General features: G+C 35.1%; 1 long non-coding RNA gene across 1 annotated transcript; it reads left to right on the top strand.

Annotated features, from left to right (window-relative positions):
* The first annotated feature begins 24001 nt into the window (after positions 1-24001).
* Positions 24002-28917, top strand: LOC116240612 (uncharacterized). The gene is made up of 3 exons (XR_004169346.2): positions 24002-24070; positions 26994-27050; positions 28711-28917. It is a non-coding gene; the product is annotated as an uncharacterized LOC116240612 (long non-coding RNA).
* The last annotated feature ends 43172 nt before the right edge of the window (positions 28918-72089 follow it).

A 72089-nucleotide genomic window follows, 5' to 3' on the forward strand; every position in this document is an offset into this window, starting at 1 on the left:
ACCATTTGAACCAGTAAATTATAGAGCACTTAAACATGTCCTTTTCCCAGGCAATTTGATATCCAATCCACAGAGATATGCATATTTACCAGTAGACTAAGAAAATATGGCTATTCCACCCACCCTATGATCATTAGTTTAGAAAGACAGCGACTTCCCAGAGAGAAATTCATTGTTTGCTGTGCTATTGAAATCCTTCTAGGAAACACAGGATTCAGCAAAACATGGCACAAACCATTAATGACATGCCTTTTTTCTTCCTCTACCTTGAAAGAACAGATTGTAAAGCCATGGTTTTTGTTGTTCATTGCTCAAAATGAACAAGTGAGATGAATGCTCAAAATGAACAAGTGAGTTTTCTCTCTGGAGAATGGAACCAGGATATAAAGGTAAAATTAACTCAACTTTATTTATTGACTGCTAAGAAAACTCTTTACAAAGGCTCTTCTGATGCTTTCCTTCATATTTCTTTCTCAAAAGACTATTCACTGTGAATGAATCATGTTCCCACAGCTTATTATGCAACAAACCATTTCCAACATCAATTCCAAACATTTTGAATATTGTTAATAAATACTGATTCCAGTAGAAATATTTTGTTCCATCTTATTCGTTTAGTCGCTTAGTGCTTCTAGTCTAGTAAGTGTAGGCTGTGGCAATTTTATGTCAGTCCATATGTTTCTATTTGTCTTTTTCCTTGTGTTTCATTCTGTAAGTAAAATTTATAGTACTGTATGCTCTTTGAGCTGAATCTCCTTATCCATTTCTGCAACAATTATCATGACTGAAAATCCTGAATTTGGTCTTAGAAACACTTAAGTGGTTTCTAAGGAAGATTTACAACAAGCAAAGTAGGAAATAAAATCAGTCTTACAACACGCTTTATATTATGTTAATTGGGAGCAACTGAAGATTAGTCTGCCACACTTACTTTCTGATCCAGTTCCTTCTTGTGTAATAAAATTGTTTCCCCCCTGCATATTAGAGGCAATAAAAATACCCTCCATGGCCCCAGTCTTTCAGACAGCTATGTATTCCACTGACAGTTCCATTAACTTCACTGAAACTACATAAGTGAACTTAGTTGGGAAGTTGGGAAATTGAAATCATTTCTTAATTGCACCTTGCAGATGATTTTCTGTATAGATTTTTCTTCTTTTGAAATCATCAGACATTACTGGATCATGTAGATATTTAGCAGAATGGTTTGCATCCTTTATTCTACAGTATATTTTATTTGATAATGATTATAATCTTCATATTATTGCAGTTCTTTTCTGATAGTTCCAGTTATTCTGGAGATGGAAATTACTCAAAAGATGAGCTTTCTTTAGAAACAAATATGAAATACATTCTTGTCTTCATGAAACAGAGAAAATAAGAAAAACATGAAGATAAATATCAGGGAAAAATTACAAGTATTTAAGTCGCTATTATCATTTTAGACTTGCGTTTTAAGCCAGTCTTGTTATATTCAAAAACTTGTCTACTGGTTTCTTTAACTTTGAAGACTGAAGATATTCCACTGTAATTATTCTACACCACTTATTATTTTAATTAAGTATTGCTCAGACTTTCCAAAAAACTTCCTGTCAAAAAATAAATAAAATAAAATAAAATAAAAAAACAGAAACTACCAGAAGTGTTTGTAATAGCATAGTTCAAAATCATTTTTTGTACTACTTACTTTGAATAAAAGAAATTACTTAATTATTTACTGTTCTCAAACATGTTTGCATTTCTGCATAAAATAAATATTTTCTTTGGTACTCCATCAACTCTGGTTCCATCCTCTCTACTTACATTTTTCGATCATTTTATTAAATGTGTTTTGTATCCTGTATGGAGAGATCAGCAGCACCCTGGCATAGACTGCTGTCACCAGGAGCGTCTGGTAGGATCAGGAAGAATGACCTGCTGCTCCTGTAGAGGAAGGAAGGATGTTTTCCTAGCAGGGAAGTCAAAGGTAATTGCCAGTTGATGGACAATAATCATATTTTCAACTGATTCCCAAAAACACTATTGGATCTTGGAGTATCGATCTCTGTGGTTGTTTTAGATCAAAGTAGGACACACTTATATTACCAAATATTTCTATTTTTTCTATTATTCTATTCTATGAGTGAATATTTCTATTTAAGAACCAGACACATAGAGCTGTTTTTATGATCAATGGAGAGACAGCAGAAAAACTCAAGGAAAAAAAACACCTTACTTGAAAACATAGATTAAAATATTTTATCAAAAGTAAATTGGAGTAATTCTGGCTAATTCAAATATAGCAGAAGTTGACCGTATAAATATTTACAGATATTTACTCCCATTCCTCTGAAGTAGGAGAGATGTTCAACAAAATTGAGAATTCACAGGAATTTGAGATCTGTGAATTGCAAAGTGCCACCAAAATGTTACAAACTATCCAGTTTGCATCAGTGGTTATATAATAATTTTGTTAAAGAACAGCTTCTCTTGATTACTCAAGCTGATTGGACTTGTTTAGTTTAATAATTAGGCTATAAAGAAATAAAGACTTTCTAATTCTTAAAATGAGTTCATATATACTGTACCACAGAGAAAGATATTCAGCAGCAATCCTGTTCATGGAAAAGTCTTGGAAATTTTTACATTAAGAAAATATTTAAAGTCATTTCAGCTTGTAAAGAGAATAATAATAATAATAATAATAAAGTCTCACTTTCCAAAGACTTAGCAATAGAATGCAGCATTTATTTAAGTTATTTATTTATGCAGTTGAGTGCAAATAATAATTTCAAAATAACTTGAGAAAGAGATAAAAAATTAGGAGTATAGGTATCAATGAAAATGTAAAATGTCATCTTTGTATGTCTCAGCTGTACAAGCCAGTACTATCAATTACATCTAGTTGTTTGAGAGTAGCATTTTGATAACACATTGATGTTATCATCAAATCCATCCCTATTCTACCTCATTGCCACAATTTTCCAGTTTGCAAAAAACTTTCTTATTCAATTCTTTATTGTCAATGTAAAATTTACGAATTAGTGAACTGTAAATGCACACAGCAAACTGTAAATTTGAACGAAATACAAATACATTGAATCGAGTGTCAAAAGAAATGTATAGTAGTTGCATCACAATACACAAGAACACTCCTAACCTTCTGTTCTCTTATTTTTAAAAGAAGAAATGCTAGAGTTTTTAATTACTTTTATTAAAGTGGAATTGAATCTGTGACTAGGATGAACAATACAGATTCATTCTGCTTCAAAGAATGTAAACAATGTAGATCTTGAATTTCATATGATTGAATGGGAAGTATAATCAATTATAGTCATAGTGTTATACTTCTTATAGAAATTACTACTCTTCTGGCTGTATTAGTTTCACTATTTTTTATTTATTTATTTATTTTAACAAGAGAAACAAGTTTTTAGAATATTTTCCCAGTGTTTATTTTTGCTCTTTTTTTTTTTTTTTGTATATTTTTTTTCAATGCTTAGAATTTCAATCTTTAAAAGATTAAAAACAATTATTTTTAAACAACTGAAATCTTCACGCTCCTTTGTTCCCTCTCCTCCACTAAATAACAGTTATAAAGATCAAAAGTAATTTTGTTATGTTTTTTTGCTCTGTTTCTGCAAATTATATTACATTCTGAATTATTTTTTTTTTTCAGATTTAAAGTGCAAAGAATATCATTTAACTTTTATCTGAGCTGTTGTCTTTTTCTGTTTTCAGATGCTACCAGTACACCAAATGACTTGTTTATCAGTGAATTCGACAAGATCTTCTGTAAGTGTCCACTTCCACAGCCATTTTTAAGGTCCCTGCGTCAATCCTATTCAGCATCTAACACCAAACATCAAGCACCAGGCTATTGACAGACAGATTCTCTGTTTGCACAATGCACTGAATCATGCCAAGCAGCCTCTGACAGCTCAATGCCGCGTACACTGGAGCTCCTGCTACTTTTCAGTGACCTGCAGCTAAACAAAAATTTCAAGAACTTTGTCTCCTTGATAATTTTAATTCATTCATTTTCTCAAAGAGAATGATCTTCAGCCATAGCATAATGTGGCTGCAAGTCAACATCCAGGTGAAATGTGCAGACGGATGCCTCTGAATTTGAGCTAAGAGAGGGACAGTTCTGAAGAAAAGCATAATAAAACTGATACTCATTGTGGATCTGAGAAAAATGATCACTTGATTCAAATAAGGCCAAGGGAACCAAGACTAATTTTGAACTGGATTGGGCTTCCCAGTGGTATTGATTTCTGAAGATATGTTACTTCATATTATTCCTTTCAATTTGAAAAGTTTTTAATCACTTCATTTGTCTATAGACACCTGCCTCTGAAATATATGCAGGTGCATCTTACTGTCCAGTAAAATATTCTAGAATGGAGGGCAACTCTATGTTTTTGTATTTTATATTTGTTGTACAAGACACCCCCTGTGCTTTTGGACTGTTTGAGTTAAAATGGTCAAAAGATGAAAAAATCTCTCTAAAGAATGATCTGATGGGGTTGAGAGCTAGAGTTAATTTAAAATATCTTCCCTATATTTAGATTATTTCTTTAGTATTTGAGGATACTGTGTGCTTGAAATGATAGTTGTAACATAGCTTAAACTGCATAATGTGAATTAAACACTGCAAGTTAAAAACACACCTTTTCATTTTTTCACAGTGTAGACATATCTTGTAGGGCCTGGAAAAATAACCTTACAGAGGATTAAGTCAAGATCCTCAGTCATATGATTATAGATCTTCTGGCAGATGATACTATGAATTCTTAAAGTAGGAGATATTATTTTGAAAGGATGTTCAAGAAACAAGTAGAAAAGTCCTTGCAGAGATTACCGATTTATTTATTTATTTATTTATTTATTTATCAGGAAATTTCACTGATTCGTATTCCTTACTGATTTGCTCTGTTTGAAGAATAAATTGAGTCTTGAAACAAAGGCCCTGAAACTGATTCTAGAATAGCATTGTTTCTTTCATGAAATGCTGAAGTTACTCAGAATTGCATGTAGTCTTCTGTACTATTTATGTTACCACTGGAAAAAAATATATATTATTTCTATCTCATGTATAAACTTTGACTTATTCTTTGAAATATGCTATAATGAAGAGGCCTGTTCTCAAAAAAGCCCCTCTTTTGAATATGTGCTTGTTGACCAAGGTTCCCGTAAAATGTTATCACAAAATCTAGGAAAGTTATTTTTGTGAAACCCAGGCCTTTTATATTTTTCAGCTTTCCCTTTCTAAGCATATATGAGCTTGTCAGCTAATATACACAAGCATTTTGATAATATTGCCTGTTAGAATTGTGATTCTTTGGTACAAGCATAGTTTCTCACAATCACTTTCAGTCTGGAACTAAAAAAGTTCAAGAGTCTTTAAGGTTATTAGTTACTTTCATTATTGCCTTTGCTTTTAGACTTCTAAAAATTAACCCAGCTTGGAGGGGAGGGTAGGCTATCTTTTGTTTGAAGGACGAATGTCTATTTTCTAAGTCTTTATTCAATATTTAGTCAAAGGAATTCAAATTCTTATTGTAGTCTTTGGAACTAGTCTTTACTTAGCATATTTATCAGTTGTTGTGGGTTTTTGTTTGTTTGTTTGTTTTTAATGAAGTTTCCTGGTATCCCTTCTTATCCCTTCTTTATATATCATTACTTCCTTCAGCAGAAGTAAAAGAAGTAAAAGGCAAAAAAAAAACCCTAAAGCCAACAAGTGGAATTTCATTTTAGTCATTTTAAAAGAGTTATTGTGCAATACCTTTAAACAGAAAAGTTTCATTTCGGTACAAATTCATGTATAATTTAGTCTAGCTTTCTGAACTTTCAACATTTTAGCAGGAATTTAATGAAACTTCTTGCTTATCCCATTAATTTCTAATGTCATCATAATATTTCTTTTGAATGTCTTTAACTCTTTAGAAAATTACTGACATTTGGTTTGTCTGAACGAAATAAGATATTTCTAAGCTCATATCAAAATATACTCTAAACTGACAGGACGTTTGTGTTGTTTTTGTTATTGTTTTTTGTTGTTCTGTTTTCCCCTTTTTTTTTAACTTTAGGTACAATAACATGTGTTTTGTTACTGATGTAATGATTCATGCTAATTTACAAGTAATAATGTTAATTCCAATGAGCTCTTAACAAGTATTTGTTACCAGATATTTACAAAGGGAGGCTTCATTTCTTATAAAATAATTCCATCTCATAGTTTTTCAAACATCTCTGAAAATTTTAAAAACATATTTTCTGTATTCTAATTCTGAAAATCTTCGTATCATTTTGCCTGGAGAACAATTCTCTAGTGACTTTGAAGTATCAGGGACATCAATGACTTATGAATAAATTGGTGACAAAAGGCACCTCAGCATCTGCACTTGACAAACAACATTCAGCTTGCTAAGTGCAAGTGTTCTGCAGTGTCAGTCAATGGCCAAAAGCCAAAAACACTTAAAAATTTTGTTACAATAACCCTGTTCTCTTTTTGTTGTTGTTGTTCAACTTTAAATATTTCAGAAATATGTGTAATTCTTAAGGAAATTAATGTGCTTCACACTAGTGTGCAGGAATATTTCATGCTTCTCGAATTCATCTCAGCTTTAATGCCTTGGCTACAGAGCTGAGGTGGGTTGACACTGTCTAGAGGGTAAGTACCCTCCCAGTAACCTGCTCACTTCCCCCACAGTGGGATGGAGGAGAGTTCTAGAAGAGCAAAAAGTGAGAAAAACTCTTGCATCAAGGTAGAGGCAATTTAATATGTAAAACAAAAGCTGTATCAACACAAAAAGCAAATAACAAATTCATTCATTAATTCCCGTTCGCAGACAAATGTTCAGTAGTTTCTAGAAAAGCAAGGGCCCATTGGTTGTTCTTGTTTACACTCTGTCATAACACCAAGACTGCAAAGCTGAGATGTGTGTTTCTTTGGTAAGATGAAACATACAGAAAACATATCTTAAACCAATATGAAAATGCACAGCAAAAGAAATAAGTGCACTTTGCATCAGGAAAACTAGAAAGGAAAGAAACCTTGGGCTGAGAAAATTAGCCTATCTTGAAATGAACAAACTATTAATGAGAGATATTTTGAACTTCAGCAACTAGATTATATAAAAATCTTCTTTTAGTATTCCCAACTTTTCTTCCCCCACATTAAAAAAAGAGAAAAAAAAAAAAAAAAAAAAAAAAAAAAAACCACCCAAACTTTACAATATTACTGTAAAACTGAGCCATAAAGTGAGAAGCTCTTCAATTAATAAATCTGGTGTAATCTGATGAATCAGATTAATTTTGCTAGGAAAAACAAATTCTAATTCATATGCTGTAATTAGAAGAGGAATTTTCTTTAACTAAATACTTGTCGCTATGTAATTGATTCTGCTTTCAGTTAGTGTTCCTAGAGTTCCATTGATTGCAGAGCATTTTTCACAGATTTAGGGTCCTGTCAGATTGATCAGCTACTCTAGGGGTCTAAAACCATATTCTTATATTGAGAATGTTTTGGTGCACTGTATTATTAAGTAGAAAGGAAGAAAAAGGCTGTGAGACAGAAAAACCATCCTGTCCTGGAGCTTCATTAGCACCCATAAATCCTGTTGCATGTAAATGATCTGAAAAACTCAGAGCAATTAGCTTTTCCTTTCAGCTTGAGAGCTTTAGTGCAGATTGGTAGCTAATCAAGCTGGGAAATTGAAATAGAGTGTGTAAAAAATTGTTTATGAGTAATACTGTAAACAAGCATTGCAGATAGTTCTGTACCTGCTTTAGTGCTATAATAAAATAAGTGGTGAAATCAGCATTGCATCCATTTAGGTGTAATTGTACAAATTGCTAGCTAATCAGAGTGAGAAAATTGAGCCAGGTCTTGGGAGAACAATGCTGTGCGCTATTAATTTAATTTAGTTAAGTATTTAAAGAATTTAGAGTTGTTTTTGTGTTGTTGTTGTTGTTGTTGTTGTTTTGTTTCTTTTTTTTTTTAATATAGACTATTCTTCTTTTAACAAAAATAAAAATGTGTGCCTGATTTTGAGTTTTTTTCATTAGTTTCATTATGTAATCCAGGAGAAATTCCACAAACGCTAGTAACATACAAAACTGATGTAAACAGTAGAAGAATCAGCACAGCTTGCTTTATTGCTTTCTTCTGTATTAAGCCATAGACATTTCATTAAAAATGCAAAACTAGTTAAATGCATAGAATTTTCAGAAATAAACAGCTCAGTTTATCATGCCAGCTGCAGTCAGCAGTTCAGTGGATTTTGACATGCTCAACACAAGGATTTAACTAGAGTCACTTATGCCAGGCTCAAAGGCTTCTGAACTTCTCAAGAAGTTAAAAAAACAAACAAACAAAAAAAAACTTGAAAATTCATTAGATGGAAAAGATTTGACTCGACACTTCTTTCCTGTAAATTGTTTTTTTGCTTGTTTGTTTGGTTTGGTTTTAATTTTACAAGGTCTAGTACTGTATGAATTTATCCAGCTTTCTGGATGTAGACCGATGATTTTGCTTTTTAAGAAATATAATTCAAAATATAGCTCATCAATATTGAACTGGAAAAAAAGAAGAAAAAAAAAAAGGAATTTTTTTGCTGGTATTTACATGTCTCACACCAGTATTACATCTACTGCTCTACCAAAATTATCTCTGCATGTTATATCCATTATGGCCTCAGAAATAACATAACAAACTTGTAAAAATGAAAATAATCATCCAAAATCTGTAATAATTTAGGGCTAGAATGAACTTTAGCAGGTCATATAATCCTTTTAATACACTGGACAAGAACAACTTTATCTCAGTATGGGAACTGTTGAGTCACAAGCTGAACCACTGATGGATCACCTGAGGCAAGGACTGAGTTAGCCATGGGAGTGCAGGTGAAGGCAATTCACCTATGTGACCGGAAGGGATGGAGCCTGGCTCCACCTCTCCCAGACCCCATTTAAGGACTGACTGTCACTGGGGAAAGATCTTTTTCTGGAGATTTCTCCTTTGGGAGTTTTCTACTGTGAGCCTAGGACAGATGAGCCTAGATGAGAAACTTAACATGAGCCAGCAGTGCGCTCTGGCAGCCCGGAAAGCAAATGGGATCCTGGGCTCCATCAGGAGAGGGGTGGTCAGCAGGGATAGGGAGGTGATTGTCCCTCTCTACTCTGCTCTTGTGAGGCCCCATCTGGAGTACTGTGTTCAGGTGTGGAGCCCTCAGTACAAAAAAGACATGGAGATTTTGGAAAGGGTCCAGAGGAGGGCCACGAAGATGATCAGGGGGCTGGAGCACCTCCCCTATGAGGACAGGCTGAGGGAGTTGGGTTTGTTCAGCCTGGAGAAGAGAAGGTTGCGGGGCGACCTCATTGCAGCCTTTCAATATCTGAAGGGAACTTACTCCCAGGAGGGGAGTAAACTCTTCATAAGGGCTGATAATAGCAGGACACGGGGAATGGTTTTAAGTTAAAAGAGGGAAGATTTAGGTTGGATGTTAGGGGGAAGTTTTTTACTAGGAGGGTGGTTAGGTCCTGGAACAGGCTGCCCAGGGATGTTGTGGATGCCCCGTCCTTGGAGGTGTTCAAGACCAGGTTGGACGAGGCTCTGGGCAACCTGATCTAGTAAAGGTGTATGTTTGGTGGCCCTGCTAGGCAGGGGGGTTGGAACTACATGATCCTTGAGGTCCCCTCCAACCCAGGTCATTCTGTGATTCTGTGATCTGTGATTCTGTGACATGGGTGCACATTTCCTTTTTGATTGTCTATTTCCACCATGAGAATCTTTCTAATTATAAGTCTGTAAAATACCATCTGAGCCATGCCACTCTTCTAACTGTTTATTTGTTAATTGTACACTCAGTCATCTCTGAGAGGTATTTGTTGAACACACAAAAAAATGAATGAATAAATAAATAGTGAAGATAGCAGAGTCTAACGTGCATTCTATACAAGTATTACCATGAAAGAGCTTTTCCTAAATTTTCAATATATTTTCAAAAACTTAGAGCTATTATTGTTTAATCTCTTCACTGTAAACACTGAATAATGTATTTCCTTCCTAACAACAGCAACCTTATATGTTCCTGAAGGCTATCAGAACCCATTGCAGAATTTCTTGAGCTAAGCAGTTTCAGTTTTTTTCAATGTCTCACACTTCATGTTGTCTAGACCTCTAATTCTTCTCATTGCTCTCCAATTGTGTTCTCCAGAAACAGTGGTTCAGCTCTGATGCCTACCAATAACAAGTAGAGGGAAAAAAATTATTACATGCATTTTATAGGCAACACTGCTCTTTTTAAATCCCATGACAATCTGCTGGGTTTTTTTTTTCCTCTCTGATTTTTTGGCATTCTGACTCAAGTTCTGATCGTGATCTACTACAACCTCTACATCCTTTTCTACAGATCTATTACCTAACCAGATGCTTTAGAAACAAGTTTATGCAGATGATTAATCACTTGGCACTTGCCTGTGTTGAATTTCATCCAATTGTTTATTCAAATCCTGGAAATGATTTTGAATTTTCTTTCAATTCAGCAGCATATCAGCTACCCCTGTTGGCTTAAGCTTTTTGGAATGGTTAATAAGAATATTCTGTACTTAGTCAACAAGCTCACTGATGAAAATATTAAATGATGCCTCACTTGAGACAAAAGAAATTACATTTGACAGAGAAACAGACAACTATTGTTCAAGGACAGCTATTTAGTTAAACAAGTAGCAAGGTAGAACATGAGTATACACACATATATATGCCCCAAAAGGATGTAAATATGCATGTATATTTAATTGATTCCTCTTCAGATTTCAAATATTCTGAAAATTTTAATATTCAATATGACATAAATTAAGAAGGAGTACCAGCAAAACTCAAATTTCTGTCTACAAAAATTTAATGTCTGATCTAGGTTACACAGTTATCTCTTCACAATATTATTTCTTCCTAATCTCCTCTTCCATTTTTTTATTACCTTAGCCTAAATAACAGCAGCATTCATTTCAGCTTATGAATCTCACAAAGGGTGAAACACAATAAAAGGATTGTGCAATATGGTGACATCTACAGTGTTGAAATGACAAAAAAAAATGTAAATAAGAAATAGTTTTTTTGAAAAATACATCAGCAACTATGCGGTCTAGGGGTCAGCCAGAGAGAACAGAGGATAAAAGGAACTGAGTGCAGCTGTCAATAACTAGAGACTATTACCAATTCTCTAATTACGTGGGCACTACCAGAAAGCCAAACTATGGAAACACACATGATTAAATCTGCATTCTGGTATGCCATCTGTATAAATGCAGTCTACAACACCTGCACAATCAGTATATTGTTAAATCAAGGACTGAGCTCCTACAGTGTTTCCCTTGAATGCACAGTTATACATAGCGCAGTCAACACCACACTATACTAGAGCATCTAGAGTTCCTTGCATTGTTTATTTGCTCTTGCTTTACTTAAGAAATTATATTTCTATTAAGAAATCAAAGGTTATATTGCACAACCCAACAAGAAATTGGTTTGCACAAATACAATAATGACATTTCTCTCTTATAACCGAATGGCAATTTAGTAGAAACAGAATCTGCTCAGTAGATTCCTGTGAATGACGTAAACTGAGAGAAATAAGAAATTAGGTTGCACGCTTAGAGAGTGGAGTACATTATTCACTACTGAAATATTTAGCATAATAAGTCTGTGATATTTTAAGCAGATGATTGCAATTTACAAATCTCCCACTGGACTTGTTTTATAGGACATTATTTTTCTGCTTTTAGTACAGAAATTTTCTTTGTAATGTGACTGAAATAAAGCTCAAACCAAATCAAAGAAGGATCTTTTGAGAGAATATGTGAACAACTGGGAAAGAATAAGATACAGAAGTAAAGACATAAATAAAAGTCTGCTAAGGTAAGAAAAAAAATAGAAGCAGTATTTCTGTGGAACCAGAAACTATAAGCAGAAGAACTTTGAGGTGAAGATTACTCATTTCAAACCATGACAGCTCAAATTGATAAAAATCAGAATATTCACACAATGCAAAAAATGCTTGTCAATGGTTTACAGGCTGGTTTGGCCCAGTTCTGTGACTAGAAGGGCGGAGGGATTTCTCAAAATCCGCACCTCTGGAAAAGGGAAAGAGGGGACCCTGAAATTGTTAAAAACAGTGGCCACAATCTGAGGAGAAACAAAATTAATTTACTGAATATGGTATTGGAGTGCAAGATAAGACACTATAATACAAAATAATTAGAATTGAAACTAATAAATCAAATATAATGACAGTGTCCAAAAGGTGGAAAGGCCTCACCATAAAACTGAGATGAGATGCGCAGTCTGGTTGAGCAGCAGGGAGGAGAGCCTGACAAAGAAGAGCCCATCAGGTGATCTTGCCAGAGGTTATATCTCCTCTCTGACCGCAAAGCCCCCTGTAGTATGTAGTTCTTCTCTTCTGAAAGGTGCCCAGAACTTGAGCATTAGCACTTTAACTTCCAGTGCACCACATGATGTTATGATGTGGAATACTGATAACCAAATTCATAAAACCATGACAATACTGTTAAAAATAGAGCTATAAAAGAGGAATCTTTTACCTATAGAATGATACAATGCAGAACAATCACCAGGGTAACAGGGCAACATACAGAAATAAGTAAGAAATTAATCCTTGAAGAAAAACATATATTTCCTTGTTTGTAATATGCAAAAGAAAAAAAAAAGGAAACTGATTCAAACAGATTTCATGTCCCTCTGCACACCAGCACTGATGGGTTCTTGGAAACTATTTTGAGTATCAGAGAACAGCTCCAGAAAACAAAAGGGATCTGTTATAAATTATTCCACTGTTCTTCCCTCTGCAGTTTCAGACACAGCCGGTACTGCAGTATGAAAATACAGTATGTAATCTGTTAGTAAAAATAATAGTGAATAACGATAAACGTGATCTTGAAAAGGCTTCTGATCCATTTCCTTAGTGGTGTTTTATTACCCAACATTCCGAAGAGTATCTTATAAGAGGACTCAGTAAAAGCCATTAGGTCAAGGCAATCTTAACTGGGTTAAAGTGCCAGTGAAACCTCTAAGTAATCAGATGGAAAACTTTCATGGCTCTAGTCATGTTGGGAATCTACCTCCCCTCTACACTCCCATTTCCACCTCTACTGCCCACCCCAACCGTTATGAGACTCCTCTTTCCTAAAAAACATAACAATTTGCTCATTTTTTCTTCAAGCACAAGCGTACAAGTAAATCAACTAAAATCACTGAAACTGGAAAGCTAGCCCAGTGATAATAGTTTGTAGCTGAAGCAGGGAAGTGTTTATTCTCATCTTGCTTGGGTTATAAGGGATTGCAATAGTGTTTCATTCACTAATGCATATTCTTTGAAAAGATACAAAGGGTAAAAAGCTGTATATATTTTAATGATTTGCCTGTATCTAGCACCACTTAAGAGAAGTATCTAGAACTTCTGGAGGAAGCGTTTCAAAAGTTCAGACTTTCTTAAAATTAGGTTGATGTGCAGGGGAACAAAAGTAATCTAAATCTGTGTTTTAATCCAAAAGAAGAGATGCTGAAGTTTAAAAGTCCGAACAATGCCCAACAGTCCACAGCAAAAAGGCACAATATATAGAGATGTGTGGAATATTTATTCTTAACTTCTCTTTATTTAAAGCTTTATCAGTCAAGCTGAAGGTGATCTGGAGAATCAAATAAGCTAAGCCTGCCAGCCAGTGAAGAATTTCATCTGTGAAAGAGCAACTTCAGAGCACAGTTTTCGGCTTTCTGCACAGTCAAACGTGAATACTTCAGGAATTAGCTTGGAAACAGTTTTCCTAAGTGACATAAATACAAAATTAAATGGAATCACAGAATTGTAGGGGTTGGAAGGGACCTCCAGAGATCCTCTAATCCAATCCCTGCTTAGAATCAATCAATCCCCCTTGCTTAGAATATGTTACACAGGAAAGTCCAGGCAAGTCTTGAATATTTCCAGAGGAGAAGACTGCACAACCCCTCAGGGCAACGGGTTACAGTTCTCTGTAACCCTCAAATTAAAGAAGTTATTCCTTAGATTCCACAAGGATCAAAAAGCTGTAGCAGAAAGAAACACTTATGGGTGCCAAAGGCTAATGGAGAGCTCTAGATCAGGCTTATTTGTAGATGATTTGGTTTTGACTGAAGACTGTACACAGTGAGATTAATTTTCTGGAACAACCAGGCACCATGACGTTCAATATTTGATATAATACTGTGAGAAGAAAAAAAAAAAAAAAGAGAGAACAGAAGTAAGGATAGATCCCTGTGATTAGCCTTAAAGAAGAAGAACATATTAACTAGTAATGATTTGTTCTGTAGGTTGGAGAGAAGAACAGAAGATATCAACAGTTGTTTTTTATTAGAAACTGGAAGTGAAATCAATACATTCTTGGAAAGTGAGATTCTGCACTGGCGACAGGTAAGATTCCTTATAGAATAAAAAGAAAATAATAATAATAATAAGGGCTTAAGAGAAGATAAAAGGAAAGAAAAGATTTAACAGATGGAGAAGTGCAGCCTGTTCCTAAATGGGCTTAGTCTTTGCTGGATAAACAGAAGATTTTGTGAGTTAAAAAGTGTGAGAACCGGAATATAGTAAGCTAAAACTAATGTACTCCTACATAAAGGGCAATTATGAATCTCTTTTGGCTTCTTGTCTCTGCTGCTATTAGAACCAGCAGTGACCAGAATATTCCATGCCACATGACATCCCAGGCAGCTTGTGGCTCAATTCTGAGACTTTGGATACTCTCCTTTCTGCCTAGACTCTTAATCAACCTTAGAGTCCCTTAACAATGACAAAGTGCAAGAGCAATGGAATATGATCAACAGAGCCAATTAAATAAAGTCACCTTCTTGTTTAGTGCCCATTAGCACTTAGTGTTGCCCAGATATTGTAGAGAATAATTGAACTGCTTAATGTGTAGCTGGATTGTTTTAGCAGTTGTTTTGTTCTGGGTGTTTTTTTTTTGTTGTTGTTGTTTTTGTTTTTCCCCCTGTTCTCTCATTATTGAGTGATACTTAATTCCCATAAGAATAATTTAAACGGAAAATGTGTCTTTGCTTTGCATAAAAACTGAGCCCAGTTACTTTCTAATGAGTAAATAAACAACATAGTGTGTTAATCATTGTTGTTCTACCTGAAAACTGCTATGTAAACTACATAAACAACTCTATGCTCTGTTACATATGTCACTTTCATTTTCTACAGTAAGTGTTTAATTAGATTGGCATCTGAAAAGCTAACTGAAATCCATTTACTTTCATCTGGCTTGAACTAAACATTGACATTAGATTTCTGTGAATGCTAAAAAAGACTGCATGATTAAGATGAGCCATAACAAAACAAGAAGGACTGTGATACAGTCCTGAATACAAAGAGAAGAGGTTTAATGTCAATGAAATATATGAGTAGAAGAATCACATACGTTTTGTCATTCTTTCTCCTAGTCTTCTATCAGCTCTCTTGGACTTCCACTCTAAATTAGGATAATTTTTATTTACATGATATTTTTGAAAAAATCAATAGTTTTCCAAGGTGTGTTACTTAATGGAGAGTACAGATGAAACAATGAAAAAAAAATATCCCTAATTAGCATTTATTAAGAGGCAATAATGATTGACTAAAAATAGATCAGCAAAGAAAAACTAGTAGTACATATTTTTTGCTTAATGGCCAAACTGATTCTAGCATATTCCCCTTGCAGCTGTTCTTGACTTATTTGGGATCAGTGTTATAATTTGTAAACACTCCCTACTTCTATTTTTAGCATTGTAATGTCACCCTATGAGTCAGACAAAATGATTAAATAAGGTGGCTAAGCTCTCTATATGGTGGATGGAGGCAACTAGATATCACAGAATCACAGAATTGCCAGGGTTGGAAGGGACCTCGAGGATCATGAATCTCCAATCCCCCTGCCACACGCAGGGCCACCAACCATCCCACCTAATGCTAGACCAGGCTGCCCAGGGCCCCATCCAATCTGGCCTTGAACACCTCCAGAGACGGGGCATCCACAACCTCTCTGGGCACCCTGTTCCAGTACCTCACCACTCTATATCCATAAGAGATTAATTATCCTTCTCATCGTGTAAGCTCCCCAGGAAAGCCAAGGCCATGAACATCAGAGTTTGACTGAAATTCAGAGAAACAGAACTCCAGAGCTTGAATCCGAGATTTAGAACTGTCAGGAGACAATTCTGTTGATCGGTAAGAAAGCATAAGGGAAGTCTCATGTGGGCAAATATTTAACTAGATGAATCTCTTGTCTTTTTTGTAAAATAAAATATGTAAATAAAAATTAAAAAGTATGTATGCTAACTCAGTGACAAGGCACAGGATGTAGGAGAGTAGTCTGTGTGTAAAAATGATCTCATACTTGGGTACAAAAGTCAGGTCTTTTTTTTCCTCATAAAGTTTGAAATCAAATGAGAGAATGAGAGAGAGAGTCTGGAATTTAGCACGAAGAAACAGTTCACTGATCTGGGATCCTCTATATAATTTGTGGCTGGATGATCCTGTGAGGGCATTTACGTTGATCTGCATAGGGAATTTCTGTTGTCTTTGGTGTTACATAGATGCAGTAATGTGTAATGGTGTAAATTTAAATGCCTATATTTAGAATTCTGAATAGTTGTTTTGGATTTTTTCCTAAGCAGCTGCACACTGTTAAGCCATTTCACAGAGTTTTAAATATATGAGGCTGAGAAAATCCTTGGATACAACCAGTGAATACTTGATATTTAAGTAACATAACTATCATGCAGTATACATAATTCAACAAGAATAACAGCTCATTACTCTCTTCTTCAACAACTATTGACAAAAAAAAAAAAAAAAAAAAAAAAAGTGCATGTATGCTACCATCTTTGATTATTGTACACAGAACTGGCAGAATTGCAAACTAATGGGTACTTGAACAGCTGTGGCAGCTTCTCTGCATGATGGGATGTAGCAGGAGAGGAAGAAGACAGAGGTAGCTTCTTAAAAATGATGTAGCAGGACTAAGAAAAGAGTATTTATTTTTGAACTGAAGCAATTTTTTGCATGCTTTTCTGGAGATGTATGAAGTTAGACTGGCTTTATTTCTGAGGCTAAACTAGTCAATAGTGAGAACGTGCCATCAATATGTGCAGTGGATCTCTGGCTGGTAAATGCAGTCTGAAGCTGCTTCTTTTCCTAAGGGTGCTTATCTAATTATAAATTTAACAAAACTGCCTGGCTTTCTGTAGAGTTTAGTCCTGTATAGTTATATAGTCCTATATAGAATTACAGTTCTTTAGTTATAAAACATCTAGTTAATAAAACAGCTGTAGCTAAAGCAGAGCCATACTGCACTCATAAATGTAGAAGCACGTCAAATAAACTTTGAAAGTAACTTGTTTACTCAAACAGGAACACACTAGCATAACATAAAAGAAAAAAGCTTTTTTTTTTTTTTTTTTTTTTTTTTTTTTTTTTTTACCCCATGGCCCAGTTAAACTTGGCATGCTATAACTAGAAATAGTCCTTATGCTTATTAAGCTTCATTCAAACTGTGAAATCTCAACCCTGGCATGCTAGGCTTGCTACCAGCTTGTTATGAGAACTTGTTATGAGATGAACTGAACTTGCTGTCAGATGTTTCTTGTTATTATGCACAGATGAAGCATGGGTTAACAGCAAAGGTCATGAAAATATGAACAATGGCTGGAAACAACATCCCAAGAGCTTTTTACAATGCACCAATAGGAAGTTATTGTTCATTGATAAAAACGCAGTCCACAAAGATGGGGAAAGCCTCATTTTGTTTTAGGAAAAAAAACAAACAAACAGCTGAGCAAGGATAGAAACTGATGAACCTCAGGAGGAGGCATCTGCATAGGCTGGAAAAATAATATTGACTATGAACAGGCAGTGTTTTTCCTGGGGTGGAGACAGAGGGCTGGGAATTTACTCAGCCTTAAAGATTCCAAATTCAGTATTTGGGCAGAAGATACTACTTCACATTCATCTTATTTTCACTATAGATAGTAAGGTCAACCAGAACTTTATCTTTCAGTATTAATTGTGACATCAGATACTTAAAATAAAGGTGGTGATTGGTGGTAACCAATATGGTTTTAGCAATGGAAGTCGTATCTAACAAAATTGGTGGCATTTTATGATGAAGTTACAGTGTCAGTGGATAAAGGAAGAGCAACTGACATCATCTACCTGGATTTGTAGCATTTGACACTGTCCTGCATGCATCCTGTTGACAACTGAAGAAAGATGATTTTGATGTATGGACCACTCACTGGATAAGGAATTGGCTGGATGAGTGCACTTGGGGAGTTGCAGTCAATGGCTCAATCTTCAAGAGGAGATCAGTGATGAGTGGCATTCTTCAGAGACTGATGCTGGGATTGGTGTTATTTGACATTTTTATAGGTGACATGGGAGTGGGATCAAGTTCACCCTCAGCAAGTTTGCAGATGACACCAAGTTCAGGGGCAGTTAGAGGGAATGGACGCCATCCAGAGGGACCTGGACAGTCTTGAGAGGTGGACCCATGCCAACCTCTTTAAGTTCAACAAGGCCAAGTGAAAGGTGTTGCACCTGGGTTGGGGCAATCCCAAGTACAGATGCAGGTTGGGTGGAGAATGGCTTGAGAGCAGCTCTGAGGAGAAGGATTTGGGAGAATCGTTTGATGAAAGATTCAACATGAGCTGGAAATCTGAGCTTGCAGCTCAGAAGGCCAACCACATCCTGGGTTTCATCAAGAGAAGCGTGACCAGTGAAAGGTGAGAAGGGTCCCATCAGTGAAAGTAAAAAGGCAAAAAGGCTTCATAGTGACTGAGAATAAGGGGGGTGAAGGGGAATAGTTAGAGATAGTTTATAGAAACAAGAATGTAGAGCTTGCTAGAAAATAAGGGATGGTAGACAGTGTGTCTGGGATAGTGAGGGGGATGAAGGCCATAAAGATGAGGGTTTGAGAACAGCCCGAGGACATTTGGCAGGGAGCTGATTAAATGTCCACAGGGCAAGAAGAACCCCCCCTCTCCCCCCCCCCCCCGAAAGTTCAGAAGTTTACAGTGAAAAAATTCAGAAGCCTTCGTGAGGAAGACAACAAATCTTCATCCCACAACCCTTACGCATGTGCAAGAGGGGAGGGTCTGCATGCTAATGAACTCTTGAGGGTGTAATGAATATGTATCCAAATTCTGGGAAAACTATTGATTATGTATTAGTTCAGCCTATATCTGTAGCATGATTTTTCCAGGTGGTGTGCAAGTTAGGTGGATCTATCCCCCTTGCATCTGGTGTCTGCACAGCACTGAATAAACTGTACCTGCTTTGTAATCTTACTTGGGTTACAGAGTTTGATTTCCCATGTCAACCAGCATGTTGAGGGAGCTGATCCTGCCCCTCTACCCTGCTCTTGTGAGACTCCACCTGGAGTACTGCATTCAGTTCTGAGGCCCCCAGTATAAGAAGGACATTGAGCTCTTGGAGTGGATCCAGAGGAGGGCCGTGAAACTAATCAGAGGACTGGAGCATCTCCCCTATGAGGACAGCTTGAAAGAGTTGGGGCTCTGGCTCTTCAGCCTGGAGAAGGCTCTGGGGGAACCGTAAATTGGCCTTCCAGTACTTGAAGGTGGCCTACAGGAAAACTAGGGAGGGATTATTTAGAAGGGCATGTAGAGACAAAACAAGGGGAAATGACTTTAAGCTAGAAGAGGGTAGATTTAGACAGGATATTAGAAAGAAATCATTTACTATGATGATGGTTAGACACTGGAATATGTTGCCCAGAGAGTTTGTGGGCATCCACTCCCTGGAGGAGTTCAAGACCAGACTGGATGAGGCTTTGAGCAAACTGGTCTAGTGGAGGTGTCCCTGCCTGTAGCCAAGGGTTGAAACTAGATGATCTTAAACCATTCCACAACCATTCTAATATATGATTCTATGATTCTAATAGTATAGTACTTTATTCTAGAAGCTAATATTGGGAATGATTGCTAAGAACTGACTACTTTAAATTTATGTTGGTGATGACAATGACTGATAATAAGAACTAACCATTATTAGAAAGACATTTATTAATGAATGCTAGTCTAGGAAAGTTTAAAACTGCTATTATTTGCCTGTCTTTTGATGACTCCCATCTCTTTTTCTTTAATTGTTATGTTAATGTGTATTCAATTATTAAATGGTCTCTTGTACTGTTTTGTATTAATTCCCACCTGAAATAAAGATATGTACTGATATGATCATATTTATAGTAATTTGAGGATATAGAAATTTTGCTACGACTAAGTTTTAGGTGACTTTAAGAATCTACTACAGCTGGAAGTTAAATGTTTCTAAGGCACAGAATGGAGAATTAGCTCTAAATAGTTACAGTCTATTTTTGTAAGACTTAAAATATTGGTGGCAGTTAAAATCTATCTTACAAGAATAGATTGTAACTATTTTTCTAACTGGAAAAAAAAAATGCTTAGAGCTAATGCCACTGTAGCATATACAGTGTAGAATTTAAGTTAAAGGTACAAAACTCAAGTTCGTGAAGTTTGTGTGTTATATTTGCTATGTATCTGGGTATCAGGAGTGGTGTCTGTTACTTGTTCTGTACACTTAGATCATTAACTCCTCAGGGATAGTAAGAACCTCCCTCAGCAAGACTTCTGCACTGACAATACATCAGATGTGAGACAAGATGATTGAATGAGTTCCTAGTGACCTTCAAAACAAAGTATTTTAGTAATTTATGCAGAAGCCTTTGAAGTGAGAGTTTTGGACTGTCTTGAAGATTTCCTCTGCTCTGTCTGTACTGATGTCACCTACATACATTGATTTAAATTCCAATTGCAGAATACGTCCACTCCAGCATTTCCCTTGGGTTTTACTTGCTGTAGAACTAACCAAATATGTACAGATAAGGGACTTGCAAATGGTCAGTAGAAACTGTAGACCAATCTTTCACACATAGGAAAGACAGGAGATATTCTGTGATTCTGTGTAGCCAATAGCTGGAACAGACATGGGACAATGGGCCAGCTGGATTTATGAACAGAGCAAAACAGGAATTTGGAAAGATATGACGCAGCTGAAGATACCCTTGCAAGGATGCATGTAGCAGAGGTTCCTGTTTCCATATGGAGAGGAATTGATTTCCCTGTTTGATTTTTCATTCACCGTGCAAAAGTTATCCAAAACCATGATCACATAATTTTTTTTTTTTTTTCTGAACAAATGTTCTGTTTGTGTGTCTGTGCAATGCAGTCCAGATCATCCAACTGCCAATTTCCACATAAAATCTGCCACAGAAATAACTAAATGTTTTCTAGCAAAAAATGAGCCAAGCTTTCCAGCTGTAAAAGAGCAATTGTGGCTGGCTGACTCTATGCAGCATCAAGGTCACTTGGACTGTAGCGGTTGTTTTATTCTGCAGGTATTGCCTGGGAAAGATCTGCAAAAGACTAAAGTGTTAATTGCAGAGAGTTGTTTGGCTCTGTGGATATTTTCATTTTGTTTCCATAAAATTAACAATGTGGTATGCAATTAGACCAATATTTTTTTAAAGGGAAATAGTACTGTATCTCAAGATTTGATATAGATAACTATAAATTATCTTGTTCTGACTGAAAACTACCTGTCTCCTCAAGATGGAAGCAATTCCTTAAGTAAACATGGGGTCAAAGTACATTTAATCAAATTATTTTTCATAACTGTTTTGAGGTTTCAATTGTTAGACATTTTCTGTGTTTTTTTCATAGCCTACAATACAAAGCATTGTTTGTTGTTGCTCTACAATACAAGACATCCATCCAGTAAAACTCAGATGTCTAATAACAAACTGTATAAATATTTAGGAGTGTATATGACCCTGGAAGTATTCTCATATGTTCCAGTGGCGCTTTCAATATAGAGGTTAATTTAGATTAGTGGGAAAAGTGTATTATTTTTATCTAGTATCTGAGACAGTTGAAATATTTTTCTATATTGTCTCTCTAATTAATGCCATAAAACATAATGAAGATATGCCTTATGAAGATACTTCTAGAGAGAATAGAATTGTCCAGTTGTACTTAAAATATTTCCCCATATCTCATGATAGGTCAACTTTATGATTGTAATAAAAAGTACTGAATGTAATGATGCATTTCTGGATGTCCATAAATTAATGACCAAATATAAAATTTTTCCAATTATCCAAGTATCTATGGGATTCATAATGTTCCTTGATATCATCTTCTCAGTCACAGTTATGACTCAGCTGATGGAACAAAGGGCATTGATAAATCAAGTATTCTTCAAGAAATGACAGGAAACATGCAAAGTTCTGTATGACTTTTTTGCTAACTGTAGTGGAATAATCTTTATTTGACAACAATCAAAATGTAACAAGATTTTATTAAGCAGCTTTATATGTAGGTTTGGTTTCTTATCTTTTCCCTGTTTTCAGTGAGGATCCGTTAATGGTAGGGTAGTTCTAAAGATGGTATGTAGATCTAAGGCTCATTCTTATCTAGCATGAGTCCATTAAAAAAAAAAAAAAAAAACATTTTTCTTTATATCACAGGACATGTGAAAAACATTAAACATGTTTTTGAGAACTGTACTAGTTTCGGTAGCAGGAGCTGCCTCTGTGAGGTGAGGCTTGAGCAGCTCTGTTCCAGCTGGCTCCAGTGGCCCCCCTGCAGGGCATAACTTGGTCCTGCAGCCAAGATGGTGGTGCCTTTAGGAAACAAATTTAAGAGAGGGTAAAATACCACATAGGTGGAATGAAGAAAAATGTGTAAGAAACAACCCTTTGAGCATGGAGTTCAGAGAATAAGGGGAGGAGATGTTTCAGGCATTGCAGACCATGGAGAACAGGCTGGTAGAAGAGATATCCACACTGCAGTCCATGGAGGATCCCATGCTGCAGAAGGTGGAAGTGCCCAGAAAGATGGTCCCATAGGTAGCCCAGATTTGAGCAGAGAATAAAGTAAGGAAGTAAGAGTAGTAGAGAGGAGCTTTTACAGACTTACCACAGTCTTCATTCTCCATTCACCTGCAGTGTCTTGGAAATAAGAGGGGGTAGAGATGCTGGGAATGAAGGAACAGATCTCAGTCTGGGAAGGAAGGTTCTCACCATCCTACTTGCTTGATTCTACATTTAATTGATAATAAGTTAGTCTACTATGCCTATAATAGTAATTGGCAAGTGATCTCCCTGTCTTTATCTCAAATCATGAGCTTTTCCATCTTATTTTCTTCCCCATGTCCTATTGAGGAGAAGGAGTGAGAGCAGTTCAGGGGTCTGGCAGGCAGACAAGGTCAAGCCATCTGTAAAAACCAATGTAAAAATATAAATTTCCAAGGTAAATATAGACAGATTTGCAACTTGCAACAAATTGCAACAATTTGCAGTAATTCAAGAATTGAAAATAATGCTGGTATCTGTGAGAAATGTCATTTTACTACTTTATCTGATTAAACTTGCAGGTAAAATGCACAAGCATCTTTTGCTTTGGTGCAACAAAACCAGAACAATCCTAAAAGTAATATGAAAGTTTTCAGTAGTTAAAATTGTTTTTCTTTTGCTTGAAAAAAAAAAAATAAAATAAAATAAAAATAAAAAAAATCTAACTATATTCATTTGCATTCTACTAGAAAAAGAATATTTTAAGTAAAATTTGTAGTCTTGTTCTTTTTCTGGCCTGAACTGCATTCCTCATAACCACAGTAAAATCTCAACATGTCTACTTTCTACAGAGCACAGAGCAACTGATCTCTCTTCTGGTAACTTGCTACTTATTTTCCTGCTGAGAAGAAGCTTTGATATTCCTGCTCAGATTTGAGTTTCGTTTTATATAATCAAATCTGGTAAACAGAAAAATTACTATGGTAGAAGAAGTTGAGCTTCTACTGTGCTTTTTGGTGAGGTACTTGATGTGAATGCATTCCTCCCTGAAGCAGGGAATTACCTCAACTGGTAGATTTGTCAGAGAGCAGCCATTGTCCTCCTCATGGCAGCAGCATTCTGACATCACAGGGGCAGAGCCAGAGCATTGACAAGATCACTCTCGGTTTGTATAAAACCTTCCATTAGAGAGTGCAGCACTCAGGAGGGGAGTGAACAGGAAGGGCAATTTGGCATAGTGTGGCACAGCAAATTGTGTGGGCAGTCAGGCAAACTGGTAGTGATGTGGTGATTTGTACAAGGCAGGTGAGCAGAGAGGGTGAAGAGGGCAGAGTATCTCTGCCCACACAGCAGATGGCTCACCTATTGGCTGCCTCTCAGACAACATGCCTTCTTTACATCTGTCTTTAAAAGACAGATCAGTTATCCTCCTCTACCCCCTGACCTGGAAATCTGGGATGGGGAGCAGAATAAACCCCCTATGACTCCGGTGGATACAGTTAAAGACCTGATACTCCACTTGAACTGCCACAGGTCTGTGGGGCCAGATGGGATCCACCTAAGGGTGCTGAGGGAGTTAGCGGAGATAACAGCTAAGCCACTTTCCATTATCAGTGTTCCTGATCAACAGGAGGATTGGAGGCTTGCCAGTATGACTCCCATCTACAAGAAAGGTCATAAGGAGGATCTGGGGAACTACAAGCCTGTTGGCCAGCTCTTGGTCCCAGGAAAATTTATGGAGCGGATCATCTTGAGGGAGATCATACAGCATATGCAGGACAGTCAGGGAATCAAGACTAGGAAAGGCAGTATTTGCTCGACCAACCTACTGTCCTATGATCAAGTGACCCGTCTGGTAGATGAGGGAAAGGCTGCTGACATAGTCTATCTAGACTTCAGCAAAGCCTTTGACGCTGTCTCAAACAGTATTCTCCTGGAGAAGCTGGCAGCCTATGGCTTGGACAGGTATATTTTTAGCTGGATAAAAACCTAGATGGATGGACAGGTCCAAAAGGTGGTGAATGGAGTTAAATCCAGCTGGTAGACTGGTCGTGAGTGTTCCCCAAGGGAAAGTATGGAGACATGTCCTGTTCAGTATCTTTACCGATGTCCTTGATGAGGGGACTAGGCACACCCTTAATAAGTTTGCAGATGACACTAAGTTGGCAGGAAGTATTGATTTACCTGGGAGTAGAAGGGCCTTTCAGAGGAATCTGAAAAGGCTGGATCACTGGGCTAAGGCCAATGAGATAAAGTTCAACAAGACTAAGTGCTGGGTCCTGCATTTTTGCCACAATCCCAGGCAATGCTACAGGCTTGGAGCAGAATGGCTGAAAGACTGTGTAGAGGAAATGGTCCTGGGGATATTGGTCAGTGCTCAGCTGAACATGAGCCAGTAGTGTGCCCAGGTGGCCAAGAAGGTCAATGGCTTGTATCAGATCCAGTGTTGCCAGCAGGAGCAGGGAAGTGACTGTACTCAGTCCTGGTGAGTCCGCACCCTGAGTACTATGTTCAGTTTCAGGCTCCTCCCTACAAGAAAGACATTGAGGACCTGGAGGATGTTCATAATAGGGCAGTGAAGCTGATGAGGGGTCTGGAGAGCAGGACTTATGAGGAGTGACTGAGGAAACTGGGACTGTTTAGAATGGAGGAGAGTCAGGGGAGACCTTATTGCTCTCTACAACTAATTAAACAGAGGTTGCGGCAAGGTTGGGGTCAGCCTCTTCTACTTGCTAACTAGAGATAGGACTAGAGGGAATGATCTCAAGTTGCACCTGGGGAGATTCAAGTTGGACATTAGGAAATAATTCTTCTTTGAGAGTGGTCAGGTGCTGTAACAGGTTGCCCAGGGAGGTTGTGGATTCACCAGCCCCAAAGATGTTCAAGAAACTTTTATGTTGTACCTGGGACTTGGTTTAGGGGGGGCAATATAGGTGATAGGCAGATGGTTGGACTGGATGATCTTAGAATTCTTTTCCAACCTTGTGATTCTATGAAAAATCATGTCTGATTCTTAAAAGAACTCTCCAATAGTTAGCAAATGTACATATATTATTTTGTTTTTATTTTGGATGTTTTCAGTGTTTTAGGACTCCGTACCTCTCAAGTCTGTGCCACTCTGAAAGCCAGTAATGAGTTGAGCTGGAACAATCTGACTTTCTCTTTGCAGAAATCACAAAAGGTTTTCAGTCTCAAATATAGAATGCATGCTCTGCTTGTGTCGTGATGCCACACAGGAAGATATTTGAAAGCATCTGCAGAGTGTCACTGAGCTGATTTCTGTGCCACCACTGTATGTGCAGTACAAATCTATTAAAGCAGGTAGAGTTAAACTCAATTTATTCTGTGGAAACAGAAAATGTTTCCTAATAATTGTATAAGAATAAAGATATATAATAATTAGGATAAATTAAATAGAGTACATCGTGGCAAATAAATGAAATTTCTTTATTGTAAACAGTAAGGTAATGCAGAAAGAAGATTCTGCCCTTAAATATCCAGTAAGACAGTTTTATATAGTTCTTCATAATGGGCTCAATGATTAAATATATGTAAGATAAATAGTATATCTAGACTTGGAACAAAATTAAGAAATTAATCATTAGTTCTCAGTCTTCACACTGTGGTGCTTCACTGTTTGTAAAAACAAGATGAAACAAAACACAAAACATCCCAATTTGTTAAAGGAGACTGTGTGCTTTCCAATAGGAGAGTTAAATAAATCACTCCAGTCTGCTACCTGCATATTACATCTTTTAAAATTAAAAAAAAATGTATATAATGTATGCTTTGCAAAACATATCAGATTCTGAATAAAATTTGGAGTATAAGTACCAAAGTGAAGTATAAATGCCAAATATTTGACAAGGCATTTTGGGGTTTAAGGCTTTTAGGACTGGCCAGAGTAATGGAAAGTATTAGCAACTGCATCTTTTCACAGCAGAGACTAAATAGAAAGGCTGCTTTGAAAGTAATGCCTCCTATTGCATTATGTTGACCCACAATGTCAAAGGTGGATGCTGGTGGGATGGTAGTAGAGGTTGAACCTTCCCACCAATATTCCATTACATTTTGTTGCTGTGTGACAGATGGCAGCAGAGGTGCAGTCCGGCAAAATTGTGTCTGATATGGATGTACATATGCAGGTAAGGTGTATACTGAACTCCTCCACACAGAAAAAAAAAAAAAATTGCATTTATTGATACTCACTGATGCTTGGTGAACACTTCTGGAGTGAATGTGAGGAGAGTGAAGTGGTGGGCGGCGCATTTTAGCAGTGGTGACAGTGACAGTGTGTCTCATCTGCTTTCACAGATTTTTATGAACGCTGCATACAGGTTCTTGTTCATTGTTGGCAAAAATGCATAGTGTATAGTGTCAACTACATTGAAAAATCATGTGTTGTAGCTGAGAATGCTCTGTCAAATAATGCTGTTGTGTTATTTGTTTCTATTTTAGTTTTTATAAAAAATAGGAGGCATTATTTTTGGAATGACTCATACATTCTGGTTCTGTGTATGCTGTGTACAAAAATAATAGTTCTATTTATGTGCAAAAAAAATGGACGTATCAAAGAAATTGTGAAACAGAAATCTCACAAACGTTTTTTTGATTATTTTCAGAGAAATTTAGGATTTTCAATACTTGAAATGCTACAGAAATAAATTGAGATGTCATATATAAGTAAGGTGTAAAAATTACTTTAGATGGTTCTTTCAATGATTCAAATGAAAGTTCAGATGCACTTAGTTGCACCATAAAAAGCTTTACTTAAGAAAGGATCTAATAAAGCTGGGAAATAATACACTTCATGTTCCAGTTCTCAGACTGTTTAGATATACTGGATGGGATTCAAGCATACATGTATTAGAAGAAAAAGTTCCTGTTTTTACTTCACTTGTTGATGCATTTGTTGTCTCCTATTGTATCCCTTTACGATCTCACTGTGACACTTTGGAAATAATGCAGGATATTCAAGGACTTAGTGCAATTATATTACAACCTAACCAGCATTTATATCTTCATGTCTAAGATCATTCTTACATTGTTAAGGAGGCCAAAACAATCAGTAAAGAAATGATGTCTAATTTGAGTATACACTTATCTAAGGGGTAATAGTGGAGAATTTGAACTACAAAGTGAGATTCAGAGACAAATTTTTGGCTTATTAATTCAAGCAAAGTTTAGTTGAGACCTAAGTTTCTCTATTACAGAAAAAGAATAATTTGATTTAAAAAATGGGAGACTTAAAATCCTAATTTGTTTTAGGTCTGTGTCCTGATCTGGGATAGCCAGATTTATATTCAGATTTCTGAACATTTTTCTAAGTAGCATCATGGAAGAGCATGAGTTTAAAATCAAATGAAAGAAAAAAATTACATATCAACATGGCAGCAAAATTTATGATAGCTAAGAATAGAACACATTGTTTACCTTTTACATAGTACACATTTACAATATTAAAATTCAATATTATATGAGCTATCAAGTAAATGGATGACAAAATTCTTTAAATATTCATAAACAGTATTAGTTTCTAAAAGGAGACATTATCTTGATGGTGGTAAGTGCAGTTTAACATAGCTAGGCATACATAGAAAATAAAGGCTTTGATGAAAAGTGTTGGACAGCAAAAGTGTCAAGCAAAGATTTCAGTGGTACAGTTCCAATGAAAGTAAATGCAAAACTTGAACTGGAAATTCTGAATTTCTAGTAGGTCTGCATTCATACAGACTTTCAGGTCTGGTGAATTTACTTTTTCAGCAAGAGGATTTCTTAATGCCAATGCTTATATGATTCTTACAGTAAGAAACTTGGTCAAGAAAGGATGAGAAAATGGCTTCTTTTGGTGATTCTATACTCCTATGCTTTTACTTCTGCTGCAGCAAGAGGAAGACCCTGAGGCTGCTCTGTACTGCTTTGAAGCCTGTATTGTACATCTGCATGTGTATCTGATGTCTATCCAGGGGGGAAATTAAAAGTTATTGATGTTTCACACTAAATTGCTCTCATATCCCATATACAAGGCTCCTATGTATCTGTTCTGGCCAGTGTAACTGTTATTTTGGGCTTCATAGATAGATTTTCTGGATAGATAAATATTATTTCAAAACTTAAAACATCAGTGTTTAATTATTTTCTAGGCTGTACTGAAATGCTTGCCTTTACACAATGAAATATAGAGGTAAAATTTCAGGTTTTCTTTGTGTTTTTTTTTTATTATTATTATTTTTATTTTTAATGCTGAACATCACATAGAACACAGTACAAACAGAACCTCAGAACCTCTACATTCTGTTAATAAAGGTTATTAAACAGGAATAAAGGGTGTTGTATACATTAGAAAGTGGGAGCCTAAATGTGATCTTGAGAAGAATCAGAAAGAAATTAATAAAGGTAAAGATTATAGTAATTCTGCCTCACTCATAAGCTGGTATAGCTAATGTCGTACAAGTCCCAGGTTCTATGAAATTCTATAGTTAATTATCAAATCCTTCAGTAGTTCCCTCTACTGCATATTTTGATATTTGGCTCCATTTTCAAAGGTGATGTTCCACATTAAGATTTAGGTATGAAAGTATACTGACACTGATGCCTCAATTAAAAGTGATCCTATCTTAATGAAAAAAAACTTTTAAAAACATAAATTCCCTAGAATGTTTTCACAAGATATATGGTATAGTTTTGGTCCTTTTCCCACATTTTAAAAGGTTTGCTTAAAGCTGTTTAACAGTTCTGGCCAGAAAAAGGAATGATCAAGTGCATAATGTTCAAATGTTTTCAATTTTGGTATTATCCTCTTTGTCTTGTTAGATGGAAAAACAAACAAACAAACAAACAAACAAAATAAAATAACGAACCAAAACAAAACCAGGGAGTTTTGGCAGATGCACTGATCATGTTGACTCTAGGTAAACAGGATGCATATGAAGAGAAAATCTCCGTATTCTTTGATTATCTGTAACAATGCGATGGTTATTAAGTCTTTTTCTCCTATTATCTTTGAGGTTTATAGGTCTAGAAAGGTCTAGAAAGGATCAGAATAGCTGTTAAAGGACCGTATGTGAATTGCAAAGCCTCTTCAGGAGCCCATAGGGGTCTCTGTGGGACAATCTGTATGGCTGAGATTTCTATGGCACAGCAGGCATAAAACAGAGCCCCTGCCTTTGAAATGGACAGAGCTATTGACGTGAAATGAGAGAGAAGGAAATAATACTAGAAAAAACAGTGGGAAATAAAGTGAGTAGAGGCAAAATTAACTCTAGCTGCATACTCTACTGTCTTTGCAAAGATTTTTATTTATTACTCTATATTATTTTCACTTCAATTCCTTTTGCTATTTGGAAAGCTGGAGTACATAAACATTGAAAAAAACATCTTGAATTTCAAGAGAACAAACAATGCATATTATTCACATTTTTAAGATATTCTCAGGAACAAAACCTCTATTCTACGTCTATACCATGATAGGTTTAACACAGTGAAAATAAGATTAAGTTCGCACACAGGAAATTTTCTTCAAATTAAATTAAATTTAACTCCTTGCTGCAACAGAAAAACATCATGGGTTTGTCATAATCTCACTGTCCAGCAGTTTCTGCAAAGTGCTGTTCTGTTCTACATCAGTGAGATTTCAATCTGAGACTGAGTTCTCACTCTACAGTACTGAACTAAGACTAAGGGCTTCAGTGACAGCTCTTCAGTCATGACTACAGTCTATTTTAAATCTAATTTCTCATGGATTTCACAGGAGAATTTTTAAGCATGTAATGCAAAAAGAACCCAAGTAATACTGTGGACAATGGCAGTGTAAGCTTATTCCTGAAATTCTCCATAGAGAAGCCACCATAACTGCCTCTGGGTGTTCTTGTTTCTGTTTCACTGCTTTGCCATCTGGGGAAACATAAGAGAACCAATACATCAGATTCTGGAGGTTATGGTTTAGAGGTTATTCCTTGTAACAGATAAATTGTTTTCCTCCTTCTCCTCATAAATGTAAATTGGAAAAAAAATATTATAACTAGAGACAATTGAATTTACTAAACACTGCATCTTTGCTTAGATGCAGTTAAAAAAGTTGTAACATCCTTGACAGTGTCCAGTCACAGCATGAAGGACAAATTTTTCATGGACTTTACATTAGTGTGATGTATGGCTCTCTCCCCCCTCCTTCTTCTCCTTCCTCCCCAAATACATTACGTTCATCCAGGTAAATGTAAATATAAGAACAAGCAGGAACATTACTTGATAATCTAATTCTCCTTTACTGTGCCCTTGAAATTTCTCTTGAAGCATTATGAGTAACTTGATTTATAAAGTATCAGAGTACTGAGAGATCTCAATAGTTCCTCAAATTTAGACACTGATTTTAAATGGTTAGTTTTTTCTTTATTAATGTCTTTCTTTGTATACAAAATGAAATGTGATGGAATGCAGATGTGTTTAGTCTTTAAAATTATAATTCCAATTGAGTTGTTTTTATTAAATAGTTGAAAATTTTGTTGTAAATTTTAAGATTACAGAGCTATTACATTCATGAATAAAATTAAGAATGCATGTACTGGTATATTTTCTGTTGAAACAAAAATGGTTTTAACTTCCTGACTCTTGGTGAATATGCTACCAAACTGGCCTCTGTAGAAATGACTCAAAAAAAGTGTCTCAGCATGACTTTTTTTTTTTTTTTTTTTTTTTTTTTTGTCTCATTGAGCACTTAATGTTGAATATTTCATACTTGTATCATTTAAATTACACCTTATGATCTTTATTACAGAGGCAAAATCTCTTCGAGTTTTAGAGGTGTGATTGCCAAGCAGGTCTGCCCTATGTATTACTGTATTCATGGAAAATATTAAATTAAATCTTTCTAAAAATTCTGACGCCCCCAAGGATGGGAATCCTGGATGTTTGGCTCTGCACACTTAAAAAAGAAACAAATCCACCAAACATGTTAGTCTATTCACTCTTCTCATAGAGGAGGCATTGAAATCTATCCTTCAGCTGATGCTCACAGGTATGAATCCCTGATCTTTTTTGCCTGTTCCCTATTTCACCCAGTGCTACCTGTATATATTATTAGCTGATAGTGTAACTTAATAAGAGTAGATAAAAACCTTTTTAACATACCTGCTGTGCTGGTGATTCATTAATTCTATCAAGGTACAGGATTTGGTGTCTCAGGTGCATCGACTGGAAGTTGTCAGGCTTTCTTTTACTTACACAAGTGCTAATCTAGTATGAAAATAGAATTTCACCACTATTACTTTTGGAGAGTGATGTTTAACTTTAGACACCAAGTAAACTGTAAGACTAACAACAGAAAAGCTTTAAACTTTGCTTGATCTGGAGAAGTGTGGGACTTGATTTACATGCCTGGGTTGCAGCCTGTATCTTATTGGCTTGATATCTATATATTAGATAGGTGGCATGCTGTAACTTCTGATTTTTATGATACATAATAGAGCACGTGAACTTATAATAGATATGAGGGAAGGAGAGGAAAGCTGCAAAACTTGGCAGGTATACCCACCCAATACATATCAGACAGCTGAATTATCGAACAAATTGCTATTAGAAGAATTTGAGAAAAGTTATTTTTAGTCCTTTTATTTTCCTGTTAAATTTGCACTTTACTGCCTTCACACAATCATTATTTCCTTTTCTTTTTGTCTATTTCTCTATTAATGTAGTTACTATTAACAAATAAAAAAATATTTTAAGCATGCTAAACTTCTTCTTGCATGAAAAATGTTCTGTATAAATTGTATATGCACTCATAATTGATATTTGGTAATCACCTCAGGCATGATCATTGCACTTAGGCTAGGTCGTATCTGATATAAACAGAAACTGTTCCACAGAGACTATCTGTCCTTTTTAATGCTGTTGTCCATAATTTTCAGAGGTGTTTTTTGTTTGTTTGTTTGTTTGTTTTTTTAATCACCCAGCAGTATACGTTACATTTTTGGGGCAATGTCCCTAAACTGTAACCGTAAACATATGTGGAAAGTTCTGGTGAAGATAAAAACCCATTAGCAATTTTTTTGAGGAATAGGCAGTTCTAATTAATGCTATTTAAAAGCCAAGGATTCATGATGATAAACATAGGAGCTCTGTTTCCTCTTGTAATAATTGACTCTGATTCAGCCTTAGGCATAACACTAAAGGCTTCCAGAGTTTCAACAAATTATTTAAAATTATTAATTATTTCTTTCTTTCTTTCATGTTTTTTTTTTTTTTTTTTTTTTCTTCAGTTGCATTTATTTTAATGACCCAAGACCAACAATTAATTTAGTCCAAGAAGTTCGGTGGCTTACCCAGGAAACAGTTTATAATGAGAGAAAAAGAAAGAGAAAAAATATGCTTTATGTATCTTCCTGCTATTCTTATCTATACTTGTTCATTGCAGAGAACTAATATAGAGTCCAGTTGAATCTGAGGACTATCCATCACCTAAATCATCTGAAGAAGATACAGTTGATAGTTTTGGCTCAATTTTCAGTGTATTCTCCAGTTTTGTCAAAATGGAATTTCAAACTTTTTTTAAATTTAAGATTTTTTTTGAACAATTTTTGAATGAATATTATCTAGAAGAATCACCTTTGAGAGCAGCAAAAACAGCTTAGTTGTATGTGATATGCTTAAGATTGTAGGAAGTCTTTATACTATGATTAGTAAAAGTATTTTGTTCTCACTGCATAAATGCATATCTTCCTAATTCCACTCTTCGAAATGTCATGTTGTTGATGTGTATGGTATCCCTGCAAACTAAATTCACTTCAGTAAAGTCTTCACCTATTAGATACAGTAGTTCAGCTTCTATTTCAGAAAGGTTGTTTTGAATATGTGTACCCAGCCTTGGTCAATTTTTTTTTCACTTAGTAGAGAAGTAAAATTATAGTAGAGAAATAAAATTATAAAAGTAGTAATTGCTAAGGTTCTGGTGAGTAGAAGTACTCTTCTAGTTAACCATAGCAAGATATGATTTATTTTAAATATAGTTTACCATCCAGTAGGTATAGTTATATTAGGCCCATTAAAAAGATCTGAAACCATCTCCATTTCTCTGTGGTGCTTGAATAACGCTCTCTAACCATCTGTTTTGAAGGGAGAGATAATATTAAAATATATGTATTGTATAGCTTAAGTTATTGACAAATTGCAGGATCAAATTTCTATTGGCCTTAGTCATAGTTTCTAGGTACTACCTAGTACAAACATTTAATTCAGTGACAAGATTGACATGCTAGCTTCTGCTATAGGTTATGACTCTAGGTGAAATTTTTCTTGCAAAAATATATCTGACCTGCAGGGTCACTGAGAATATCCTGATTTTGAAGATAGATCAGTTTACACCATATAAGAATTTCTCACCCATTTGGCTATTAAAGCTTTATTTTCTATTGCATCATCAATAAGACCAGTATTGACTATGTGGCTTAAGTAAACTATGAAACTATGATGCCTAAAAAAGAAACAAACGTTGAAGACCAGCAAACTATATGTGCAAGAGAGATAGATAGATCAAAAGGACTCAGAAACAGTTTCCATATCAATAACCTAGTCTTCAGATTTTAATAGCTTCAGTGATCTAGAGAAATAGACTGTATATCCAGCAAAATACAAGTTCATAGGTCAGTGGATGGAGTTTCAGGTTTACATTATAAATAAATGGCATTGAATTAAATTGCTTTAGCCCCTTACTTCACAACACTATCTGACAGTTGTAAAATATTACTACATTACCTTGCCCTTTGTACCAACAACAGCAGCACATATTCCTGACAATTAATTTGCCACAGGGAAGACTAGGATCCTTCTGAACTGCAGTATATATGAAAAGAGGTGATGTGACCATGTATTTCCCCAATTTATTTCCAATTGAAGAAATCCTAGCTTTTTCAGTAAAAGGGCTGAAGTACAGCTGTCTGAGAAATCACCTTCTACAATCATTTTTTGTTCCTTTGAGCTAATTTTTCTTCTTTGTGTGATAAGATAGATTGTGATTTACAATATGCACCTTGTACAGAGCACAGTATATTGCCCTTTTTTAGAATAAAAGATGAAAAATTGCATCAAAATCTTGAATTTTGATGTAAGTATAGTCTTAAATCTTGTCAAAAGAATAAGCGGTCTCTAATTTAGTAAATATTTTACAGAAGCTTATGACAGAAGATCAAGCTTTTCTGCTCACTTGACAGCTCTGCATATATCATAAAACTTTAGAAGAAGTACTACTTATTAAAAATGTTCCACTTTTTTTCACATTTGACAACTCTTGCAAGGTCCTTCTCTCTTCTAGTAAACATAACATTAAAGGAGCAGCCTGAATAGATTACACAATGGATAGGCAATCATATTACTTTATGGTGGCATTCACTGTTGTGTACTTTCACCATTAGAAGGTGTCAATCAATAAAACTATAGGGGATGAACTTTAAGAACTCACAGGCACTTGATGATCACAGATCTTAAAACATCCGTGGTTCTTTAAGCATCCCTGGTAATGACATGTAATTCATACAGTATTTGACTTGTTTGATTAACTTAGTTATCAATTAAAAAAAAAAAAAAAAAAAAAAAAAAAAAAAAAGCATGCATTTCTTGGATCCCTTAAAATGTCAAAATAAAATAAAATAAAATAAAAATCAATAATCCAAAATATCTTCTGCATTCCAAAAGTCTCTATGATGTTTGAGGCAAGGTACTTTCAAAATCAATACATAGAGATATCTTCCTCTTTGAGGTGTTGATTTGATCTCCTGGAATATATTTTATGTGACATAAGAGTATCTATCAAAATGCCCGCAGCTGAGATTGGGGCAGTTTGGTTGCTACTCAACCTTGTACGTGAACTATAATGAGATTTAGGAAAGTGTTTGTTGACCATTCCACCAAATTAGAGTCATTTCATATGTAAACTAAATTAAGGAGCTTAGGTAACTTTGAAGTTCAAAATTTAAGTAGATAATGGCACTTGTAACTATGGACTTTGACGATTTCCACATCCACATCATAGTTTGGACTGAGGGCTATGAATTGAGTATATTCTCTGGGAAAATGTCTTTATTACATGCCTTGCACCATCTTTCTTTGCCAGTACATCTTGTTCTGGTCATTGTTGAGAATATTCTGAGTTAGGCACAACCTTCTTAGGATTTTATGAAATGTTTTTACTTAAATTACCATGAATCCTCTTTAAGGTATATACTAACACTCTTTGTGTCTGGACTACTAAATATGCTCATTGCTACTACTCAAAGATAATACAGTTTGCCTAGGTTGTGACATAGTGGAATATAAAACTGAAAGCATTTTTTGCCCTGTTTTTATACTTTTCCCTGGCAGTTTTTTCATCCACCAGAATCTCTGCTACTGTTGGACAGTCCTATTCTAAAAATATTTCATAACAAACTAGCATGTGATATAAGCGAAGGTATTTAAAATAAGCTCTCTATCTAAAGTGCAGTTTTATGTAACTGTTTTATCTTTGACAAAGGTCTCTGACAGCTTACTTGTGTCACTCAGTGAGCAGCCCATATCCTTTTTTGATCAGCACTGCTGTCATGGTTGTGTTAACTAAACAAAAGACTATGACTCTAAATTTCCAACATTTTTATAAGGAAGATTTGGTAGATATTTTCTCTGCATATTTTTGGCTCAGTTATTTAATGCTTTTGTATGTATGGCTTAATGCATAGTAATTTAACTACCAGAAAACAAGGAAGCAAGCATGCCCTTACTACAGTCATAGGTAATAAGATAATACTGACATAACTGTGCAGACCTGAACCTACATATCTTGGGGACCTTTATCAGTCTTCTTGTGGCATTAAGGAAGTGGGCATGAATTGGTTTATTTATTTTTCAGTCAGGTTTTGCAGTCTATGCTGATCTGTGTTCTTAGGGCTGTAGTCACCCTTATAATCTGTGCTAGGCAATCTACTAGCTGAGCTGTTTCTACAGACTACTGCAGTGCTACAGACCAGTTCCATTTTCTAGCATTTGTTGTTTAAGAAATATTTTAATTCTTTTTGCTCCAATTAACTTGTTCTTCTGTTTTATGACATTCTCTTTGTTGCTGCTATAAATTTTAGAGCAAACTCTTCAGAAACATGATCAAAACTATTTGCTTCATAATGAGATTTTCTTTGATGAGCTGTACTGATCACCAATTCCCTTGTTTAGAAACAGAACTGCACCCTGAGAATCACTTCTCTCTTTCCTTCTACTCTTCAGGAGTAATCATCTCTATCAGCTTATTTACTTACTCACTCAGAAAACTCACCCCTTGCTGCTAAGAACTGTTAATAGAATTGCACTAAAGAATGTGAAATATAAAATCTCAAATAACAAAAATGGACTGTAATTACTGTAATGTGTACAAACACAAAACAAAAACTCAGAGGGAGATTTTTAAAGCTGCGTGCCTCAAAACCAAAATCAAACACAAATTCAAGGAAAAACCAATTGTGAATGAAACACTCTCTATGTCTTTTTACTTGTATCATTAGACACATTACAAAATTCCTTAACATTTCAATCTGCTGTACTCACATATTGCTCGAAGCAGGGAAGATGCCATCATGTCTTTTACGAGTACTGTTTTACTGTTTTGGTTTATCTCAAAATTACAACAGAGTTGAACAGAGTTGTATGGTGTATAAAAATACATGCATGGTGGAGTGTAACCTGGTATTTAGTCCCAGTTCTGTACTTACTATGTGACTGTGTATAATGCAAGTCATTTATTTATGTTACAGTCACCTAGTCTATAAAGTTATACATGTGTTTTGAGAATTAATTAGGCAATATTCTGAAGTACTTTTTGAGCATGAGGAGTGCTCAGCAACTACTGAAACTCAGATGCACACAAGTGTTTAAGCACTTAACACTTGTCAAAACGGGGAGAATTAAGTGCCTAAATAATTTTTTTATTGCTTTAACTGTGTGACTGTTGTTTTTAACTTTTCTTTTTCCTTTAATAAAGTGCTTGTTGCTTGCAGAATGCATGGGGGAACATGTTCAGAAAAAAAAAAAAAAATCGCATGGCACAATTATTTTTCAAATATTGCAGTTATAATTAACATATTTTCTGTTTTATACAATGCATTTTATCTCTTAAGGCCTCATGTAGATTTCCATTAATGTAAGTGGAAATTATTGAGAGGAAAATGGAAGCCTTTTTTTCCTTAGCTTAGTCATTCTTTTGATGTACACATATAATTTCTATTGTTACCATACGGACTACTGTGTGTGCAGGGTTTTTTTTTTTGCTTGTTTGTTTGTTTTGTTTTGTTTTTGTTTTGTTTGATATAAGCTTCATATGTTTTTAGTCTATAGAAAATAGTTACTTCTGACAAAATAGCAATGTTCATCTTTGAGTGCTATGAATAGAAGAAATTGCATCTTAACTGTGCAGAAGGTGAGTATGAGATGGGGTCAGGCATGAGAAAAATGACTTGATGAACTTGTAACCACAGGGTTCTCTTCTTCAGACTTCTGCTGAACAGTCAATCCACTGATTTTTGTCACCCCACTGCCATGTAACTGTGCAGACCTTTATCCAGTCACATGTATGAACTACTGCTACATAAAACAAATGCATATATAATATATAGATCACTGGTATGGATCACACATATGGATCATGCTTTGATCCAGGCTCCCTACAGTCTTTTACCAATAAAGATAAAAACAGCATGCTGACATCATTAGTGAAGTATTCAATACCTCAGACAGATAGAGAAAGAAGTCAATTAAGTTGTGCCAGGCTGTACCAGCTTGTGCTGGGCCCACATATTTTTGTTTTAGATCTTTATTTTTCTCTTCCCTTTTAACAGTGCCTGTGTTTTGTTGAAAAAGTCTGACACAATATGTCATTTTATAATTTAGGAATATCTTGGATGAAGCAAGACAATGGAGTCCTCTGTAATTGAAATTCCTCCTTCCTTACCCCCAAATAAATTGGAAAGACAAAATAGTGGAACATTACAGTGACAACTTTGGAATTGAAAAAAACTATGAATTATTTCTGATGATTAAATTGATCCTGATTCCTGGGCATGAGAGCAATATATTATTTAGTCTAGTTATTTATTATTTAGTGATATTTCTATAGAATCCTAAGGGAATATGTACCAACAAGTAAGTTAGACTACCTTCAAACTTTAATCTGAAAGAAAACTAAGTCATATTTTATCACATTGACTTTTTTTTTTTTTCAAATTTCAGAAATATTATGCATACAAAAAATTGATTCTTATAGGATGCAATAAAATTCTTGTATGAAAAATATTGGGCTGCTGGGACCGCTTAGTTTCTTTGCTGGTGCTTTAACGTCATAACAATATGCCTCTAGTATTAGTCATTTTAGTTACTTGTAATGAAGGGACAAACAAGAATCTTTACTTGCTGCCAAAAATCTGATGACTTCAAAAAACTTTAAAGGATACTACATCTTAAGTCTCCTAGGATAAGATAAAATGCTGCACGAAACGATATCAGTATCTCTATTCCATAGTTTATTCCTATCAATAGCGGTCAAGGCTTGGGGTTCTTGTTAGATCCAAAGATCTGAGAAATGGCCATTGCCAAAACTGCTGCTTTCTGTTCTTGAAGTATTCCAAGTCGTCATTTTTCTTCTAGATAAGAATTTTGCCATTCTTATTTTTACCTTATTTATCTCCATGTTAGATAGCTACAATATAACTACATCCTCAGAATGTTCCTGTAAGTTGATTTCCAGATACATCTTAAGCTGCTACTTTTAACTAGGAATTCTGAAATATGCTTGTCTTAGATATATGCTTTTTTTCTCTCAGGATAATAATGTGTAATCTAATCTAATCTACTAAACATAGTAAGTGGGATCTAACTGCACCAGAGTACTACACTGTACCTATGTCCAAACCTTCTATTGGGAAAGGATTCAAAGAGTCTTGGGCAGAAGAAACATGATAGGCATGGCCAACTGTGGCCAGATATTTGATCTAGATTTCAGAGTGAGGACCCTACAACACGCAATGAAGTATCTCTGTTCTTTGTATTGGATGGAGCTATTTTTCAGCAGTTGCAGTAATCTGACATCACGAAAAATAAGTCTTTAAATTAAAAAAGAAAGAAGGAAAGAAATTTAAAATACTACAACATAATAGAAGGTTAAAAGGAATAGAGTTTTGGTTGTAAAAACAACCTGAAATATCCTTCTAGCTTCACTTTGTTAGAGAGCAGACTTATTTACCCGTAGACCGTGATGCTGTATTTGAATGGGTGACTGCTTGTGACATTTTAAGTCTGTTTTAAATGCTCCTTAATATGCCTGAACTTGTTAGAAAAACCTTAACTCCTACAATTGCCTGTGGCTCTAGAGCTTTTCTGTTGACTTCCACGAAAATCCTAGGCTACAGTACTGTTAATAGACATGGTTAATAAAGCAAAATAAAGAATATGCTAAAGGTAACAAATGTTTACTGCTCATGTAGCTGTCATGACATTCCATGGCAACTTACATTATATAATTCTTAAGGCATATTTTAAAGGCAGAAGAGATCTTCTATTATTTTGTCTAGTCCATATATAATATATATACAATGTGATCTAAGAAATTGCTGCTTATTCCAAAAAACAAAGCAAAATACTTTTTAGTAAACTCTGCAAAATAAACTAATTAAAATTACATATTCCTTCCAAGCTAGCAGTCCTGAATTATTCCAGAAACACTCATACTTGGGGATAAAAATCACTTAGTTCTTTTAAAACAGGGCTAAGGATTATAAAAAATGAAGCCCTAATGGGTACACGTTTAATGCTTTTAGTTGTTGTGTTTATGTTTTTAATAGAAACTGATCCCAGTATTTAACTGCCATTTATGGTAGTCTAGATCTGTTCCAACGTGCTATTAGGAGGAGAATGCTTTTTTTTTTTTTTTTTTTTTTTCCCCCAAACAATTTTCCAAAGATAGTTTTTGCTTTTTTATCTTTTTTTTTTTTTTTTTTTTTTTTTTTTTTTAATTGTTGAGTGGAAATGAATCACTTAGAAAGCTCTAGCTTAAGACAGCATGAAAACACCTGGGAAATTCATGGATACGACAGAAGCTTCTTGATCTGTTTAATACAGTCAATAAGGCTGATACTCTCAAGGGGGGACTTAAGGTCCTTGTTTTCAGCTTTGTGCCTGTGATGCCTTTTGGACTAGCAGCATGTGTTTCAGAAGCTCCTTAAATCATGGGGGACTTGGCATCATGAAAAAGGATACTTCATAGAAGATTAGCAGAAGCTCATTTGATTCCAGCCCGTAAAGCTGGTAATATCTGAGGGTTCCTGATATTACACATATTTTTAATCAGGACTGAAGAAAAAACTGCTTGCACGGCTCTTTTACTATATCTGTTTTGTATGTGCTTTTTTTTGTTTGTTTGTTTGAATCCAAAAGCAGATTAATTCAAAAATATGCATGAGACTCGCACTGAGTAACAAACCTTTGATTTTGTGTTGTTTTTTGTTTGTTTGTTTGTTTTTTAAAGAAAAATTATGCACTGATGAGAAGTGTTTCTTCTTAAAAGCTGTGGGAGATTCTAATTCTGAAAAATATATTTTAATTCAGAACCATCCCCTTTTCTTTGCACATTTCAATTTGATGCATTATTATGCTGTGTGCATTTCTAATTCAATGTTGGTAAAACTCTAAGAGTTAACATTGTGATTTAAAAATGGATATGCATTTTAGTTTGAGAACGTAAGAATCAAAAAGACATCTAATTTAGGCAAGAGGGCAGAGTAGGAGTCGGGGAAAATTATTTGCAGAATCAAGTGTTATTAATTGAATGTATGTGTGTTTGTTTTCTCATTGAACAGGTGTGACAACATAGTAACCATTTAAAGTTATATGACAAGCTCAGAAGTTTCCTTAAGGAGCTGGTAAGGAGTGTCAGGCTCAAAGCTGTACAGCTGGTGAACAAAATGGGGCCATAAGGCGTGGTTATAGTCTGTGAAAGAGTTTTCTCTCTATTAAAGGTGTATTCAAATTTGCTCCTCTGACAAAATCCAGTCCGTATTCTATCACAAAATATATCTAGAATGACTCAAATGTGCCTATGTGCATTAATAAAAATAAATTCAAGAACCAACAAGAACATCTGTTCATTTTTTTTTTGTCATTTGTGCTTAGTAACCCACAATATCTGTAAACAGAAATGTCAGCCTTATTCCTTGTTAAAATCTTTGCAAAATTGTAAATTAAGCAAAGTTCAATAGACGGCCTTTTTATCAAAAAAGGAAATGTTTGCTGTATTATCTACAACTACCTTAATCTGTGCAAGCAGTCTCTCTATAAACTGCTTTCTCTCTTTCCAATGAAATAGGTAAACACTTAAAACTTTAACGTAGCCTGAGAGCTGATTTATATTTGTACCAGTGTCTGGGAAGAACAGTGATCTTGTACAGAAATTAGAATTATGAAACTAAAAGATGTATGTCATTGTTCAGTAGTCTTTTATGTCTTTCGTTTTGTAACACTGTTTGAGGACATGAAATCTGCATTTGAGAAGACAGTGTGACAAAGTAACTTAGCTTTTCTTTAGAAACAAAACCCAGGAGGTTATTCTCTAAAATTATTCTTGAACTAAGAGCATTAAGTACAACCTAAAAGAATTATCAAAGCAAGGTAAAGAGGAGAGATCTTTTGTTTCTAGTCATCCATGTAGTATTTGTTCCCTCTTTCTTCTGTTGGGTAATTTATGTTTATCCAGGTGTTGAGAGAACACAATACTTAAGTTCAGATTACTAGTAAGAAAAAGCATTCACACTAGATTATGTAGAAACAGATATGAGGGAAACATTTTTCTTCAGACACTGTAATTGGTAAAATCTTTACAGTTAGGAATCTACCTGATCTTTGTGAAAGATCCTGATTGCTTGTGCAAGCTGAACTTGTAGCAGTTTCTGTTATCATACTGTAGTTATCTAGGAAGAAGGAAGGGCTGATTACAGAGAGGGGAGTCTGTAGCACCATCTTTCGCTATTTCTTCAGATGTTTTACATGGAAACAGTGGAACTCTGTTGCATATGCTTGTGTTGAGATGCACAGTCCTAAACTTTACTGCTGAGAATACCTTGAAATATCCTCATATTTCACAGAACTTTTCAGTGGAGTACCTTAATGGAGAATCCTGATTCAAACTGTTTATTATGATGGGGGAGTGTTCTATTGCTTCATATTTCAGGTTAATTTGCACAAGGTTAAATTTATGCACATGTTTTTATCCATAATTAGAAATTACTTCCCCTCATTTTGAGTTTGGATTCCCTCAATGGTTAAAAAATTCTGTGAGCAGAGGAGCCTGCAATGCATTAGCGTAAAACACAAAATGTAAGCCTGGTTGTTGCAGTATTAAACTGCTAAGAGCTTGACATATCAGTAGATATTTTAACAGGAAGCACAGGAAAAGTGTCCTAGATAGCAAATCTGAGTGACCAATTATAAGCAAAGAGCAGACTGAGAGCTTTGTAAATGCAAGTAAATTACACGGATCAGACTTCTAACTCTGTTATCTCCACAGCTGTCATAGTCCTAATATTATTTTAAATTATATTATTTTCTGTAGGATAATTTAAATATAAAACATTAAATCTATTTCACTGGATTACCTGTATGCACTCAGGAATCATAACAGTTTCTAAACCATTGGCTGTTTAGTGTATATTTTTTTCTGTTCCTGCTTAGTTATTGGTATCAGCAGGCAAACAATCTAAGTCCACAAATAATTGCATTATTCAGAACAGTTGATCATTCTAGAAAGGTGTAAAAGGGATTCTGCTGGCTCACAGATGCTGGCTTCTCCATTAACCTCTCTTTGAGCTAAGATAGCTCTCTCGATGATATTTCAGATGTATAGAACAGCCATGAACCAGAAATGTCTGACTTCTGATTCTTTATTTTATGTAATATACAATTTCATAAATATTTTGGAATAATTAATACATCTAAATATTTTTTATTTTTAAAATAATTATGGCTGGAAAAGTGACTGCAAGTGTCAAATTAAATATTTTTTATGATTTATATTTCATATCTAGTCTGCATACTAATCTAGCTTTCTGTTTTATGAAAGTAGTGCTGTTGACTTAGAATTCCTGATGAGCTTCAATTCATTATTTTATTGAATTACATGTGTAAATATGTGTCTGCTTTAAACTCTAGAAAGTTAAATTTCAAGAATTTTGTTCTCCAAGATAATTAAAACAAAACAGTTGTTCAACGTGACTCCAGTGATCAGGCAGCTTCATATCACTGCAAGTTTATTGTTAGCGGGAGAAACTGTTCGAACTGTGGATTTCTTTCTATCACTGTCTTTGTGAAAAAACAGCATAGCACCAGAAACTTTTTTTCCTTGAACACAGCATAAACAAAGAGCAAACAGTTTCCTACATAATGATTTTCTTCTTACTTTTCCAGCAGATATATCAAGGAACTCTGTCACTCTTTCTGTTTTTCAGAACCATACTCACAATTGATTCTCTTCAGTTTCTATTTTTGTTTTTTGTTGTTGTTGTTTGTTTGTTTTTGTATTTTTTAATACCACTGTTACATTCAGCCATGATGTATGACATATTTACAACAAGTTTGTGGAAAAATATATCTTGCTCCAGTATTATTTGACCTCATGCAATGTAAAGTGACATCCTTAAAATTGACAGAGAATTGTCTATAGTTTCCAGATAGCTTACGTATTCCACAAGTTATCACACTTACTTATTTCCAGCAAAATGAACAAAAAGTTGTAATACTTTCAATTACCTGCAATTAGAACTAACTAGTTAATGCCAAAAATTCCAGTGGTATGTCAGTACACAGTTATACATTATAACAGGTTCATCCATTGTTGTGTTTGAAATGATATAGTTACCAATAACTTAGGAGGGAGAAAGAGAAATATTTGACTTAGTTATTACAGAATCTTTTCTGTCAGTTTTTCTATCAGCATTAGTGTACTGAAAAACAGTATTAATGTTTTCCTACTCCTAATTTCTTTTAAAACAATAAGTTTTTAATAAGCTTCTAGAAATTATCATTTCCTGAGAGGTCTATATGTGACAGATCTCATTTGTTGTAGTCAGAACAGAAAATATATTAGCTTTCAGATCATCTGAGCTCAAATTCAGAAGTCGATGCTTCATCCGCCTCATACTTTATTAGTCTGCTTTCATAATTAACTCTTGCTATCAGTAATTAATCCAGCTGTAACATGGGCACAAATTATTCCACTCAGTAGGGTGCCAAATAATTTTAGCAGCTTACTTAAGAAAGGATTTTGTTTTTCTTCTTAAATCAGGAATCAGGTTACTCACCTATTCTGTAGTTTTTTATTTTTGCTTTTTACAAAATTACTTTTCTTTTTTTTTTTCTTAAAAAAAAAAAATAAAAAAAATTAAGCACTTTTTTACAGTCTGAAAGACTTATTTCTTAGCCGAGATCTAATAAAATAGTTCATACTCCAAAGTGGGTGAACAATGTTATTTATTTGTGTTCTATACATCAATAGGAGAGGTGATATGTACTGGATCCAGTGGTTTGGATATTGTCCTCCAGGATACTGTCTTTGAACCTTTAGTCCAGCTAAGTATTTTCACATCCTTTTTGAACTGTAGGTGTTCTGGGTAGTGCAGCGTTCTTATACTTCAGTGCCCCAAGAAAATCCTTAACTACTTTGACTCCAAATATCTTCTTGGTTAATACACAACTCATAACAGGTGAAGAATTCATCCACTAAATTTCTGCTATTGATGTTACTGTTATTCAGTAAATAAACTTCAGGACATTTTGCAAAACAATGATTTTCACTGCAACAAATGTTAATTGCCATTTTCTCAGGACATATTTTGAAACATAGACTGTAGTGCTGCATATTTCTTCAAGTCATATTGTCTTTACACTTATGTGTATTGATGTTATCTCACTATACAGAAATTTTCTCTGTACTTCTCTATGATTTGAAATGGTTGATTGTTTGAAGACATGTTCTTACTTGAGAATCTCCTTGCAGTAGACAATGGTACTTAACAAAGTCCAGTTTTAACATCTACTACATGGTGATTTTTGCATTTTATTTTCATAATGCTATTTTTGTGATTCTGAGATGCCACAGGACATAGGTCTTAAAATTAAACTTTATTATAAATAAAAACATTAATAATTGGGAAGATTTTATTATTCAAGACCATTACTGCAAAGCCATGCCTACTGACTGATACACTGGATGAACCAGGATGAATTACAAATAAGAGAAGAACAACAAAAATAGCTTATTTAAACATTAACTGATTCCCTTGAGCCCATACTCTTCAGCTTAGTGCATTGTCTACAACCAGCAAAGAAATGCCGTACAATTCCAAGTTTGCTAGATCACTACAGAACTGTAACTTTAAAGGCGTGGGCTTTTGTTGTTGTTGTTTTTAAATTTATTTGCATGTTGGTCTTAAATATTCTTGAAAGAATAAAGTTACTTAAGATATTGATAAAAGTTTTCTCATTTAAAGTTGGGCTGCAAACACAATCTCTATCTAAAATTTTTGAAAAGTCACGGAAGAAAACCCTTTCAAAAATAATTAAAGAGAACTCATGGACATCATATGTGGAGAACCCTATGCCACAGACTGTGGAAAGACAGAAAACATACATAGGGTAGTATACCTCTATCTCTGCTATACTTCTCACAGAATCGCAGAATCACAGAATGGCCAGGGTTGGAAGGGATCTCAAGGATCATGAATCTCCAACCCCCCTGCCACACGCAGGGCCACCAACCTCCGCATTTAATACTAGACCGGGTTGCCCAGGGCCCCATTCAGTCTGGACTTGAGCACCTCCAGGGATGGGGCATCCACAACCTCTCTGGGCAGCCTGTTCCAGTACCTCACCACTCTCTCTGTAAAGAATTTCCCCCTGACATCCAACCTAAATCTCCCTTCCCTCAACTTCAAACTATTTCCCCTTGTCCTGCTGTCACTCACCCTTTCAAAGAGTTGATTCCCCTCCCCTCTATAGGCTCCCTTTAGGTACTGAAAGGCTGCAATGAGGTCACCCCACGGCCTTCTTTTCTCCAGGCTGAACAAGTCCAGCTCCCTTAGCCTGTCTTTGTAGGAGAGGTGCTCCAGTCCCCTGATCATGTTTGTGGCTCTCCTCTGGACCCTCTCCAACAACTCCCAGTCTTTTTTGTACTGGAGGCTCCAGACCTGGACACAGGACTCCAGATGGGGCCTCACATCAGCAGAGTAGAGGGGGACAATCACCTCCCTGTCCCTGCTGGCCACCCCTCTTCTGATGGAGCCCAGGATTCCATTTGCTTTTCAAGCTGCAGGAGCACCCTGCTGGTTCACGTTAAGCCTTTCATCTATCAAGATCCCCAGGTCCTTCTCCACAGGGCTGCTCTCAAGGACTGCTTCTTCCAGTCTGTAGGGATGCCTGGGATTCCTCTGGCCCAAGTGCAAAATCTTGCACTTTGCTTAATTAACCTCATTAGGTTCACCCGACCCCACCTTTCAAGCCTGTTGAGGACCCACTGAATGGCATCCCTTCCTTCAACTGTGTCGACCGCACCACTCAGCTTGGTGTCGTCAGCAAACTTGCTGAGGGTGCACTCGATTCTGTCATTGATGTCATTTTTAAAGATGTTACAGAGCACCAGTCCCAAGACAGACCCCTGGGGGACACCGCTCATTACCGGCCTCCGCCTGGACATAGAGCCATTGATTACCACCCTCTGTCTGTGGCCTTTCAACCAGTTTCTTATCCATCAAGTGGTCCACCCATCAAATCCACATCCCTCCAATTTGGAGGTAAGGATGTGGTGGGGGACCATGTCAAAGGACTTGCTCAAGTCCAGGTAAATGACATTGGTCACCTTTCCCTTGTCCACCAATGCCATCACTTCATCATAAAAGGCCACCAGATTGGTCAAGCATGAGTTTCCTCTGGCGAAGCCGTGCTGGCTGTCACGGATCACACGCCCTTTCCTTATGTGATCAAGCATGTCGTCCAGGAGGATCTGTTCCATGATCTTCCCAGGTACAGAGGTGAGACTCACCTGTCTGCAGTTCCCCAGGTCCTCCTTGCTCCCTTTCTTGTAAATGGGAGTTACATGACCCTTCATCCAGTCATCCAGGACCTCACCTGGCAGACACGACTTTTCAATTATGATGGAGACTTTTCAAATATGATTTTGTTTACTTAGACACCTTCCACTGAATTCCTGTTGGTTTTCCACTTTGGGCTGAGCAATCCATGAGTACAAGGGAGTACTGAAGGTCAAAAATTTCCTCCCCTAAAAGATATCACTTAGGAATCCAGGCACAGTATACTTGAATTTTCCCAGTTCTAATGATCAGACTGATCCAAAGCAGCAATACGTAACAGACCATCTAAAATATTAAATGCCTTTTCCTGTCCTCAGGAGAATAGAAAAAGTGCCTGGAGGAAAACCAGATGATCAAAAAGGATAATATGTGAAAAAGGAAGCAGAGTGAGTTCTGCACCATTGAAATCTGAGTGATGGCACTAATGATACCATTGCTAATCTTGTGTAGGTCAGTACACAAGACAGAGTTTAGAAAGGCCTTTGGCCTGGCCCAGTATGAATATTCTAGTCAGAGGCTCCCTTTTAATTGAACTTGAGTCCTTGCTTAAGGAGCCACAATCCTCTGCACTCCTTTGTTATAAATATATCCCAGGCTGGATGGGGCTTTGAACAACCTGGTCTAGTGGGAGTTGTCTCTGCATATAGCAGGGGGGTTGGAACTAGATGATCTTAAAGTTCCTTTCCAACCTAAACCATTCTATGATTCTACATCTGTGCCCAGATATAGCTCAAAAAAGAAGTCTGGACAGGGGTTAAGAGAAGGAGGAATTCTCACATTCTGAAAAAATATGTGTTAAACTTTTATTTACTCACACAAAGGCCAAATTAACTAGAATAGGAGAAAAACAAACCCATATAGATTTCTGAGAATTCTCCCTGTTTTTTGGAGGTGTGGAGGGATGGAAAATTATGAATATCTTCAGCTTTTTCTTGCCCATAGAAATTATACCCTCACTTCTTTGTCTTTGATAAATTGCCTTCTTCAGCTGTAACTCTGTTTTTGAACTGTATTTCCAACTTCAGACTTAAGCTTGCCACAGACTGTTTGTAAATAGAATGGTTACTCTTAGATTATATTATATACTTATACTATATATTATATACTATATTTTATATACTATATCGGATATCCTTTTTTTTTTTTTTAATCCTGTCTCAATGATTGCCTTATCTTCCTTTGTCCTTTTCTACCCAAATCAATATACAACATTGCCAAATAAGCAGTTAACATTAACTAATATTTTAACTTGTCTAGGCAAATTATTTCTAATTTGAATTAATATCCATTCCTAATGGGTATTCTCATGTACTTGTACTTTCAATCATAATGTTAGCATATTGTGTTTAGGTTCCCTAGTAAGATAAGTTTTGTCTCTCCATATTGTTAAATCAAATTTTGCCAGCATAACTGGTTCCACAAGCGTGCATATTACTTGTAAAACTACAAGCAAATGGGAAGAAAAACTCAGAAAACTCACATAATTATATATAAATTATGAACATTTACATTTACTGATTACTTTTGCTCTAGTTCTGTGCTTGTTGAAGACTACGTCCGATGAAGACTGAGGTCAGCAGAGAAAATTCCCATAATTTCAATGCACTGAGATCAATTCCATGCTGTGTTAACCTCAGGACATATGGAGGTATTACCTCATTACTTTGAGCTTTGGAAATCTTTTTAAAATCTGAACAGATCTTTTTTTTTTTTTTTTTTTTTTCCTGCTATATTTTCTTTTCTTCCCATTTCCAGTTGGCTTTCTTAGATGTTTAGGAGCACAGTGCTCAAATTTCTGACAATTACATTTACTGTCAGCTCTCCTTTTCTTTTTGTGCTGAACAAGCCTTTAAAAGCCAAACCAGCTCTCAGCAGGTGACTGCTGGTTTGTATTGCTAGAAAAGCATGGCTTTTTAGACAGTCATTCCATCAACCAGAGGAAGAAAGCAGCCTTTTGGAAGTTTTAATGACCTAAACTGAATTGGTACAACTAGGTGAGAAAGGCCTATGCATTATGCAGCTGAGAACTGCACAATTTACAATTCTATTGCAACAAAGAGGGCCAAGTGACTCTTCATACCAGAAAATGAGTACAATATATTTTGCAGTATGGAAATTCACACTTGATGTTTTTCATTTATGTATTTAATTTTAAATTAATTTTAAATTAATTTTAAAACTCTCTTGCATAATTTTTATAGAAATTATGGGTGTATTTTGGTTATATTAGAATTTTTTTTAGGAAATGTTTAAAGGAACTGGTTTTCATCTGCTGCCCATTTTTGGCCATGTTAGGACTGTTGCATAGATGAAACTGTTGCTTAGAGATCCTGTGTGAGAGTGGGTATGGCACAGGTAAGGAGATAGGAACAAGGGCTTTTGGCTGCATTATAATACATGATGAACCACGGGAGATTCTTGCATATATAGAGAACAATAAGAGAAAAAAAATAAATAATTTCAGTTAAGTTCCAGAGAAAAAAGCTGTGAAGAGTATTTTTAACACAGAGAAACTGTTTGTTCATCCTTTGTTCCTAGTGGCAGTCCTTTTTCTGCTATATAGAACACATTTTTTTAAGTTACACACTAGAAGTACTGAAATCTCTATTCGACCCTTCTTATTCAAGCAAAACTATTACTGATTTCAATGGCAGCTCTGCCTGATTAAAGAGAATTGAATAGAACCCTGAAGCTGTGGAGTTTTGTTATTGTCTTTTCTCTTCTGTCCCTTTACTATTTCTTGTAAAGAGCTTGAGGCAATAGTGGCACTAGCAGTGTCTCAGGTGAACAAGCGAAAGAATAAATGTGATGGCATGAGTTGTATTAAGTGCTAATATGAGAAAACTCAGTATATAACATACTGGAAGGATTTAAAAGGTGTGGATTGGAATGTATTTTTTTCAAGTTTCTACAAAGTTTTTAAATCATAAAACATAAACATAAAACATAAACATATACTCTACAGTATATTGTGATAAAGTGATGGACCTCAATATTAATATTTATATTTACTTGGATCTATCTGTCAACAGTTTACGGGCTGGATTGGCCCCGTTCCATGACTAGTGGGGCGGAGGGATTTCGCAAAATCTGCGCCTCCAGAGAAAGGGAACAGGGGACCCCAAAATAATTAAAAACAGCAGCAATGATCCGAGGAGAAACAAACTAATTTGCAAAATACTGTATTGGAATTCAAGATAACACACCATAATACAATATAATTAGAATTGAACCCCCCCCCCCCCCCCCCCAAAAAAAAAAAAAAAAAAAAGATAACAGGAAAAACAAAGATTTACATAAACAGAACCCTGTGCATGCCCATTCTTTTCCTGGACTTCTTTATACATACATATATATATACACACGTAGGTCACCGTGAAAGTAATGCCTCTAATTTATTTCCATGGAAACTACTGCAGAAACAAATTGCAAAATAACAGTATTTGATAGAACAAATTCTTATCTATAAACACTATTTTCCAATGTATTTACCACCATTAGGTATGCATTTCCACCAGCAAAGAAAAAGAAACTGCGTTCTGTGCTCATAAAAATCCACACCAGCAGAGGTGATCCAGTGTCACATTCATGACTGCTGAAACGCACCACCCACTGCCTCACTGTACTCACACCCACTGTTTGATCTCCATCAATGTTCAGCAAGTGTTGATGAATATCACTGGACGTCAGGGGGAAATTCTTTACAGAGAGAGTGGTGAGGTACTGGAACAGGCTGCCCAGGGAGGTTGTGGATGCCCCGTCCCTGGAGGTGTTCAAGGCCAGATTGGATGGGGCCCTGGGCTGTCTGGTCTAGCATTAGGTGGAACGGTTGGTGGCCCTGCGTGTGGCAGGGGGGTTGGAGATTCATGATCCTTGAGGTCCCTTCCAACCCTGGTAATTCTGTGATTCTGTGATTCTGTAGCATTTTTTTACACATGGAGTAATTCAATTCCATACCTTTGCTTTTATGCACTTCTATGTCAGATGACATTTAGTCCTTCTGCTGAGAATTGTCACATGGCAACAAATGTAACAGAATACTAATGGAAAAGTTCAGACTCTACTGCCATACCATCAACATCCATGCCTGATACTGGGGGACAACATAATAGAATATGAGACATTACTTCTGGAGCATACATACATACATGCATACATACATACATACATGTAATTATACAAGTACACTCAAAAAAACTCCTATCTGCTTGAGAGGTTCTGTAAGGCAAGTTTGTTAAGTTGTCTCCTAAGCACATCTCCTTTAATATAGATTCAGATTTAACTTGAGTATTTTGTCCAGTACTCTTTCTGGGCAGCCTGGTCTGGTGGTTGGAGACCCTGCACGTAGCTCAGGGGTTGAAACACAATGATCACTGTGGTCCTTTTCAACCCAGGCCATCCTATGATTCTATGGACATATATGTTCTGTTTTGACCACAGGATCAACAACCCTGGTTCTGGAAGGTGGTGTTAAACTATTTGGATGGGATGGAGACAAACAAAAAATAGGCATTCCCCACAGATGATTTAGCAACAGTCTTGCCTTTGCTCCAAGGACCAGCTCCTAAATGAGTATTATAGGCTCTGTACATTAAAGCAGGAGAATACCATGCAAGCAACTTGACTACATTTGATGTTGAGACAAATCCTACACTGGGATTTCCCTGACTTTCTTTAACATTTGACAGATTTGGCTGAATGCTGTATTCCAATTTCATCTTCCTCACCCATAGCTTTTTTTGGTGTTTTGACAATCCCATAAGATTAAGCCTTTGTGACTCAATTTATTTCCATCTGTATTTTTCATGCAGTCATTTTTCAGCAAACCCATAAAAAGAAAAAAATAACTCACTCACTGCAGCACAGATTCATGTTTCCCAAATCATATAGCCATTCACAAAGCTGGTTGCAATTTATAGACTGGTGTGTTGTGAGCAACATTATTTCTACCAGAAGAAAGCTTTTATGTAGCACCCAGAAGAATACAGTTAATAATGTATTGCTTAGTATTTTGAATAATTTCAGCAAAGGAGTAATTCTAGCACTATAAACCTACTGAAGACTGCAGTTTCCCCTGCAGAACTTCTTTATGGCTGCTCTCATAAAATCATTATGTATCTTGTTGACTTTCCTCTCTAGCTCTCTTTCCATAGTAAATATAAAGTAAAATGAACTGAATTAAAAAGTTTCAACCTTCAGTGAGAAATTTGAAGGTCTTTATAGAAAGCAGATTATAAAAGATCTTTCAAATAAAGTTTATTTAAATACTTAGTTTGACTTGTATTCATTGTAGGTCGTTGTAAAAAGTCTGTTCTTATATTTTCCTACTTCAGTTCTCTAGATGGATACTATTATCACTTAAGTATTGAAACATGCTTTGAAATATTCTTAGGATTTCCACATATTCAGTATATAAAGCTGATTATTATTCGTACTGTAAATCTATGGTAAAATGCACAGATCTAGAATAGCTTTATTTAGTAGTGAATTTCTGCAAACTCATACTCAAACCTTATAAGAATAGCTTAACACACTAAGCTTAGCTCTTTGATCTGGCATCCTAACCTTTCATACTTTCCATAAAGACAGAAAATTCTGCGCTAAAGCAGCTCATATATTGCCTGTTTTGTTTTGATTTTTTTTTTCTTCCATTTCTTTGTGGCTTTGTTTTAGTTTCCTTTCTATTTCTTTCTTTCTTTCTTCCTTTTTTTTTTTTTTTTTTTTTTTTTTTTTTTTTAACTTTCAAAAAGCTAGTTTAGAATGTGGATACAGTACTTAGAAATCGTCTAATTTCCATCTAGAAGTGTTCAGATGTTCTGCGTATATGTGTGTCACTGTTGTATTTTAGCTTCAGTGATTATTTGACCATTGTGTGGCACACCCACAACTTACAGATTTCTTTTGCTAAGATAAACCAAACAATTTTCTGTCACCTTCTAATTCACTCTTTACATAGTCTTAATTACCTCATTATCTGTTTCTTCTTTGTAATTCCCTTTGATTTCATTTTTCTTGAACCTGATTTACTAGGACTGTATCTTGATGATTATGTTTGATGGAAGTAATATTATCTTAAATATACTGAAAAATGTATTTACTGATACATCTCATATTTCCATTTAATATTCACAGATAGAAAATGCTGATGGTTCATAAATATCCTATGACCAAATTCTTGTTCTTCTCAATTTTTAGCTTCTCAATTTTTGCTGACAAAAACATTTGCTTATTATGCTCAAAGTCCATGACTTTGCATTTGTGCTACACAAATTTAATTCCTCTTCTATTACTATGATTCTCAAGGTCAACCAGTTCTTTTCACAATATCCCTATCTGGTACTTGATGATGGTTCCAACACAGTGCCATTTGCATGCTTTTTTATTATGTTTCCAGTATCTCTGCCAAGATCATTAATTAAATTATTAAATAAAATTGATCCCCAGACTGATCTTCGATCTGCTGGTAACCAAAATGATACTTTCTCTTTTTAGCATTACCTATTTACACCTTGTCTTTATTCAATCCGCAATTTATCTTATCGTTGGTATTTTTTTCCATCTAAAAGTAAAGTTTTCCATGTGCTTCCACAGTAATCACTATACTAAAGTACAGAATGATTGTTTCTGTTACCTTCCTTCCTTTCTTTTTTTCCTATGAAAAAAAAATCTATTTTAGTGACAAAAGCCTTTACATTAATCTGTCAGTATTAATCTTTTCACACTTTTATTGCACTTTATCCCAGTGTCTCTATATTTCTCTGTATTATCTTCAAAATCTACTCTAAGTCTCCAACTTTGAGACCTATCAGTACCATACTTAAAGATTTCTAATGGCTCAGATCATACATTTCCTTCTTACAAGTGAAATTACAGAGTTTTCAGTTTCTTTGTCTTATATTTCTAACATCATGAAATTACAAAAACCAGCTGCTACCAAGTGTCAAATTTCAGCTTTCTATCTTCTTTAAGACCTAAAGGTCTCTGCTCCTCTCATCAATTTGTGTATTTAAAAGTGACTTCCTTTTGCCATTTCTGAGATTCTTTTCCTCATCCACTAATTACAATTAATTTTCTTCCCCAGTACATTTATTTCTTTTCCAGCAGGGTCAACCACTTCCACCTCCAGAGAAGTCCATTTTATCCATCCACTCTCATTTTGCAAAATGGAATGCAAAACTCATAATGGAGAAATAAGACAACATTCATCACACTGCTACATAAATCCTTGGTAATCTTGTAATATTTGTCTCAGGAAACCCCAAGATCCCTTGAAAAATCAAATTACGCTATTACATATTCTCACTGATTTTAATTACCATTTTGGCTTATCAAACATTTTTCTTATTTAAAAATTTTTAAATGCCTTGTTTTTGGCTTTACTTTAGCTTATTACACAGTTCTTAATAAAAGTCCATTTTCAGTTGTTAACTCTTCCACTGTGTATTGTCTGTAACACAAAGACTGTTGTTTTTATTTCAGTGATTACTTGCTGAAGATATGCTCTGTTCTCAATGAATGTCTTGGCAATACTGAAAATATGTCTCAATTTGAAGTTAATTTAAAAGTAGATTAAATTTAAAAATAACTTATTAAGCTTAACTAGGAAACCTCTTCAGCTTCTATCAGAGTTCTCCAGATGTATTACAGTTTCTTAATACTATATTTGGTGTTTGTCCGTTTGTCCTCCTCAGTGCAAACACACCATGCAGATTCTTTCTTTTCTACTCTCTAATTATATGCATTCTGTTTTCTTGCTGTTGTAGGCATGTGCATTCACTCAGTTCAGAAACATGCTTTCTATGCCCTCACTGGACTTCTTTAGCTACCCAGTTCTGCAAGCTGCCTTATCTTTTCATTCTTCCAGCATATTGTTTATCTTATCTGATCATCAGCATTACATTGAATTTTATTTCTTATTTCTTCTTTAAACATGACCCTTCACTAATAATTAGTTCTATCAGGAATTCTCTCCAGGGTCATCCTGCAGCTTCTGTATCTGTCACCTCTCATTATATAGCTTTTTCTATCACTATCAACATGAATTTTTCTTCCAATTCATTCTTTCTTTTCTAGTGAATTACACGTATTTGTTGTACTGTTAATTATCTGCCAAAAGTCATGCCTCCCTTGATTCCTAAAATAATGTGTATAGCCCTGTCCATTGATTAGACTCTTGTAATTCAAAGGATGCATCAAACGCTTAACTTTAAGGATGTGTTTTGGGACTACACTAGCTATAAACCAGAGTCAATTAAATTGCTTACCTGCAGATTTAGTTCCTTCAAAAAAAGATTGCTTCTTACCCCAAATCTGTTATTTTCATGTAGACTCTACTGCTAGCATCTGGTTTCTCTGAAAGTAATGCCTTTTCTATTTATTTCCATGGAAATTACAACATATAAAAAGAGCACAATAACACTAATTGATGGGGCAAATTCTCAGCCACAAAATACTATTTTTCATCATAGTCATCACCATTATCTGATTCAAATGGATGAGCTGATCGAGATGCCTGTTTCATGGTGTGATAACTGTTCATGGCCATTTGAAAATAGGCTTGTCTTTTGTGTCACTATTGCCACTGCTGAAATGCACCACCCACCACCTCACTGTGCTCACTGTTGCCGTTTCATCTCCATAAACATTCATCAAGCATCAATGAATGTCAATGAATGCAATTATTTCTGCATGGAGGAATTCAGCGACACATCTTTGCTTCGTACACAGTTCCATGCTAGACACCATTCTGTCAGACTGCCCCTCTTCTGCCTTCTGTCACACAGCAACAAAATAGAGCAGAATATTGGCAGGAAAATTCAAACTCTGTTTCCATTCCACCAACATCTACCTCTGACATCGTGAGCTAACGTAATAAAATAGAAGGCATTACTTTCTGAGTAGCCCTCAACTATTCATGTGGGTAGGACTCTGCACCAAAGGTAGGTTAGGGATTTTAGTAAGAAAACCCATCCAGTGTATTTTTTTTTTTTTTAATTCGTAAAGCTGAAAGTCAAGATTATTTTCCTAGAATCTATTTTTTCATATCTAATATGAAATTCTGTGGATCAATAGTCCCATGCATTATAGATCTTAAGTGATCATTTATTTTCTTACCTGGTAAAGCTCATTTGGCTACAGTCTAGGCTAGCTGTGCCCACAAAAGAAAAGAATAATCCCATGAGTAGTGTTCATACTAAAGTAGTCATGTGAAATGTTTTTAGTCAAGGCCCTGACACGATTTACTAATATGACACTTGTGCAACAGAAACTTGAAAGACAGAAAAACTGTTTTTAACATTTTTTAGAAATTTAAAGAAAAAATAAAACATGTATTGTAGCAGTTTTTTGCAGCAGAAGCTATACATGCTAGTAAGACATTAATGCCAAATATGACTTAATCCTTATGTCTCAATTATTTAACCAAAAAGCTGCTTGGAACTGGAATTTAAAATGTACGAAAACTCAAGAGGGTATGAAATTTTCCTTACATGTAACTGCAGCAAGGTATTTGAGGACAGATTGAAAAGATGGTAAGTTCATGGTGGAGAATTAATCTAGTAGGATATATATGATTTTAATTATGCATAAAGAAAGCCGCAACTAGTAAAACTTTGGATTCAATCCTCTGGATGACTGAACTCAATTTGTTTCCAATTGATTAGTGGCATGTGAGTACTTCTAATTGTTGTTTGCTTAAATAAAAGGTCAGTTCTCTGTCAAAGCGTATGAATACTATAATGAGGTGGACTTTCTTCAGAGAATCTAAGCAGCAGATGAAGAGCCAAACTTCAGAAACCATACTGTAATAACAGGAATTATAAAGCTTGAAACAGGCAACAACAACTTCCACTTTCTTTGTCATTCATTCCTGAGATTTGTAAGGTTTTTAGGGGGATGTTCAGCTTCACTTTCAGATCTGGCTTTGTACACAAGTGCTGATGCCCAACATGATTTAAAAAGTTTTCTGGGGTATACTGAAGATTCATGAAAAGTCACATAATAGCGTGACTTGACACTGTAGAGCAACCTGCCATAGAAGAAAATACTGATTTGGCCATTTACAGTGATCTATAAATGACTCACTTTTTACAAATCTTATGGTAAGTTCAGACAAATGCAACAGTAATAGGAACAATAAGAAAAATGTATCACTTTTGGAAAAAAAATCATACCTTAGAAAAATGACTCTTTGTACAACTTCAGTTGTCTAAAACTCAGCTATTTGAGAGTTAGCAAGCTGTGGGATAAACTTACATCTATCTGTATATGCATTAGAAATACTAGAGCCTGACTTGTTTTGTTTATGTTACTTTATGTATGAAGAACTTACTTTGTAAGAGTATCATTGTAATCTTTGTACAGGACATTACTTATCGCATAAGATATTATGGAAAAATGATTTAACAGAATATTCAGCAGAAATTCATAGAGACATGCTAATTTATTAATTTTGGTACATAAACATGGAATTATAGAATCACCAAGGTTGAAAAAGACCTCTAAGATCATTCAGTCCAACCACCCACCTATCACCAATATTTCCCAATAAACCATGTCTCTTAGCACCACATCTAAACATATCTTGAAAGCCTCCAAGGGCAAGGAGTCTACCACATCCCTGGACAGCCAATTCCAACACTTGTCCACTCTTTCAGAGAATTATTTCCTAGTGTCCAACCTGAATCTCCCCTGTGCAAGTTGAGGCCATTCCCTCTAGGCCTATCACTAATTACCCAGGAGAAGAGGCCAGCCTCACCTCTCCACAACCCCCTTTCAGGTATTTGTGGAGATTGATAAGGTGATCCCTGAGCCTCCTTTTCTCCAGACTAAACAGATCCAGTTCGTTCAACCACTCCTCATAAGACTTGTGCTCCAGACCCCTCACAGCTTCATTGCCCTTCTCTGGACATTCTCCAGGGCCTTGATGCCTTTCTTGTAGTGAGGGGCCCAAAACTGAACACAGTACTCAAGGTGAGGCCTTAAGAGTACTGAGTACAGAGGTAGAATCACTTCCCTGCTCCTGTTGGCAACACTGGTTCTGATACCAGCCTGGATGCCATTGACCTTCTTGACTACCTGTGCACACTACCGTTTCATGTTCAGCTGAGCATAGATCAATATCCCCAGGTCTGTTTCTTTTACACAGTCTTCTATTAGCTCTGACCTAAGCCTGTAGTGCTGCATGGAATTGTTTTGGTCAGTGTGCAAGACTCAGCACTTGTTGAACTTTACGCCATTAAATAGATTAGTTTAATTAATTAATTAGTTAGTTAAAATAGTTTAGCATAGCTTCATTTAGAGTGATTGTTTTTTCTTTTCTAGGGAGCGTGGGGGAAATTTATGTTCTTTCAGTTTTGTTTGTTTTAATTTAAGTATACAGTGTATAAAGTAGTGAAATTATGTAGTGGTTAACAAAGAGCAGGACAGCTCTTCCATTCTGCTATCTGTATGAATTTACTTGAGCTTCATCTTCAGAGTGAGTTCCATAGAGCTTTATAGTTGCTTCCTGAAGGAAGTATTAAATCAGTGTCTTTTACAATCATTTCTGCTAAAAAAAAAAAAAAAAGACAAACTAGAAATTTACAAAATTACATAATGTTCAGTTGGCTGCTAATTCACCTTGATATCCTAATTGCACTATGGTTTGTTGTCTAGTGTCTTCTAAAACTGAAAGAGGGTATTTAATAACTCAGAAAGATTTTCAGTTTGCTGGAGAATACCCTATACCTGTCATTTCAAATAACTGAGAAGTCAGAGCTCTATCTCAAACCATTCACGAGCATAGTCAGGAGATATAAAGTCTGTTCTGTAGGATTGAGGAAGTCTGAATAACTGTCACTAGTATAAGATTGCCTTTATTTGAGAATCTTTGTGATCATTTGGCAATTCTGTGCCAGTAATCATCAATGCTTTTCAAAGAAAATAAATGGGAATGCTAAAAATCTACCTATTTTAATATTTAGGAACATGAAAAGGCTAAAGTAGAAATAATCTTGAAGACTGGTTCTCAAGTTCAACTTTAACTAGAGAAGGAAAATAATTATAAGGACCTGGTGTCTAGGTATCTATTGCTTCTTTTTGATTATAAAACTATTATACTACTATATTAGTGATGTCACAATTAAGAAAAAAAAGAGAGAGAGAAAAAAAAGCCTCACAATGAAAAATGCTATTAAAATAGACTTCATTTTAATGTGCTTCCATTTATTAAATGACTAAATGTAATTTATAGATTATTAAATATTTTTAATTTTTATTTTATATTATATATGTTAAATTAAGTCATAGTCCCTTTTCTTGTTTATTCTAAGCAATTTAATAGTACAAAAATTTATGTGTTTTTCTTTTGCTACTGAAAATAGATCAAAAAGAATACCTGACATAAATCCCCATCATAATTACTTTCTTCTAATTTCTTTTTTTACAGTCCAGAGCTTCCATTTCAATCAAGATGATATCTTTATGCCATTACTTTAATTATCATATTCAATATGTTATTAGAAATAAATTGCAGCAATAATTCTTTAGAGTGTATGGTTAAACTGCATATACATTTTTAAGCACACAGCACTTGGAATTAATAATATACAATACTGGGCCCTGGGAAGCCTGGTCTAGTTATAGATATGGAGATTGGTGGCTCTACATGCAGCAGCGGGGTTGGAACTTGATGATCCTTGAGGTCCCTTCCAAATCAAGCCATTCTATGTTTTTACGATAAAGGTATGGAGGTTTTCATTGTCATTATTATTATGTATTATGTACACACAGTTCTTCTTTATGAATGAATAATTAATAGTTTTTGTTATTAGAACATAGCAAAAAACAATAAAAATGGTGAATTTTCTGTTTTTCTGTCTCCTAAGGGATAAATAGACAAAAATACAACCATTTTAAAAATAAGCATCTCAGAAGTGATAGATCACATTGGAGAGGTACACTGTTGGAAATGTGAGTATCTATTAAAAGTAGTCTTCACTTGCACAGGTTTCCTTTAGGCATTATAACATCAGCAAATTAGAATTTCTTATGAATTAGATTCATGGCTGGGGAACTGGTATTCAGGAAATGATGTATCTGAAAACCGGATAAAAAAACAGAGGGCCATCTCTGTTAATTTGAAGGAAGTGTAGAAAAACGCTAAAGTTCTGTCCTTAAAACATTTATTTTAAACCAATGAAGAAAAATAAAGCAAGCAAAAATGTAATAACTTTTATGATCTGTCTTATTTAAAGTCAAATTTTGGAACACTGATGGTCAAAACATAAGCAACATGAATGGAGCTGTGAAACACCTTGAGAAGGGTTAACTGAGAGATTGAAGTAAAAGCAATCTGGCATTTTGCATTTTTAGCTGAATTTTGTGTTATACATTAACTCTGGTATTTTATACCTCTTTATTTTAAATAGCAAAAGCTGCTCTTATTTTTACTCTTGAATATAACATCTTGGTGTTGAGAAGTCTTTTACCCTGCGGTTGTTGGTCAGTTCCCCACAGTCTTGTATGAAGCATGTTCTCTGGGTGTACTTCATTGTCTGATTTATTTATTCCTTTAAAAAAAAACCAAAAAAACAAAAAACAAAACAAAACAAACAAACAAAAAAAAAACAGGAAAATCAAACATTCTCAGTGCAAAACTTGGGACTTGTGTGAATTAATTCAGTGTGTTTATAGCATTGTCAGATATAGGAAAATAGCACTCCATCTACCAAGTAAATCTGAAGCACTTCCGATTTTTACTCATTTTACTTCTATTCTTTACACTAATACAGTTTCTTCAAATGGAATAGAAGAGCATATAGGAATTATCATTAGAATAGCAGTTGATCTATATAATATTATTGTTTGATCTTTTTATAATTTCTTATATAAATCAACAATTAAATTTACAAAAATAGTGCCTCAGCAATGCAAAGGTACAATTTAACCTTTTGCTTGATAGGTAAATAAAACATGATTTTTCTACCCACTTTCCATCCATTATCAAGAAGGATGTCACCAGTATGAAGCCATCTCAGTACTCAAAACAAACAAAGCCAGCTGAAGTATTTAAGTGTAAATAACTAATAAAATATCAAGTATCAGCTGGGAAACAGAATACTACTAAAAATGTCATCTACTTTCTAAGTCAAAAATATTTTTAACATTAAATTATTAAAAAAATGTTCATTAGCATTTTATGATTGTAATCAGAAAATATTCCCAACTTCCATATTAATCTCAAAGCTGATTATCAATATTTTATCAATTCCATCCTTAACGTATTGGAAGATTTGAGTAAATAATAAATTTATTTCTTGCTAGAATATTTGTTAAGCAAGGCTGTGGATTCCTGCTCTAGGCATTCAAACTGTTGGTAAACTCCTCCAGAGTTTTTTACTCACCTATTCCACCTTTAAAATCATACTAGAAAACTATAAGACTGTAGGGAATTAGTAATCAATTTTTTGCCCTTTTCTTGCTTTTTTCCTAAGACTTGACACTTTACCAGAGGTTGCTGCTAGATTATATTTAAATATATTATGCTTACTTACTATGCTTATTAGTGACTTTAACCAATGGCACAGCTCTTATCTATAATATTGTTCCGTTGCTGGTAGTTTCAATAAAGTTTTAATGGACTAAATGGATATAGATATAGAATTGTTGTTGTTTTTTCTTTTTTTTTTTTTTTCCCTTTTTTTTTTCCCCCTAGTCTCAAAAGACAGAGTGGGAATCTTATGCTATGCTTTCATGAGCATGAAAATTCACCTATTTTAACAGTGTGAGGTGGTATGACGGGGAGCTCTAACAGTAGCAAATAGAATAATAGTATTATGGATATGTTAGACTTGACAAGATCTACATTAACAAGGCAATCTCAAACAAGTAACCTCCTGTGGAAAACTTCTTGAAAGGGAGAAAAGTGTTTAGCAGTCTTTGTCAGCTCCCATTTATACTTTTCCTTTAAGCAGATTTATTGGTCAAAAACATTCTCATTATCTGTATTTCTTATTTTCAGTATGCATCTATTATAACCATTTTACTCTATTTGGTTTAATATGTCTGCTTTTAGTTCATTTATTGAATTTGTAAGCTAGGCAGTAGCTACAATGTTGAATTTTGTTGAACATTTTCTGAAACTGTATGATGCGCAAAACCATTTTGTCTGGGTTGACAGCCATATCCTCTGAGAATTCCAATGAGTTAGAGAGTCTTTAACTCTCTTGTCTCTTCTTGGGTCATTTTAAAATAATGGCATTATTTTATGATGGAGAGCTGGCCACTCTCCAGTCCTCTCAGAACTCACTTTATCTATTTTTAAGATAAGCATATAAAAATATCTGCCAGGGCTTCTTCAGTTTCTCTCCTTACTTTCATAACCCTTTTGGACACACATTGTTTGGTCATGACTCTATCAATTTTAACAGCCATTTCACCTTGTAATAATCATACCTCACACACTCTGTACGTAAATTAATTCCTAATCATCCATCTCCATAAATCTGATTTCAGATATAGTCAAATGTATACTCTCATCTTTTATAAGGCCATATATAACCATTATTTGATGAAATTTTTACTCAATCATCTTATACTCTTTCTAGGGGATAGTTTGCAACTTAAAAATTTTGTTACAGCAATAAGGATGTCTACAGTTCAAGCCAGGTCTAAAAAATTATTTTTTATTCAAATTCGCAAAACTAATTGTTTCTTTCCTGCTTTAGTGGGGAAGTATCTTAGATCAGAATTATAGCTATGATAGTTACTTCGGTCTTCAGATCTCACTGACCCAGAGACATTGTTCTCCTCAATGCTCTGAAGTCTGTAGAGGTGTGCAGCCCCATCAGTCAAATAAAAAGTGCTTTATATTTCTTCTCTACATGGGCATGTCAGAATCATAAAAATTAGCTCTTGAAAGGACCTCAGCAATGTAGATGTTATGCATATGCTCATCTCAGAGTAAAATCAGCTTGTTTGTCTTATCTATTCTTAATAGCCTTCAGTTATGGAGGTCTGACACCCTCCTTGAGCAATCTGTTCAGCACTTATTTAAATTTTAGCTCCATGACCTTGCCTTAATTTTAATCTATTATTCTTAGAAACAAGATTAAAAAATAATGTATGCTACTTCACACATTTCAGCAATTGAGAAATCTCTTAGTGTTTCTGAGTGTGAGACGCTGATTATGCCTAACAAAAGTTTAGAGACAGGGCCTGGGGCTGATGCTAAATACTTATGAGATCTATTTGATGTGAGTTGTCCTACTGAAATCAAGATGACATCTGGTTATAAATATTTTATATTGTCATCTACCAGTGGATTATTTTAGTTGCAGAAGGTTTTAGTGAGCAGTATGTTAACTGAGTTACGCTTATGAATGCAATGCTGATCCCAGCTGGAGCATGTGCAGGAAGTGAAAATAGAGCCTCTGAATCTGTCAGAAAAAGCTGTTAATGTCTGAGTCCAGTTCTTGAATATATCCACTTGAAAGCATTATTAAATTGGGAAATCTGTGTGTCTTTTCTTTGTGGTCTCTCAACAAAAGAAAATTGTATTGATGGAACTACTTGGACTTAATAGTAGACTAAAAAAAAAAAAAAAAAAAAGGAAAAAAGTCACTATGGCCTACGTACATGAGATGGTATCATAAAATAATGTACACTGTAAATCATCAGAACCACAAAATCCCACACTGAGGTCAACTTTTTCCTATTACCTCCCTGAGACCAGAGGATGATGTTGAATACCTGTGGAGGTACCAAGGGAACTGAGACATATTCATGGTGTACTTTTTGTTTTTGAAGAAATTCTAGTTGATTTCATTAGGCACAATTCAATTTCCTATATTAAAAATTAAAATAATATAATTAAAATAAACTGCCTATGTGTACCCACTTCTCCTGTTGAATATATTTATGATACTGTGATCACTTTTAAAGGCAGAAAATTTGGCCTGGAATTTCACATTTTCTAAAGACATTAGTAGTTTTCTAGTATAATAAGGCCATTTAAATTTTTTCCTTCATATCTTACTTTAAAATTAGTAGTGGTTCCAGAATGGGCAAACTGTGATGCCCTTTCATACTCACGGGAGGGTCAACCTTATTCCCTAACAACTGTTACATCAGCTTATCAGCACTTTGACACCTGAAACTGAAATAGAACTATGTTGTCTTGTTCAGTTTCTTGTTATAGATTGGTAGTCACTACTATCTTCATAAAATCAAATGTTAGTCAGGGCCATACCTAATATGAATCAACATTTCTCCAGTAAATTTGGTAATGACTTCTGGTAGTTAGCTGGAGGTCTTTTCTGAGTGTTGCATACACAGATTACTTAAATCACATAATGATAGTAAATAATTGACAGAAAGCTGACTGATGAACTTCCCTTTCCCTTTCCCTTTCCCTTTCCCTTTCCCTTTCCCTTTCCCTTTCCCTTTCCCTTTCCCTTTCCCTTTCCCTTTCCCTTTCCCTTTCCCTTTCCCTTTCCCTTTCCCTTTCCCTTTCCCTTTCCCTTTTTCATTTTCCTTTTCCCTTTCCCTTTCCCTTTCCCTTTCCCTTTCCCTTTCCCTTTCCCTTTCCCTTTCCCTTTCCCTTTTCCCTTTTCCCTTTTCCCTTTTCCCTTTTCCCTTCCCATGAAAGAATAGGAAATCTGAAAATAAAATTAATTTGAAATCTCACTTGCTGAGAAAACTGTTATAATTGGATGGATCAGCTGCTTGTTGTTAACAAAACTATTTAAATGAAAGCAATATATATATATATATTTCAAGGTTACTGGGATAAAGTGCTAACAAGACAAAATGAATGATAGGATTTTTTTTTTCTTCTCATTTCATGGATCTCTAAAATGAACAAAATATCAGATTATGCTCTGTTGGACTTTTTAATGAGTTGTTACTGTGACTGAGAATACACATACATTTTTAGTATCTTCGGTGAATGCAGAAATTTGATATATTATATAAATCACATATAAGCAATAAAACATAATTTTTTCCTTGAAAATTTATATTAAAAAGAATGGAGAGGATTATGTCTCATGTAAGCGTGCAGGCTTCTGTGATTTCAGCAGTTTTTTAACAATGATGTGTACTCTATTCCATCACCAACTCCTGCTAAGATCTGCATTTGATTTGTTCCTATTAGACTCATGAACACTATAGGAAAAATGTCAAATTTACAGAGATAAAATTCATTTAGTTGAGTACACAGTCATTCATCTTAATTATGTCTGACATGCTCACCATTATATGATCAGCTTCCCAGAACAAGAGAAACTCACATTCTGTCTCCTTTAGAAATCCTTCATTGTAGGAGACTAGTTATTTCAGCCCACTGAGGAAGCAAGCAGTGTAGTTGAAATGTCATGAAAAATAAAGAATAATGTCCAGTATTCATCAACAACAGGGAGATACCACACTGACGTGCTTGTTAACTGTAAATCTTAGCACTACTTTCTTGGAGGATAGTGAACATATAAGATGTTGAAGCAGAAGATACATAACATTTTTAAGATGACAGTTTTCTGTATCTTTTCTGCCTCCACTGAAATGTATAAGTGTTTTTCACTGAACTTAAAAAGGAACTATATTAAATTGTTTTTTTAGTTGCTCTGAGTTATATTTTGTTTACATTTTGCAAAGAGGAAAAGAAAATGGAACTACTAAAAATATGTCTTATGTTCTGTATATCTTGATCGTCTGCACAGATACAACTTTCAGTTGTAACCAAAATAGGACACATTACAATACATATAAATATGAAACAAATACATTTATCTTCTAATAAAACAAATAACTAAAGAAAAAGAAAATGATTATTGTTAGAATCAACAATAATGTACAATTGTGTCATTGTAGTGTATGACAGTGAATAATTTGGTATTTTCAAAAGATTAAGTAAAAGTGATAACATGGTTGCAGTCTCAGATAAAGCATTAGAGAAGATCTGTCTTTGTCTTTCTGCTCAAAGAACAGCTAATAATAAAGAAGGATCTAAGAACTTCATTCTGAAATGCCCTGATTTTTGAAGGTTAGAAGTTCAAAAGAAAATTTGGTAAAAACTGTTGCATGGCTGTATGTATAAGGTCATTAGACTACAATGTCTCTCTAAAAGTAAACTGCCCTTCAAAGCTGTTTCAGCAAAAATAGAAGGATGGTAGGATTAGGGAGTAAAAAATTACCTTCATGTACTGTCCTCAGCTTGGAGATCATTGCTGAATCTTACAAAGACCATCTCACACTGCAACTCAAAGTACAGTAAAAATATCTCCTTTTTTTTTTTTTTTTTTTTTTTTTCCTGCTTAATAATTCATTATTATGACAAGTTTGTTTTAATTAAATCCCTCAGAAACATAAATGTAAAAAATAATCTGCAAGCAGTGTTTTTAAAGATTGACTTTGAGAAAACAGAAAATTGAAGCTGAATATGTTTTATGACTTTTGGTTATTGGTATTCCATATTATAACAACATGTAGTGCACTGGGAGTTAAAGAGTTAATGGTCCATATAACTGAGCATTATATATATATATATGACAATGTCACAAAACCTCCCTTTTTTTCTTTCAGCTCTCCTCCCTGCTGCTCATCCCCATCGCATACATTTTCTTTTTTCTTTTCTTTTCTTTCTTTCTTTTTTTTTTTTTTTCTGAAGAGAAACAAACTAATTTACTAAATATGGTGTCAGAATGCAAGATAACACACTATAATATAATAAAATTAGAATTGAAGCTAATAAATCAAATATAATGAGAGAGAAAGCTGAAAACTGTAGTCCTTTACACTAGTGCTGAGGCAATGCATGTGATTGGGACGAGTAACAGTGAGGAGAGCCGAAGGAAAAAAGGGAAGGTCTTGTGACCCTGTCAGGGGTTATATCTCCACTCTGAACAAAGTGTTCTGGGGTATGTAATTATTCTTCTCTTCCAGACAGGTGCCCGGAACTGGAGCATTAACTCTTTAACTCCCAGTGCACCACATGATGTTATGATGTGGAATACCAATGACCGAAAGTCATAAAACCATAGCATTATAGCAATCAGTTTTCTTTCTATCCTTTATCTGTATGCTCTTTGAGACAAAGGCTTCCTCTTAATATGTAGACGAAGTAAGGTTTCATAGTCTGATTTGAGGAAAAACACTTGCAGTACTACTGAGAATGATGATGCATGTAACAGAAGTTCTGAACAAATTCGATGCCCTTATAAAGACAACTGTTTTCAGAGGATTGGACTGCATTCCAGCAACAAAGCTGGCACAGTAGCAGCCAGCAAGCCTGTAACTGCTTCATTACCCATGCTTGACCCCTTGCAATGAATAAGCTGAGCCATTGTCAGATGACAGATTAAGATGGCAAGAGAACAAGCAAAATAATTACTTTCCTGAATGAAATTTTTCATCAGAATTGTAATTAAAAATAAAAATTAAGAATGCCATTGAGGTTGTGAAAACCAAACCAAATACCAGATATTGTCATCTGAGTTACTCTGGCTTGAAAGTGAACTTAGATGTGAATTTGCTCTTACACATAAATAAGTATATTCTACTTTATTCACAAATGATCATTCTAGTCCATACTTCCATCAAAATTTTCAAAACACAGTTCCTAAGAATAGGATTACTTAGTAAAAAATTATCTGATTCTTCTAAAGTCAAAATAGAGTTTCATTCAAAAAGAATAGATATTTTAAAATGTATGTAAATGTAAATGTAGATTTGTATCTTTTTCATTTTAAATTGGGCAAATATATGAAAGAGAGGGGTATATTAAATACCCCTAATGATTAAAAATATTTACATTAAACTGAAATAATCTTTTACTGTTTGTGCTACTTTGGTGTATTTTTTTCAGAGCTGAGTATGTCTACTTTTGCACTCTTCATTTGTCACTTAACACAGCAACTATTAATGAGAAAACTAACAGGAAATTTTTCTTTCTCTTATATATACATACACACGTATATAAGCAAATAATAGATAATTAGGCAATTTGTGCTTGTGTGTTTCTTAAATAAGATGTTTTAGAAGTAAGATTGATTTTGTAAGACAAATCACTGAATTATAGAAGTTTGAACCTGAAATTTGCAGTAGTTATATTTAAAATGCTGAAATGTGAAAAATTACTGAACTAAATCTGAGAATGTTCTGCAACATTGTCTTGATCCTACATTAAGAATAGGTTTGTTCATGCATCAACACAATTTCACCTTTGTCTTCTATATGGGGAAACCTACGTTTGTATGCCAGAAAAACTGACTGAAAGGTAGTTATGGTACATTCAGTTTATCATCTCAAGTAAGTGATCAGGCAAGTAGCACACAGAGACAAAAAGTAATGAGCTCCCAGTTGCTCCAGCTGATAGCAGCCTTGGAAAGTGAGTTCAGGATGAATCCTGCATTCACCTAACTTTCAGCTAGATCAAGATACAGAAAATTAATTCCTCTTTTTATTAACTTAAGCTTCAATTTCTTATCCCATCCTTATGCAATCTTTCCTTTTTATACTACCATCTCTTTGAGATAAAATGAATCCTATTTTATGACAACATAGTACAAAGGAGAATCTGTCTCTTGAAGAAGACTTTGGCACACAATCATAGCAAGAGTGATTAACCAAATACAAACCTGAATGTCAACAGGGGTTAGATTTTTAATTATCAAACAGTTCATCACAATATGCATGTTCATAATGAAAGTTTGGAGCAGAAATATTTCAACATACCAAGCAACTGAATTCTTGTTGTTACTGTATTTTTAAAGAAGATTTAATTACTTGTAGAGGTTAACATGGTCTTGGAGATATTATGGTTTTGCCTAATGAATCAAAGTACAGTTAGCATATGCTACACTGTCTGTCAAGTCTGGTTTCTTTTCTGTCCTTATTCTATATAGACTACAGATTAACTTGGCATTGTGCATTTACAAGACTAGAGCAAAACTGGTCCAGAGCAGCGAAGTGTTCATCCTTTACATCTGAGAGAAAAACGTGTGTTTGCAAAGAAACTAATAATTATTATTTCCAAAGAAATTAGTAATTATTTGTTTTCTTTTGGATTAATAGTATCTTGCATACTAAATGCCATTCAAAATCTGAAACAAATAAAATATTTGTGAAATATATATATATATTAATTATCAAGTAGAAAGTGTAATGAAATATTATGTTACTTTGATCCTATCTAGTCAGACATTTAAATTACATTCCTGAAACACCCACTCAGGTTCCACTTCACCTAATAACCTCATGTCATGCATTTCACTGTTTAATTGCAGTTACTTCCTAGCTAGATTTTTCCAGGTATAGAATTTAGTATATCTCTTCCTCTTATATAGGTAATGTACTATGTGACGAAACACAGCTCTTATGTGAAACAGTTTGATGAGATTTACAATGGCCTATAGGTCTGTAGTAGATATCTTTAGTAGATAAAGAACAGAAGTAATTTTTAATGTAGATAAATATGGAATACTGAAAGAAATGAGCACAACTTTTGGAAAATGAAGTCTTTCCTCACTTACCTTGTAAAGCAGACAAGAAACATGACAGTAGGATCCTATAAAATATATTTTTACAAAATATGAAACAACAAAAGCTTTTTGACAAGGAAAGAGTCTTAAAAACTATTTAGCAGGTGTTAGATGAGAACGAAGGCCCTTACATGGTTACAAGATAGTAAATAGAAGACATGAATAAATGAGTTATTTTTCATAGTGGAGAGATTTCTCAGAGACAGTTCACAGTGACCTGTACACATTACGCTGTTTTGACATTCAGCAGTCATGAAATGAGTAACTTCTTGATGTTACTGTGTTATTCATTGTTTCTCTAGTTTGGAGAAAAGAAGACTAAGAAGCAATCTTGTTGCTCTCTGCAACTTCCTGGAAGAAAATGGAGAAGGAGGTGACAATCTCTAGTTCAAACTAGATATTAGGGAACAGTTACTTGTCATGAGAATGGTCAAACGCTGGAACAGACTTTCTAGAGAACTGGTTGGTGCCCCATGGCTGTCACTGTTCAAGAGTGATTTGGATAATGTCCTAAACAATAGGATTTAGTTAACCCGGTGGTAGTCAGGCAGTTGAACGTAATGATTTTGTAGACAACTTCCAGCTGAACTATTCTATTCTATTCTATTCTATTCTATTCTATTCTATTCTATTCTATTCTATTCTATTCTATTCTATTCTATTCTATTCTAGTACAAGGCCAACTGTGAAGAATGACAAAATGTCATTAAAATACTGTAGAAGGCATAAATTCACTTGTGTCTGAATCTCATTATAAACAAATTTAAAATAATAGATATAAATAACACAAACATAACACTTTGCATACAAAATGGTGGGCTCTCAGCTGACCACTGTGAATCAATATGAAATTTGGGGCTTAAGATGAATTATTCCATGTTAAAATCAGTTCAGCATTTAGTAGCAATAGAAAACAACAACTACAAAAAAATAATGTTAAAATAATTTGAAAAGATTTATGTCAATGTATGAATGCATGTTTTGGTATTCTACACCTCAAAAGGATGTGTTAGAATAAAAAATATCAGGATATACACAAAAGGATATAAATGTAACCAAATATATGAAATTTGTTCTGAGTGAGGTATGACTAAGCTGGGACTAAACAAACTTATACTGTTCATACAAAATATGAGTGAAGGAGATTTATAGGTGATGGGGGCTTATAGGATCAAGAGGGGGAGGGGGGCAGGAATTGATTTTTCTGTTGCTTTTTCCAATATAAGACTGAATAGACATTCAGTGAAGCCAAGAGGAGACAGGCTCAAAACAAAATTTGATTCTTCGTGCAGTGGATGGTCAAAATGTTAAACTCTGCCCTGAGAAGCTGTATCTGTTTCAAGTTTAACATGGTAGAAACTACTAATTAATGGCTGAAAAATCACAGGATCACAAAATCTGTGAGGTTGGATGGGATCTTTGTCTGGTTGAACACCCTTGGTCAAGCAGAGTCAGCTAGAGTATCTGGCTCAGAACCATTATAGGCATTGAACAGTTTTCCAGTTGGAGACTCAATAACTCATTTGGACAATTTGTT

This window comes from Phasianus colchicus, chromosome 2, assembly GCF_987193195.1.
Source record: "Phasianus colchicus chromosome 2, bPhaCol1.hap1.1, whole genome shotgun sequence".
Taxonomy (NCBI): domain Eukaryota; kingdom Metazoa; phylum Chordata; class Aves; order Galliformes; family Phasianidae; genus Phasianus; species Phasianus colchicus.